Genomic DNA, 60,948 nt, shown 5'->3' on the forward strand with positions numbered 1-60,948 from the left:
AGCAGGCATACTAATATTAAGTGAAAGTCCACTCTACATGACATAGAGGCTAATATGGAATCCTCTACGACCCATCACATGGTCACTCAAGTCATCGGCTTCACCTCCCGCAACCGCCACAGGGCTCCGAATGGATTGTTGTGAGTCAGAAATCTGGAACAAATTTAGAGTGAGAGTCTGCACCAGCTTCAGGTAAAAAAAAGGGCTCACTTCTCCGGCCACCAAACAACCATGGCATGCGAAGAGGCCAGGGAAAGTACCGTAGTTAGGGATCGAAGGCACATAAAACACATATCTGGCCACCTATTCGGGGGATCACCCACATTTCAATCCGAGGAAAGACATCAAGCCATTCCCAAGGATTCAATTTCATTACTAATAATTTGCACATTCAAAGGACGTTTACAACGAGGGCATTGATGAATGAAAAACAAAACCTAAGAGAGCAATCCATGGGGAGAAAGAGTACAAGGATACTACAAGCCCTATCAACGGCGCATGTCACAGCTGATGCGCTTCATCTGCGACCTACCATTACGGAAGCTAATACAGTAGCCGATCCTTGAATCACCAGAAGAGGAGGAGGTGGAGGATGGAACAAGCTCTGCTATGGCTCTCTTTCCCTCCTCCTCGACCTTTTCCTTCTCTGCCTTGACCACCTCCTTCTTCGTCTCTGCCTTCTCCTCCGCATCAATCTCCCTCTCTAGAGAATCTCAGTCGACCTCCTCTTCATCAATGGAGATATCGATGGTCTCAGCTGGAGCAACCGCTTGGACTAGAGACCAAGATGGAGCAATGGGTGGTAGCCCCCTCTGCAAGGAGGGGAGTAGAATGGTTGCCGGCTCCAATCCTGCAAACACCAACGCCGGTGCTAAGGGTGACCTCACCGTCGAGAACATTGACATCTCCAATGATGAGGAGGAAGAAGACGCCATGCTAAGTCAAGGAGAACCGCTCACCTACATAAATGGTGATGAATCAACGGAGTGAAACCCAGCTTTATAGTTGGGACAGCTAGTTGTACGCACCTGGGGGAGGAAGTGGAATCACAACATGCGTCGATTCATGGTAATTCCAATCAGACCCCTGAGGGGCTCGCGGTCATGCCCTGGCTAATCCCCGGCCACATGGTGCCATCCTACGGTGGCACTCGGGCTTTTGCGCACATGTCTTATCGCATTTATGAGATGAGCACCTTTTGGTGCATGCAAGAGTCGTGGGCATAGAGCTCCAAGCAAGACTGCGCATGACCCTATCAGACGCACCACCATTAACTGAAGGGCTTGTGATCGCACCCCGACTGACCCATGTCCACATGGCAACACTCTACGTTGGCACACTGGGTTCCCAAGCACACATCTCGTCATGTTCATGAGCCGAGCCCCTTTTGGCACATTCAAGAGTCATGGGCGTAAGGCCCCAAGCGAGACTACGCATAACCCAGTCAGACACACTGCTGTTTCCACATGCCATCAGTAGTTACATCGAGGACAAAGAAAAAGTGTTGCCTCCACGCACGACCCCTGCTACAATGGCTCAAGTGGCAAGAAGACTTACCATCAGAAAAGCTAAAAAGCTCATTCCGGCATCTGCACGGACTCTAAATATGGTGCCTCTACCAGCATCACAACAGCCTTTGACCTTAGTGCCACCTACACCATCGAGCCTCCCCGTCCCCATCTGGCTCTCACATCATCGCTCATGGTTATCACCGAAAGACTCCTATACGGATAGAGGCTATGACATGAGATATCTAGACTATGGGGCGGGGCTGGAGTTAGTTCCTTCTACATTCGCTCTCCCCTCCTTACCTCGGGTCATCAAATGAGAGGGTAATATTAGGGGGAAATACCTTAGCCCGCAGATATCACTAAAAGGTCGCCACCAAGTGCTCCATTAGAACCCTTGGGTTTCAACTCCACAAAACAAACCCCTGCTTTCAGACGTCGTGGGTCCTATTTGGGGGGAAATAAACCAGCCAGAGGATAATTGTTGAAGATCACCATCCTGGTCCCTCCGGAGCTCTGATCTCCGGACCCTCTATTAAAAGCTCAGTCTCTGATGTCATCAGATCCCTTCACGGTACCCCTTCGTACCTACAAAGCCTTCCCATGGCTCCGCTGGCTGGATCTCCTGAAGCCTCCCCAAAACACGACCTCCCGAAGCCCCGGCCCTCCGGGGTCCTGCTTCCCAAAGTCTTCACCTCCCGGTTCCATACCTCCCGAGGCCCCCGCCTCGGGCTGCTCGAGCCGCCTTCCTAAAGGCAGCATGGTGAGTCAGCTGGCCTTGGGAAAGATCTGCCGGAAGGGGAGCATCGGTCGTGCTTTGCCTACAAGGAAGTGACCGGCATTAAAAGCCTAGGCTAATGGACACCGATCTGACACCCTAGCATGATGGATGCTATCCTGACACCCCTGATAGTGCGGCGCCAGACCACAATCAATAACCGGCTTGCCCCTTCAGGGGGCAGGCACCACGATAATAACCATGATGGATATTTATCTCCCCGATAAGGTAGAAGGTAGTTATCCGGGATTAGGCCCAGTAATTTGATCAGATCCCGGATATTTGTATATTATGATAACTTGTATGCCAAGGTACACACGACCCTATAAATAAGAGGCCATGGTCCTCTAGACAAGGACACATCGGGAGGAACGGGCAAGACAGAAAAAAAGACACAAAGGTGAAAACACACCAAGTCACGCTGTGATACTCCCCCCAGAGTGATCCATTTTTCTACCATCAATACATTCGTGGTATTCCTTTTTCTCAAACTTCGTCTCCAAACTTGAGTCTCCTCCTTAGAAGAAACTCTCACCGTATTTGCTGGGGCAAGACAAACTCTTGCTCCAACAGGTCCCTCCAAAAGCTATCCTCAAGACAGAAGAAGAAGCTGTCCTCTAGGGGATGGTGGGGTCGTCTTTAGGGACCCTCAACATCATCAAAGACGTAGCTTCCCAAACCCTGTCTCTCGAAGCCCTCATCTTCCAGAGCCCTCGACGCCCTTGAAGCCACAGCCTTCCGGAGCCATAGCCTCCCGAAGCCCCTATCTCCCAGAGCCCTTGACACCCCCAAAGCCACAGCCTCCCAGAGCCCCAGTCTCCCAGACCCCTCGATGCCCTTGAAGCCACGGCCTTCCGAAACCCATATCTCCCAGAGCCCTCGATGCCCTCGAAGCCACAGCCTCCCGGAGCCCCTATCTCCCGAAGCCCTCGACACCACCGAAGCCATAGTCTCTTGGAGCCATAGTCTCCTGATGCCTCCGTCTCCTAGAGCCCTTGACGCCCCCGAAGCCACGGCCTTCCAGAGCCCCTGTCTCCCAGAGCCTAGGTAGGCTCCCTAGGAACCCAGAGGGAGGGACCATCTGATCTTGGAGAAAGATCAACCAGAGGGGGCCCACCAACTGTCCTCCTCTGACAAGGAAGTGATCGGCATTCAATGCGATGCATGTGAGAGCCGTCCTAACATCCTAAGTGCAAGTGGGGCCTTGATTGACACCTTGGACAGTGCAGCGCTAGAATAGGTGATCGGCTGGGCGTAAGGATACGTAGGGTAACTAAGGAGAGCTGGGTGAAGCACTGGCGACCTCGTCACTCTCGGTTATTGCGTACTCCTCGGGCTCGACACTGGTAGGCCTTCTTCCCAATTTGCTCCAGATTTTTGACATAGTGAAGTCCATCTGGAACCTTTGTAGACAATCTCCGGAGGTGGTCCTTGACCCTTCGGGTTCCTTAGCGACTGCACAGGTCGAAGGTGACGATGTGTCGGAGGCGAAGCCGAAGGCTAAGCAGGAGAGGTGGTCTACAACCCCCTCAGTACTTAGCTGCTGCCTGGCTCCAGAGGTACTCCGTCCAGAGCCTGGAAACAGCGTGTCGGAGGCAAAGCCAAAGGCTAGGTGGGAGAGGTGGTCCACGACCCCACTCGACCCTTAGCCGCTGCCCGGTTCTGGAGGTACTCCGTCCGGAGCCTGGCGATGCGTGTCAGAGGAGAACCCGAAGGCTAGGCAGGAGAGGTGGTCCACGACCCCCTCGGCCCTTAGCCACTACTCGGCTCCGGAAGTACTCCGTTCAGAGCCTAGCGATGGCGTATCGGAGGCAAAGCAGAAGGCTAGGCGGGAGAGGTGGTCTGCGACCCCCTCGGCCCTTAGCCGCTGCCCAGCTCCAGAGGTACTCCGTTCGAAGCCTGGCGACGGCGTGTCAGAGGCGAAGCTGAAGGCTATGTGGGAGAGGTGGCCCGCGATCCCAACGGCCCTTAGCCACTGCCTGGTTCCGAAGGTACTCCGCACGAAGCCTGGCGACGACGTGTCGGAGGCAAAGCCGAAGGCTAGGTGGGAGAGGTGGTCTGTGACCCCCTTGGCCCTTAGCCACTACCTGGCTTACTGTAATGAATTTCGACCTCTGCAATGGACAGTCGAGGGTTCCACTATGTTTCCCGTGCCACGCAGCGTGGGCTTTTATTAAATATTAGTGTAACACTCATAAAATGACGTATGAAATGTGTCTTTAAAGGAGATGGTAGGGTAATGATTTTATCTTTTACCATTCGTGTTTGAGTCACGCGGGTCAAACCTTTCCCCGTAGGGAAGGGGATTTTATACCCCTTTGATCTGTGTGTTGTGCCATTTGGAGGCCAGCGGATTTCGTACCCCTTCGGCATGGAGGCATTTGCCTTCAAGATGCCGGGGTACTCTTCCCATTAGGTCCTTTCAGAACCGTTCTGCTCGGTGGAGTTTTTGGAAAACATCCTCGTTGTGGGGAGTTTTTAGAAGTCTCTCCATTTTTGTGTAGGTTTGGTAAACTCCCCACTGTGTGGAGGTTTGGTAATGCTCTCTGTTTTTGTCAGAGGTTTGGTAAGGCTCTCTGTTGTGCGAACGTTTGATAAAACTCTCCATTTTTGCCGGAGGTTTGGTAAAGCTCTCCGTAGTGCGAAGGTTTGGTAAAGCTCTCCATTTTTGCCAGATGTTTTGTAAGGCTCTCCGTTGTGCGTAGGTTTTGTAAGACTCTCCATTTTTGTCAGAGGTTTTGTAAAATTCCGCCTTTTTGTTGGAGGTTTTGTAAGATTCTCCATTTTTGCCGGAGGTTTTGTAAGACTCTCCGTTTTTGTCAGAGGTTTTGTAAGGTTCTCCGTTTTTACTGGCGGTTTTGTAAGACTCTCCGTTTTTGTCGGATGTTTTGTAATGTTCTCCGTTTTTGCCGGAGGTTTTGTAAGACTCTCCGTTTTTGTCGGAGGTTTTCTAAGGTTCTCCATTTTTGCCGGAGGTTTTGTAAAACTCTCCATTTTTGTCGGAGGTTTTGTTAGGTTCTCCGTTTTTACCGGAGGTTTTGTAAGACTCCTTGGCATGTATTAATGTCGAAGGCCCTACACACTATCGGAGCTACGCAATACCTTCTAGGAAACCTAGGTAGTCATGCCTTTCAGGTGACCTAGGCATGCTACACTCGCGGTGTGTAGGCTTGTCATACTCCCGAGTAAGCGCCCGGGGTGCACCGCAACACTATCCACCAAGGATGTGCCCTGACACGTGGCATTTATACGACCGAAGCTATACAATACCTTCCAAGAAACTTATGCTTGATGCCTTAGCGGTGACCTAGGCATGCTACGCCCGCAGCATATAAGCATGTCGCGCAGAGAGGATTCCTTGCGACAGCATTCCTCAGAGTACCGCATCCTCACATCAGTGCAGTCTCCTGATATGCGGTGTTCACACACTATCGAAGCTACACGATACCTTCCAGGAAACCTAAGTAGTCTTGCCTTCCAAGTGACCTAGGCATGCTATGCCCGCAGTGTGTGGGCTCCACTTCCTACCAGGGCAAAGCCTACCCTCCAGGAAACCTTTTCAGATGACCTTGGGTTTAGACAAGCAATGCTTACTAGTGTGTGGGCTTGTCACGCCTCCAGAGAAATCCCCCAGGGGTGCAGCAACTACATTACCAAGTAAGTCCCTTGATAACCAGCATCTATACACTATTGAAGCTACACAATACCTTCCAGAAAACCTAGGCAGTCTTGCCTTCCAAGTCACCTAGGCATGCTACGCCCGTGGTGTGTAGGCATGTCATGCAACGTGGATTTCTTGCGACAGAATTCCTCGGAGCACCGCAACTCCGCCTCCGAGGATATCCCCTGGGGCGTAGCTTCGACACCTGAGGCTATGCAAATGCCTTCCAAGGCACCCTGGGCATAATCTACCCTCCAGGTGACCTAGGCATAAGCGGCGCCTGCGGTGTGTGGGCCTCACTATCTACTAAGATTATGCAATGCCTTTTAGGAAATCTAGGCAGTCTTGTCTTCCAGGTGACCTAGGCATGCTACGTTCGCGATACGTGGGCTTGTCACGCCACCCGAAGATGTCCTACGGGTGGTGCCGCAACATGGTCTATCAGGGAAATCCCCTGATACGTGACAACTACACCTCCGAGGCCGCACAATGCTTTCCAAGAAACCTGGGCAGACCCGCCCCCCAGACGACCTAGGCACAATGCATCTGCGGGAGTGTAGAGATTTTGCATGGTTATACTAGCTAAATTTTGCAGTCTACTATTGGCAATAAGAATCTAGTTGTAGTAAAACATAGCTAGGTTATATAACTATTCATGCTAAATGAGGATGTAACTTAAGTTCTACTTTCTCTACCTAGTGGTTATTTATTGCAAAATACTTCTAACAATAAGGTTAGAGGCCTCCAACATACTCTAATCTTGCCGTATGAAAGACGGATCACTAGGTAAACTACTGATAGTTAACAGTGGGCGAACCTTTGTAGGGATAAGGCCTCAATTGTGAGGCTTCGAGGCCTTGAAGCCTGTGACTAGGCCAGGAGAGGTGATGCTTGATCCCCTCAACTCTTAGTCGTTGCCTGGCCCCAGAGGTAATCCGTCCAGAGCCTAGCAATAGCGTGTCGAAGGCGAAGCCAAAAGATGGTTGGGAGAGGTGGTCCATGACCCCCTCAGCCCTTAGCCGCTACCTGGCCCCAGAGGCACTCCGTCCGGAGCCTAGCGACAGCGTGTCCCCAACTCAGTTCTTGTTGCTGGATATGGTACAGTTGGTAGTAGGGTCGGTAGTGATAGTGTAGGGTTGAGGGGCCGGGAATTTGCCCGAGAGTTTGCCCCAGGCCTTCGAACCCTGCATCATCCTTTGCCAGCTCCTTCCGTGGCCAGGTATTCTGCTTGCCTTCCAAGGTATTCCTCCTGGAAGGTCATGAGGGTGCGACAGTCGTTGGTGTTGTGGCTGCCGTGTGCCTCCGGGGGCACCGGAGCTAGCAGTTGTCATTGGGGTCGCTGCCGAAGGCAGTGTGTCCCAGAGCTTGTGGTTCCCCAGGGTCTCATTCCCCTTTGGGAGACCATCGAGGCTGCCCAGTGAATCGGCTTTTGGAGCTGAAGTGGTTCTGACTATGCCTCCCCAGACGAGGTGGGCTTGGGATTCCCTGCGCGCGGTTGGTGTTGCGAGGGCGGTGTCGGAGGCATTGACGAGGTCCGTGCACCCCAGAGCCCTCCGTCTCCTTGGAACCCTCTTTCGCCTGAGGGGCCCAAGGAGGGCGTTGGCTGGACAGACTTTCTGAAGATGTTGGCTTGCTCGGGGTATCCAATGTGTGGTCGAAGGGGATAACTGGGGACCAAGCCCAAGTGGGAACACTCTAGGGTTAGACTGCTCAGAACCATTGGAAGGTGGCCTACTTGGCTGTGGCTTCAGCCGCGTCCTCTCCTGAGGCAGTGAGGTCTTCGTCGTGCATAGGCGAGAAAGCCTCTGCACCATCTGGAGTTCCTGTACCGACCCAGGGTCTCGAGTTGGCGAAGGCCGGAGGAACACCGTCCCACACGGCTGCGGGGCTGGAGCATGCATGCGGTACGTATGGCTGAGACAGCCATGCATATGGTTGCATGCTTGTAATGGTGGGTATGACGGTTTTGGCTAGCCCTTTGGTGGTTTTCCTGGTGGATTCCTACCTCTCTTAGCACTTCTGTGTTCGAATCCCCATGGACGGCACGCTGTTGGAGTCAGAGTTCATCTTGTCCCAGCAAGTACGGCAAGAGTTTCTTCTAAGGAGGAGACTCAAGCTTGGAGACGAAGTTTAAGAGGAAGGAACACCACGAATGTATTGATGGTAGAAAAAATGGTGGATATCTCTTATGATAATCATCATTAGATCGTGACTTGGTGTGTTTTTACCTCTGTGTCTTTTTCGCTATCTTGCCCGTCCTCCCTGCCCAGATGACCATGCCCCCTATTTATAGGGTTGTGCGTAGCTTGGCGTACAACTTATCATAATGTACAAATATCTACGATCTGACCGAATTACTAGGTCCTATCCTGGATAACTACTTTCTACCCTATCGGGGAGATAAATATCCACCGTGGTAACTATCATGGTGCCTGCCCCCTGTAGTGCGACGAGATGATCACCAATTGCGGCCCAGTGCAGCACTGTCAGCGGTGTCAGGATAGCCTCCATTACGCCGGAGTGTCAGAGCGGCGTCCATTAGCCTAGGCTTTTAATGCAAGTCACTTCTTGCACATGAAATAGTTCCAGGCCGCCTTCCCGAAGGTTACAAGGTAAGTCAGTAGGCCTTTGGAAAGATCTGGAACATACACGAGTAGGCAGGGGCCTCGGGAGGCATGGCTCCGGGAGATGAAGGCTTCGGGAAGCAGGACTCTGGAAGGCCAGGGCTTCAAGAGGCCGAGGCTTCGGGAAACCTCGGTCTGGGGGGGCGGGCTTCGGGAGGCAGGGTTTTGGGAGGCTGAGCCTTCGGGAGGCCGAGCCGGCTAAGCCAAGAGAATGCTTTGCAGGTACGAAGAGGCACCACGAAGGGACCTGATGACTTCGGAGGTCGAGCCTTTAGCTGAGGGTCTGGAGATTAAAGCTATGGAGGGACCTGTATAGTAATTTTCAACCATTATCCTCAGGCTGGTTTATTTTCCCCCAACAGGTGCAGCCTAGAAGTGTCACTGATATCCAGAGTTTTCTCATACTCGCAGGTTATTACTGCTGGTTCATCAAGAATTTCTCCAAGATTCTAAGCCTATGACGGGGCTATTGAAGCAAGGGATTATATTCAAATGGTAAAGTGAATGTTAGTTAGCCTACTAGACCTTGAAGATACTGCTCATGACTGCTCCCGTTCTGACTCAACCCGAGGTGGACAATGGTTTCAACGTCTAATGCGATGCTTCCCACATAGGCCTCGGATGTGTCCTCGTTCAAGAGGGCAGGGTTGTCGCGTATGCCTCACACCAATTCAAGCAGCATGAAGAGAATTATCCAACTCGTGATTTAGAACTTGTGGCAGTGGTGCTTGTCTTGAAGATTTGGCGATATTATCTGTTGGGAATTCCTTTCTATATTTATATGGATCACAAGAGCCTCAAATACATTTTCACTCAGGATGATATGAACATGATACAGCAAAGATGGGTCGAGCTGATCACCGATGCACTGAGTCAAAAGGCTCGATGCAATTGTCTATCGCTCCAGCCTAGAGTCACCATGCTTTGTGATGATTTCAAGAGGTTTGGACTCGAGATGATTGTGGAGGGATTTCTTGCCAACTTGAAGATCAAATCCACCCTCTTCAACCAAATTAAGTACACTCAAAAGACAAACAAAGGTATGGAGAAGATTTGTGACAAGATCAAGGAGGGGCAAGCCAATTGCTTCGCCTTGGACCATGAAGGTGTCTTGTGATTCATGAAAAGGCTAGTGGTCCCTAATCTCCCGGAGTTAAGAAGCAAGATTCTAGAGGAAGCTCATGATTCTTTGTTGTCTACCCATCCTGGGAGTGCTAAGATGTACCAGGACATCAAGTCTAGATTCTGGTGGACTCGCATGAAGTGTAAAATCACTCGATATATTGTTGAATGCAATGTTTGCTGGAGAGTGAAGGCCGAACACCTCAAGATGGTTGGTACACTCCAACCAGTACCTATTCCCTCCTAGAAGTAGGAGGAGATCGGTGTGGACTTCATTACAGGTTTGCCTAAAACATCTCATGGGTGTGACTCAATTTGGGTCATTGTGGACTGGTTGACCAAGTCAGCTCATTTCTTGCCTGTCCAAACCACATACTCAGTCAAGAAATATGTGGAGTTGTTCCTCACTTGAATTGTTTACCTTCATGGAATTCTGAGGAAGATCATCTCTAATCGAGGTACTCAATTCACCTCTCATTTTTGGAAATGCCTGCATGAAACTATAGGAACCGAGCTCTTCCATAGCACCGCATACCATCCCCAACGGTCAAACCGAGAGGGTAAACCAAATCCTTGAAGACATGCTGCGGGCTTGTGTTCTCGCATATGGGAAGAAGTGGGAGATTTGCTTGCCGTTCGCAGAATTCTCCTACAACAACAATTATTAGATGAGCATTAAGATGTCACCATTTGAAACTCTCTATGGCCGAAGGTGCCGAAGACCATTGAATTGGTCCGAGTCCGGTGAAAGAGCTTTCCTAGGCTCGGATTTGGTCAAACAGGCAGAAGAACATGTCTTAACCATTCGCCAGCATCTACTCACAGCTTAGTATCGTCATAAGAGCTATGCCGATCGTCGTTGGCATGAGCTGGAGTTCAAAATTAGAGATTTTGTATATCTTAAGGTCTCTCCTCTTCGAAGAACTCAACGCTTCCAAATGAAGGGAAAATTAGTGCCCTATTATGTTGGCCCTTTTTGGATCATTGGCCAGCGTGGTGAGGTGGCTTATCAGCTGGTGCTAATTCCATCCCTATCCGACGTGCACAACGTTTTCCATGACTCACAATTGAAGAAATGCTTTTGAGTCCCAACCAAAGTCATTAAAGTGGCAGTTCAAGAATTGCAACCAGATCTATCTTATTGTGAGCATCCAATTCCCATTCTTGATGAAGCCGGACGAAGACGCACCATCAATCAATTAAGTTCCTCAAGTTTAATGGAGTAATCACTCAAAAGATGAAGCAACATGGGAACGAGAAGACCGGCTTTGTGCCGATTATCCTGAGTTCCTCTCCAACATGTGAGTGTTAATTTAGTAATATTCCTAACAAAATGGCATATTGATGTTCCCCGAATCTTTTTGCTACTGCAAAAAATTAGGAGATCCCTGGAGTAACCATACTCTTCCCCGACTCGTATCGAATCTTGGGAAGAGACTCTTTTAAGGGAGCAGGTTTGTCACATCCTAAATCCGTAATTATACAATTAAACCTAATCATGCTTCATAAGCATTAGGTTTAATTTGAATAATTTTGTTTTGGAGCATTAGAACACTTGGTTTTAAATCAATTGGATGAGAGGAAGAAATTTGGAAGAGAAAGAAATGAATTAGCAGTTGATATGGGCTTTATTCTCTAGCATGTGGGCCCACGTGGGTGGCCAACCACCCCATCTCGTCTTGGGGCAGTAGCCCCCCCCCCCAACTCCCTTTCTCTCCCTCACTCTCCCAGCTCTCTCTCTCCCTCCCACCGTGCAACCCGAGAAGCCCCCTCCCTCAAGCTCTCTCAATATTTCTCCATTGATTCCTCCCTCTAGAAGCCAAATCAAGGTACGCATGTGGTATTCACACGATCATTAGCTCCTAAGCTCCTCATCCATCTATTTTATTTTCATTTTCCCGAAAGATCCGAGTCATTCTTGGTGTTTTTGCTTGAAGCACGAGGAATTACGGTTGGACTCATCTTCCTAGGCGATTTCTTCGTATCCTTCATCACCCAGTGGTCACCAGCCTCAACAAGTACCATGGGTAAATCCCTTAGGCTTCCCTCGGCAAGTATGCATGAATTGGTAGGTCAATTTTGAGCTTGGAGCTAAGCTTGCAGAGTTCTTGAATTTTTGAGCTTTGGAGCAAAACGAGAGGATTCAGATGAATGTTGTGCTAGGAATCATGTTGCTAGACTCTATGAACTATCTCAAACATGTTTCCCTTTGGTTTGGAGAAGCTCGCAAATCAAATCTATCGAGTTTGCCCCCTCGAAGCTACCTCACTACACAACCTGGATAGTCTAGGTAGCCTAGTGAAAACCCCGATGAATTGTGCTAAAAAATCGTTAGGGTTTAGGGTGCAAGTTGAGTCTAGAACCTTTTGTATAGTTGTCGAAGGATGAACTCCACAAGCGGGGATCCGGAAGGACCCCCTTTGAGATTCGGCCTGGGGGATGATTCTGAATCTACCTCGTACGTGAATTAAATGAGAGTAAATGAGACGCAGGCGGGATGGATGATCGGATGTCTAGAGGAAATAAATGCTCAGGGGATTTTAGACAGATTCGGGCCGCACAGAGCGTAATACCCTACTCCTGTGTGTATGCTATAAATGCTCTAGAAATGCCTCTCTGAGGATCTCTTGCGTTACAAGGATTTCTATCTAAGTCTAGAGCTTCGTGTGTCTTGTTCTTCGTTAGCTTGTCTTGGTACTCTTCAACTTGTCAGACTTGGTCGACTTCCAGAACTTCTAAAAACTTGTGTTCTGAAGCACTTGTCCTCGTCGTTGGGATGCACCCCCTCCTTTTATACCGTCGGGGGGGGGGGGCTTGGCGTGCCCAGAAAGGATGGCGTGAGTCCCAAGGTGTCATAAATGGAAAGCAACCATCATGGGCTACCGCTTGACATTACAGGGGGGGTTGAAAACGCGCCCCCGTCCTGTCCTGTCATCATCATGCCGCTTTTCAACGGGTGCAGCAGGGAGGGCCCACCGGGCATCCACCGAGCAACCCCACGTGCCCGTCCGGTCAGAGCGAGCCTGACACAACAGGGTGGCAGGCGATATGCCTCAAGCCCTGCGATGATATCCCGAGGCGCGCCGGATGACGCGCGATGGGACCCGCCACATTAAATGTCCCCACGCCTCCCTGCCCGGCAGTGGCAGGGACTGACAGCAGGTTTGGGGGGAGTGTTTGGAAGTGACAGGCCACGCTCCCTCTTAAATGCAGCATCGGGCCTCTCACCAATTGACACCTCACCGCTGAGCCCTTATGGGGTCCACCAGCAAGGGGCTTCTCAGGTCCTCGGGGAACTCTGGGTGCTCAGGGACTACTGTTCATAGCCCCGAGCACCCTCTCCTGGATATGCCTTTTCTCGATCCTCGGGGAACTCGGGTACTCGGGGACCACTGTTCATGGCCCCGAGCGTCCTCTCCCGGAACTGTGTCTGCTCGGGTCCTCGGGGAACTCGGGGACCACTATTCATGGCCCCGAGCACCCTCTCCTGGAACTTGGTCTTCTCGGACCTCAAGGAGATAATCCCCGAGGGAGGGCGCCATGTGGCACTCTGCTATCCTGGCCTCGGGACTCAGGGACCCCCAGTTCCCTTGTCACCAACAGCAGCCCCCGGGCCCATTGGCAGGCGATGGCCCACAGACTGCGGATGGGGCCCTTATTTCTTCGAGGCCGATCCTAGCATCGATGCCACGTGGCTTGTTCTCAAGCGCTAGAATCTTGCTATCTTTGCGGTCTTTCCGGCCCAGGCTTTTGGTACGGCCCAGGCTGAAAACCAAAAGGATGTGTGTCCTTCCGACTTCCGAGGAGAGTAAAAACGAGGTGGGAGGCGTGCGTGGCAACCGCGCGGATCGAGGGTAGTGCACCTGGCAACCGCACGGATCGAGGGAGATTCGCCTGGCAACCGCGCCGATCGAGGGGAGTGCGCTTCGCAGAATGCGCCGCCGAAAGTGCCGTTTGAAGGGGGCAGAGAAGGTCCGCAAGCTGATGGTGCCCACCGGCTAGCGGGAGACGTCGGTGGTGACGCCGATGAACTTTCCGCCCTCCATGCGCCGGCCGGAGCAGATTGTCATCTTCGTGTCCTTCGTCCCCGCCGGACTGGTGCCGCTATTTTCGACGTTCTTCCTCCAAGTGCTGGACACATTCGGCATCCAGCTGGCCCACCTGAGTCCGAACTCAGTGATGATTCTGGCGATCTTCGCGCACTTTTACGAGATGTTTGTGGGAGTGCCGCTGTCGGTATTTCTATTCCAGCATTTCTTCGTCCTCCGAGTGGCCGGGAAGAGGAAAGGATCCAACGAGGTGGAGGTGGTCAGCTGCTGCAACTTCCGCCTGTGGGAGGGGCTCGGCGAACTCTACATCCTGCAAGTACTACACAGCAAATGGGAGGACTAGCGCCGGGACTGGGTCTATATCAACGTTAGCCCCCATGACCACCTCACGCTACCCCAGACACCGGCGGAACCCCACAGGTCGAACTGGGAGGCTGCCCCAGCAGAGGATGAGCGCATGCGCCCGGTGCTGAACCGCATCGACGACCTGCGCCGGGCGGGGCTGACTTCATTGATGTTGGTCGCTGACTACCTGCGCCATCGTCTGGCCCCCTTGCGGGAGCGTTTCCGCACTACATGGATGTACATCGGCTCGGGCGACCTGACGAGGACCCACATCAGCCCAGACGGGGATCTCGACGAGGGGGCTCTGGCGACACTGTTGAAGGTGGTGACCGGCGTCGACGACCTCGCCCGGGCGATCCTGCCCCGAGAGGAGCTAGCGCTTTGCGCGGATCTGGGCCGGGTGGCACAGCAAGCGTCCATGCCGGAGTTCAACGCCCAAGGGTTGGTGGATCGTCTGGGGTGCCGGAACCCCAGGACCATACAGATCCCTAGGGTGGATGACAACGGAGGGCGGGGCACCACCGCCAAAGGTAGCAGGCCGGTGGCTCGAGGAGACAAGGGGAAGCATCCCCGGGCATACGTCCCTGAACCGTCTTCATCGTCGTCGCCATCACCTCCGTGACAACGCCGGCGGCGGGCGGCGCGACGGAGGGTGGCTGAGGTGGCCAATCTTTGGGAGCGAAGTCTGGGACGGAGGCCAGATGTAGGGCGTGGCAGCCGAGGGCCATGGCTCGAGCCAGCGGAGAAAGGCTCTGGGGCGGCCGTTGGGGCCGGCCCACAACGGCCCGAGGGCCAGAGCCCTCCCTCGAAGAGGAGGAAGGCGGAACCCGGACCGAAGCACAGAGCCCCGACTTCCGGATTTCGGAGTCTCGGTGGCAGTACTGCAGGCCGAAAACCACGTAAGCTCCCTTTCTATCTCGAGCATATCTGCCCGGATTTTGGCTTGCCACTAACCTTTTTTGTTTTCAGGCCGCCCAAGGACCCTGCAGGAGGCCAAAGGCAACCGGAGGAGCCGAGGCCAGCCTCTGTTACGGGCCGAGCGCACCAGCGGACCCGGAGCCGAGGGCACCGACTAGCCCTGAGCCGAGAGCCCCGGTCGGGCCCGAGCAGCAAACACCGACCGAACCTGCCCCGAGCCCTCCGAGGAAGGAGCGAGCGGCCGCAGGGGAGGTGGTCACGATGAGGGCGGCGCTAGCGCAGCAGCCGTCGGGGACCCCGAGCGCCTCTATAGAGAGGGCTCGCAGGGGACCCAGCCCTCGGCCACCTTCTGGCCAGGCCTCGGAACCCCTCCCGGAGGTGCTGGGAAGTGCCCGAGAGGTCATCGGGCGGCTTGAAGTGGCCGTGGAGGCGGAGCGGGCGGAACTCGAGAAGGATCGCGTCGTCTTGGTTGATGAGAGGAGCCGGCTGGAGGAGGCCCAGAAACTTTTGGAGACCTGCATCGCCTCGGCCCGTGCGTCTTACGAGAAGTCCATGCGCGAGATGGTCGAGGAACGAGAGGCGCTGGAGGAGACACTGCGCAGGAGAAGGCCAATTGCATGGAGCGGCTCGCCACCGAGCACGACCAGGCGTCCCGGAGGCGGGCCGTAGCGCTGCTTGCTCGGGAGTGGCAGCTGTTGTCTCGGGAGGAGGCGGTCGGTAGAAGGGAGGAGGCCGTGCGGTCTGCTCAGGCGGACTTGGCCCGCCAGAATGACGAGCTCGAGTGTGGCCACGCTGAAGTAACGGCGGTGGCCCTTGATGCCCGGGAAGGAGGAGGTCACGGTACGCGAGACTGACGTCGAAATAACGGCGATGGCCCTTGATGCCCGGGAGGAGCAGATCGCGCGGCGTGAGACGGATGCCGTCTCGGCATCATCGGCTCTCACAGCTTGGGAGGAGCTGGTCGCCAAGCAGGAGGCCGACCTAGCCGCTCGAGAGCAGGCCGTCGAGGCCTGGGTTGAGCAGCTGCAGTGAGCTTAGACCGAGGCCGCTGCCCAACGCTGGGAGATCCTGACCACGAGGGGCGTCCCTACCAGCGCCACCGACAGCACCAGTCTCGAGGATAGGCTCAAGAACGCACAGGACGAGCTCGAGACCGTCATCGCCGAGCGGACTAACGTGAAGCTGATGATGCGGGACATCCTTCAGCAGGCATGGAACTCCGTGAAGGCGCCCGGGCTCGGGCACATGCATGTGGGCGAGCAGTCACTGGACAAGGAGACGACGGGCCACATCTCTCTCGGGTTTGCAGAGATCGCCCGGTGCCTCGAGGCCCTTCCAGATGTCGTGCAGGAGCTGGCGACCCGGGAGGGGCGTGCTTTGGCCCAAGGAGTGGCTGAGCACGTTCTCGCCTGCTATCGCAGCCGAGACCCTGCCTTCCTGCTAGAGCCAGCTCGGCAAGTTGTGGTCGAGGCAGAGGAAGCTGCCGCCCGGGAAGCCGTCCGCGACGTCGCCGCTGAGGTGGCGGCGTGTTTTGTGCGGGAGCCGGAGCCAGAACCGAGCAGCGACGGCAGCAGCGACGTGTCTTCACCTCCGCCTGAGCCTGCAGATAGTTAGGTTTTTTTGTTTTTGGAATGTTATAAATATGGTAGTGATCCCCTCCAGAACAGTTCCTTTGAAATATAATAGAAGCATTTCTTTAGGATCGAAACTCCACTGTGTTTGTCTTTATACGTTGTCTTGCTTTTTGCTTGCTATCCCGAGAGGTACTGGCCGGACCGAGCTCGGCCTTCTTCCCCCGAGAAGTTAGGTTGCCCCGATCACTCATCGTACGAGTAGTGGGACCACACGAGCGTCCAGCCCTCAAGCCTTCGCGAGTCCGCAGCTGCTAAGTGAAGAGACATAGATACGAACTTCCTTGCTCGGGAGATAAGTTCATCCAACACGGTGCACGCCACGACCAGTGAACACTTTCCCCCCTGCAACCTCCCAAACAAGCAGATCAGAGACACGTGCGGGCGGAAATGCGACCAAGAGTCCCCACGGTTTGGTGGTGTCCGGGGTAGGATTGACCAGACCGAGCACTGACAGCCCGCCCCTGGGGTCTAGGCGGTCCCGACCACTCTTTGTTCAAGCAGTAGGATTACCCGAGAACCCAAGAGACTCGGTAGTGCTCGGGGTACTGCCGAGCCGACTGAACACCATGTCCACCATAAAGGACCTCCGTCAGCCATCGCCGCCTGTACGGTACATCGACCACTGTTTGTTTTTGTCGTTCCGGAAAAGCGAACACGTGGGCAGGGTTTTGCGGGTGAAGAGACCATCTCGCAGAACAGATTAGCATGCGAGGGTCCCTAGGATAACTCGAGAACAATAGCTTATTGCGTATGTATGAAAGGGAATTCATCTAATTTGAGTTACTCACCGGACAGCTGTCAGCCTTTCAGCCGATCGATCTAGGAGGGGGTAGATGCCCTGAGCTCGGGGCACTCAGGAACGTTGGTTCCCTCGTACGAAGCACCCGTGCACTGGAAAACTGGTGGGAGAACCAGGGGCTAGGCGGTTCCTACCACTCATGTTCGAGTGGTAGGATTACCCAAGGACCGCGTAGGTTCGAGCAGCGCCCTTTTCGGTCGGGCTGCTTGGTTTTTGATCATTGATCTGTAAACTTAAGAAAAAGGAAAAGACTCTTTGCTTGGTACGCTCTGTTAGTGCGGTACTCATTATAGACTGCTCTCGTTTTTGACTCGAGACTCTCGAATACCCAGACCGACGAAGTGTACAAACAAAGGCATAACCAAGAGGTCCAATGGTCCGGTGGTGCTCAGGGCAGGACTGACCAGGCGAGCACCAACAGCCGGCCCTTGGGGTCTAGGCGGTCCCGACCACTCTTTGCTCAAGCGGTAGGATTACCCGAGAACCCCAGAAGCTCGGTAGTGCACGGGGTACTGCCATGTAGCCGGACACCACAGCCTACCACAACATACTTAAGTCAGCAGCTACTGCCTGCGCGCATACCGACTGGGATCCGTTTTTGTCAGCGGAAAAAATGAGAGAGCGTGTTTTCTCGCACAAATCGAGCATCTCACCAAACAGATTAAACATATGAATTTCAGAGAGAAAACTCAGAATAAGAGTGTATATTGACAATTTGTACAGAAGTGGTAACTTACATGGTTGGTGGCAGCCCCCGGCCAACTTGGGCAGGGGGGACCCCTAGCCTGGTTGGCCCGAGCACGAACATGTCCATCTAGGGATAAAACTTGCGCAGATGCTCGATATTCCACGCATTTTGGAGCGGCTGCCCATCCTCTATGGCCAGCCAAAACGAGTCTTGTCACGGGGCACCAGTCACGATGAAGGGGCCTTCCCACATGGGGGAGAGTTTATTCTTTCCTTCGCGCGTTTAAGCGCGTCGGAGAACTAGATCCCCAATCTCGAGTGACCGAGCCCGGATGTGACGCTGATGATAGCGCCGTAGGCTCTCCTAGTATCTAGCTGCTCGGACGGTGGCTCGTCGCCGATGCTCCTCCAGGTGGTCGACATCGTCGCGTCTTTGCTGTTCCTGTTCGCCTTCGGAGTATGCATTCACCCGAGGGGAGCCGAGAGTGAGCTCGGAGGGGAGGACCACATCGGCGCCGTATACGAGGAAGAACGGAGTCTCCCTGGTGGCGCGGCTTGGCGTGGTCCGGTTGGCCCATAACACAGCAGGAAGCTCGTCGATCCACCCTTTCACGTGCTTTGCGAGCACGTCATAGGTCTGGGGTTTTGAGCCCCTTCAGTATCTCGGCATTTGCACGCTCGACCTGCCCATTGCTCCGAGGATGAGTGACAGAGGTGAAGCAAAGCTTGATGCCGAGGTCCTCGCAGTAGTTCCCGAACAAGGCACTTGTAAACTAGGTGCCATTATCGGTGATGATTATGTTCGGGACGCCGAAGCAACTTGTGATACCGCAAAAGAATTGAAGCACCGTGTCCTTGGTAACCTTGATAACTGGGACCGCCTCCGACCACTTGGTGAACTTATCGATGGCGACGTAGAGGTACTCATAGCCCCCGATTGCTTGGAGGAATGGACCCAAGATGTCTAGCCCCCAGACCGCGAAGGGCCATGACAGGGGGATGGTATGGACAGCCTGAGCTGGCTGGTGAATCTACTTTGCATGGAACTGGCACACCCTGCAGCGTCAAACCAACTCAGAAGCGTCCTGGAGAGCTGTAGGCCGGTAGAAAACTTGCCAAAAGGCCTTCCCGACCAGCGTGCGAAATGATGCATGGCCACCGCACTCGCCCTCGTGGATCTTAGTGAGGAGCTCACTGCCTTCTGCCCGGGTCAAGCATTTCAGGAGGACACTGTCCGTGCTGTGCCGATAGAGACCCCCATCTACTATGGCATAGCGTTTGGACTGTCGTGCAATCCTCTCCGCAGAGGCATCATCCCCGGGAAGGATGTTTTCTTTCAAGTACCCTCGGATCTCATCGATCCACAAGGCATCTTGAGAACCACTGGCAAGCGCAGCGCACTCATCAGACAACGGCACCCTGATGGGATCCCCCACTGAGGGTGCTGCTTGGGTTCCCTCAACTAGGCTCGAGGGTTCCCCTTCATCCTGGTCGGCAGGCAGGACGGATGGCCGTGTGAGCCTTTCTTCAAAGGCTCCGGCTGGGACGAGCGCCCGGGCAGAGGCCAGGCGGGAGAGATCATCGGCCAGAGCATTGTCGCGGCGAGGTATGTACCGTAGATCCAGGCCGTTGAAGTGTCTCTCCACCCTCCTGACTTCCGCCACGTATGCCGCCATCTGAGGATTCACGCACTGGTATTCCTTGGAAACTTGGCTAACCACCAATTGGGAGTCTCCCTTGACCAGCAGGCGACGAATCCCGAGGCCCACCGCTGCCCGGAGGCCAGCGATGAGGCCCTCATACTCCGCCATGTTGTTGGTTACTCGAAAATGCAGTTGCACGACGTACTGGAGTACTTCACCCGTTGGGTAGGTGAGCACCACTCTAGCCCCTGTGCCTTTTAGCGTGAGGGAGCCGTCAAAGTGCATGACCCAGTACCCGGGCCCATCTTGCCCGGGGTACGCAGAAATCTCTTCATCGTCGATCTCGACCGCAAAGTCAGACAAAGCCTGGCTCTTGATTGCCTGGCGACTGACGAAATGCAGATCGAATTCTGCGAGCTCGACCGCCCACTTGACGATACGCCCAGTGCCTTCTCGATTCTAGAGGATCAGCCCCAGTGGGTGTGTGGTTACCACCGAGACCTTGTGCACCTGGAAGTAGTGGCGCAACTTCCTGGAAGTGACGAGTACGGCATAGAGCATCTTCTGGGCTTGAGGGTATCTTGTCTTGGTGTCTCGAAGGACTTCACTGATGAAGTAAACCGGTCGCTGTATACGGCAGGCCCGGGCTGAGGCCTCGCCCGAGGGCTTGTCACAGCCCCAGAGCTCGGCATAGTGGTCGGGGCCGGCTGGGCTCTCGGGCTCAAATCGCTGGTCAAGAGGAGTTGGGGTCTCAGGCTCAACTCCCTGGTTGGGAGGAGCCCTGAGCACTGAAGGCTGCTTGGGGGCGGCCGGGAGGTCGAACCCAGCACCTTGCCCCGAGCCCTCATCATGCTCCACCACCAGTACCATACTCACGACCTGAGGAGTGGCCAAGACGTAGAGCAGTAAAGGCTCGCCCTCTGAGGGGAACACCAGCACGGGTGGTGAGGTGAGATACTTCTTCAAGTCTTGGAAGGCCTACTCGGCCTCTAGTGTCCAATCAAAGTGACCGGTCTTCTTCACTAGTTTGAAGAGAGGGAGCCCTCGCTCCCCGAGTTTGGAAATAAAGCGCCCCAAGGCCGCCATGCACCCAGCGAGACGCTGGACCTCCTTGAGTCGAGCCGGGGGACGCATCTGTTCGATGGCCCAAATCTTCTCCGGATTGGCCTCGATTCCTCGGCTGGAAACCAAGAAACTGAGGAGCTTGCCCACGGGCACCCCGAAGACGCACTTCTCGGGGTTGAGCTTTAGGCGGGTAGTGCCGAGACTGTTGAAAGTCTTGGTTAAGTCCTCCAACAGGGTGACGCGGTCTAGGGATTTGACCACAAGATCATTGATGTAAGCTTCGACGTTGCGGCCAACCTGCAAATCAAGGGTAATGCGCACGACCCGCTGGAAAGACGACCCAGCGTTGCGCAAACAAAAAGGCATTGAGACATAACAATAGGTCCCCACCGGGGTAGTAAAACAAGTTGTTTCCTCGTTCTATTTGGCCATGCAGATTTGGTGATAACCCGAATTTGGAACTAAAAAACACAAAAGATCGCATCCCGCAGTGGCATCTACAATTTGATCTATGCGGGGTAAAGGAAAAGGATCTTTCGGACAAGCCTTGTTTAAATCGGTGTAGTCAACACACATACGAAGCTTGCCGTTGGCCTTCGGGACGATGACTGGGTTTGCCAGCCACTCTAGGTGGAGGACCTCTCGGATGAAGCCGGCATCAAGGAGCTTGCTAACTTGCTCCCGGATGAACTCCTGGTGCTCGGGCGCCTGCCGCCGGACCTTCTGCCTCACCGGCCGCGCATCGGGTTGCACAGCAAGGTGGTGCTCGATCACCTCTCTAGGGATCCCAGGCATATCAGATGGTTGCCAAGCAAACATGTCGACGTTAGCTTAGAGGAAGGCGACGAGCACGCTTTCCTATTTGCCACCCAGGTCACCGCCGATCTGGACGACCTGGGAGGAGTCTTCGCCCACCACGACCTCCTTCGTGGGGATGGAGGCGTCAGCGGCGAGTCGGGGTTTGGATGAAGAGGGTCCCGGGCCCCCTAGGTGTCCTTCGACCTCGGCCCGAGCAGAGACCAAGGCCGAGTAGAGCTACTCGGCGCAGGAGATGACGTTGTCGGTCTCGGTGTGCACGGAGATGGGGCCTGCAGGGCCCGGCATCTTGACCGTGAGGTAGGCGTAGTGCGTGACCACCATGAACCGGGCGAGTGCCGGGCACCCGAGTATGGTGTTATAGGGGAGAGGGACTTCCGCGACATCGAAGATGACGTTCTCCGTCTGGAAATTGTCCCGGCTCCAGAATGTGATGGGTAGCTCAACCTCCCCGAGGGGCAGAATGTGCCCCGGTGTCACCCCATAAAAGGGGAGCGACGGCTTTAGGCGCCAGGAAGGCACCTACAACTTCTTGAATGCCTCCTGGGAGAGGAGGTTTAGGCCTGCACCACCATCGATCAACACTCTGCTGACCTTTACATTGTAGATGGAGGGGGACACTGCCAGAGGTAGTCGCCCCACCCCTGCAGTACTCGCGGGGTGATCCGCCAGACTGAAGGTGATCGGGGTGTCTGACCACTTTAGGGGCCTTGCGGCCGTAGTGCTCAGGGTGGCCGAGCACACCTCCCGTCGCATGGTCTTGACACAGCGACGACAGGAGGGCGTGTACACGCCCCCGTCGATGAAGGCGATGGTGTGCTCGGGCTCTTAGAACCCTAGTTCTTGGTTCTCGGGGGCGGCTCTGCCGTCGCCACCCTTGCGGCGCTCTTCACACTCTTTCTGGCACCGCTCAATGAGGCCTTTGACCGACCAGCACTCTGTGAGGTCGTGCTAGTCAGTCTGGTGGATCTCGCACCACTTTACCGGCTCGGGCATCGCGGGAGCGGGAGCTCTCGCGGGAGCCGGAGCCCACGCGGGAGCAGGCCTTCTGTCGGCAGCCGCCTGGTGTGCCGGTCTGCAGTCAGGGCCCTCTGCTAGCCTATGGGCAAGGCCCTCAGTCGGTACAACTAGGGCAGCATCGCGCCTTCTTCTCTTTTTCTTTTCCCGCCTATCGAAGCGGGAAGAACCTGGTTGGTCGGCAGCGGGTTGCTCAGGGTGCGGGACATGCCACGCCCGAGCCTCTGCCACCTTCGCACACTTGTCGGCCAACGCGAAGAACTCCGCGGTGGTTTTGACCTCGTGTGTACCTAGCTTTTCGAGCATCCGCTCGTCGCGGACGCCCTGCCGGAATGCGATGATGATGGCATGAGGGGTTATCCGCGATATGGTGTTAAGGACCTGGCTAAAGCGCTGTAAGAATCGCCTTAGAGTCTCCCCCACTTGTTGCTTCATGGCATGGAGGTCGCACTCCAAGCCAGGGCACGTGAAGGTGCCCTGAAAGTTGGCCACGAACTGGTGGCAGAGATCATCCCAGGAACTAATAGATCCTGGGGGTAAGTTCATAAGCCAGGAATGGGCAAAGCCCCTCAAGGCTACATGGAAGTAATTGGCCATAACCTTTGCACTACCACCTGCCGCTTGGACAGCGGTGGTGTAGATCTGGAGGAACTCGACGGGGTCGATGGACCCGTCGTCCTTCTCCGGCAGTTCTGGCCTGAACTTCATGGGCCAGTTGACCCAACGGAGCTCGTTGGTGAACGCGCGATAGCCTGTGCCGTATCCCACGGCGCGAGCAGCGCCCTTGGGAGGCGATTCTTACAGCCGGCGAACCACTGCGGTCACGAGCCGGCAAGGAGAAAGCCTGGTCCTCTGCCTCAGCCTCGTGCCGTGACTCCCGATGGCGCTCGAGGGTGACGCGCGCATCTTCGGCGGCCCTCCGCTCGTTTAGGTGTAAGCAGAGGTCCTGAGCTCCGATTGTGGCCAGGGGGCGACACTCTGCCTGGAGGCCCCCCAGCCGGTTCTGCCGCCACCTGAGGATGGACAGGCCTTGGTTGCGCTGCGCCGAGAGGTGGTACGAGAGCTTTCGGCTAGCACCTGCCGGTGAGCTGTGCCCACCTGGGCGGCCACCTCCTGAAGCCAACGGCCTTCTGGGGTTTCCCCTGCTACTTGGACAGGCGGGTGCCTGAGGAGTGCTTGCGCCGCAAGAAACGCACTCCTAGGGCTGGCGTCACCAAAGGCGAGCCTGCGCCGTAACGATGCCCGGTGCTGTCCGGATGTAGATCTCACGGTAGGGGTGTCTACCACTTGCTGAGGGTTGGGCGGCCCGCCTGCGACGGTGGCGGTGACCCTGCTGGGCCCAGCGCCGTTGTCACTGTGGGAGGGGAGCGCCGTACGGGCGAACCGCTGCTGCTGCTGAGGAGCAGCTTTCTGAAGTCGTTTAGATTGTAAAGTTTTCTATTATTTCGCATGTCTTGCACTTTTAACTTGTTGTTATGCATATTGTAGCATACATTGTTGCACTTCATTCGTACTCATCATTGCACGCGTTCTTCTTTAGTGAATGAGGATCCGAAGCGTGACGCGGGTGTGGTTGAATGTGGCACCAAGCCACAAGGGTTCTGTAAATTCTATGTGGGTAGCATCAGGCAGCCTCCTGAGCAGCAAGGCAAGTATCTAAGCATGTTTCTCCCATTAATTTGGATCATATGTGTCTAATATGGTAAAATATGCTTTATATACGTTATGCATATTGTTGAGTTTACGTCGGGTCTTGTATGGGTAGAGCCTATGCTAATACATTACACCCCGTCTTGAGTTATTGGTGATCCACCTCCTTGTAACTAGGGTTTAACATGATGATTTTTTAGTTTAACAATTAACCGAAATGCTTAGCCATGCATAGATTCTTCGGTAGAAGTCAAGCGGTGGTTCAACCCCGTTCATGAGCTATAGGCTCTAATTACTATCACGTAGATAACAATGTTGGGTGGATAGTGTTGGTTGGTTGAGTAGTGAGGATGATATGTTTTGATGTGATGTGATATGTTGGAAAAGTATGTGTTCCAATCTTGGGTACAAATGTAACAGCCTAAAATCCTAAAACCAAGAAAATATAGAACTTTTCGAAATAAAAGAATATGCAAAGTTAAATAATCCAAAGAGTATATATATGTCTATATTTGATTTCTTGATAGATTGCTTGTTTATGTAAGCCTATATACATGTGGTATATACGCCGTATAAATATAAAAATACATGTGTATACACATAAGAGAAAAGGAATGCAAAACGAAAAGCTTTTGAGCCAAATGGTCCAAAGACCAACTCTCTCCTCTCCTCTCTTTGTTCAGTCCAACTCCAACCAACCCAACTCATCTGCCGAACTAGCCCACCACCCCTCCTCTCTTCTCCATCTCTGCTTCAGCTCGCAGCAGCAGCAGCCGGCACCACCGCGCCATCGATGCCGTGTCCAAGCCAAGACCAAGCACCAACTACCCAAATTGATTCGCTAGAGCATCTAGAAGATTAAGCCGAGCCGAGTCTGAGATGAACACGCAAAGGAGACCGTTGGCTGTATGGAGTCCCAATCAAATTCGTGAGTTAGAGATAGAGGTGAGGTATAGATCAAAAAGGGAAAGATTCTGAGCCTATGTGCGAGCTTTCGCCCAAGAGATAGAGTCCCTAGCATGTTGGAATCCTCGGATTCGAGTTTGAGTCACCGCCGCCTCTCGTTTCAAATTCGAGTCGATTTGGAGATATGGTAGCATCTCACCTTTCTCGACTTGAAGGATAATGCTTTTGGATGGTGGCAAGGAAACTAAGCCATAATCGGACATATTTGCTCAAATGCCATTTTAATCATCTTAATGTGTACGCACCTAAGTATAAAGACTTAGATGACCCAACTGACATGACCCTATTCTTTCCCAAATCCTACCCATAACTTAATGAATAACCTTAAACAAGTGATCACCCAAAGGAATCACAACAACCTTTCCCTCTCTTACTCATCCCTGATGAGCATGACCATCATCTCAAGATCATCACGTGACTCTACAACAAAATGTCAGGACACCAAGCATGCTCATGATCGAGTGCACGACAATTTGAATTGATCCTACAACCCTGCAGTGGGGTACAACATTACCCACACAACATGAGTCCATCCTCTCAACCCTCATGACAACCTTTCTCATATGTGCTCAATCGAATCGGCCCGTGCCTATGATGTTGAGCATACCAAGTTTATGACGAGGTTCTTCCCCATTGGACATCCCTAGGGCCTTCGTCATCCCAATATAGACTTCCCCATATCACCATTTTTATCAACACACCTGTCGGAGGGTGAACTCCACAAGCAGGGATCCGAAGAGACCCCCTTTGAGATTCGGGCGAGGGGATGATTCTGAATCTACCTCGTACGTGAAATAGATAGGGATAAATGAGATGCAAGTGGAGTGAATGATCGGATGCAGGAGGAAATAAATGCTCTGGGGATTTTAGACAGGTTCGGACCGCACGGAGCGTAATACCCTACTCCTGTATGTATGCTATAAATGCTCAGGGAATGCCTCTTTGAGGATCTCTTGTGTTACAAGGGTATTTGTCTAAGTCTAGAGCTTCATGAGCTTGTCTCGGCCTTGAAGAAGCGGTTGTCTTCTGTGTGTCTCGATCTTCTCAGTCGTGAGCTCGAATTGAAGGACTTGATCGATCCAAGTTGTTCGTCTCTGGGAGCCCGCCCCTCTTTTATACCCCGTCGGGGCGGGTGACGTGCCCAGAAAGGATGGCGTGACTTCCAAAGCGCCATAAATGGAAAGCAACCATCATGGGCTGCAATTTGATGTGACGGGGGGTTAAAAACGCGCCCCCGTTTGGTCCTGTCGTCATCATCCTGCTTTTCAGTGGGTGCTGCGGGGAGGGCCCACCGGGTAGCCACCGAGCACCCCGCGTGCCCGCCCGGTTAGAGCGAATCTGACATAGCAGAGCGGCAGGCGATATGCCTCGAGCCTTGCGACGATATCCCGAGGCACGTTGGATGACGCACGATGGAACCTGTCGCATTAAATGTCCCCATGCCTCTCTGCCAAGCTGTGGTAGGGACTGACAGCAGGCGTGAGAGGAGTGGTTGGAAGTGACAGGCCACGCGCCCTCTTAAATGCAGCATCGGGCCTCTCACCAATTGACACCTCACCGCTGAGCCCCTGTGGGGACCACCGATGAAGGACTTCTCAGGTCCTCGAGAAACTGTGAGTGCTCGGGGACTACTGTTCACAGCCCCGAGCACTCTCTCCCGGATATGCTCTCTCTTGGTCCTCGGGGAACAGCGAGTGCTCGGGGGACTACTGTTCATAGCCCCGAGCACTCTCTCCCGGAACTTGATTGCTCGGGTCCTTAGGGAACTTAGGTGCTCGGGGACCACTGTTCATGGCCCCGAGTACTCTCTCTCGGAACTTGGTTTTCTCGGGTCATCAGGGAACTCGGGTACTCGGGGACCACTGTTCATGGCCCCGAGCACCCTCCCCCGGAATTTAGTCTTCTCGGACCTCGGGGAGATAATCCCCGAGGGAGGGCGCCACGTGGCACTCTACTGTCCTGGCCTCGGGACTCGAGGACCCCTGGTTCCCATGTCACCGACAACACCACGGGGCTACAGTTAGTCAATACACACAACATATGATATTCAACTCATCCACCTCATACATGGATATGTGGTAAGTACGCTAAGTGTTGGGCATTGGCAAACATCAATACAGTCCTTAATCAACTCAAGTGGGGCTACAACATTTGAGACTCTTTTCATATTTGTCCCTATCACCCGCTCAAGTCTCATGAACCGACACAATTACCACGTCTACTTAGCTTTCATCGTAGAGTTTGTATCACAATCCTACAACTTGCGAACGATGGTGACATCCACCGCTCAACTTCTACCAATATGCTAAGAATAGCTAAGCATTTATTGACCACTAGACTTGATTCTAATTGTTACCCATGATCACAAGGAATTGATAATATCAATCACAAGGTAATGCAACAAGATAGGATCTACCCATTTGACTTGTATAACTCAAACTTATTTAATGCAACTAACACATACAATAGTAGCAAGTTAATTCACATGACCATTGTAACATAAGGGTGCAATATGATAGATGCTTGCCTTAGTTTTCTGGTGTTTCGTTCACGTACACCTCTAGCTTAATGTCGGTCTCGACTTCTTGAACCGTTGACACATTACCCTCAAATAATTGGAATAATGCATCAAATAAATAAAAGAATGAGCTAAGAGATATGCTTTAAGATGCACGATCGCAAATGAGATGAAATGTGACATGTTATGAAAACATTTGCAAAATAATGCTTACTTGATTGGGCTAGAAAAGGTTTAAACACCAGATGAGACAACCTGAACTCACTGAGTTCTAAGTGGATGTCACACCCTGATTTTCAGATTTCTCAAATTTGTAAAATTTTCCAAGATTAGATTGTATGTTGAATAATTAGAATAGGAAAAAGCCTACTTACTAAATTCAAATTCAAATTTGAATTAAGGTTTATTGTTTTGTTTGTATGCATTCATGCTGAAAATAGGCATATAGGTTTTCTTTGGTTTTTATTGGATTTTAGTTGAGCTCTTTTGGAGTTTATTAGAATTTATTTGAGTTACAAAATTAATTTCCAAAGTTTCAAAATATTTTCGTAAGCTCAAAATATTTTATTTGGTTTCTAAATGTTTTAAAAAGCTTGGTGGAGTTTTTCTAGAATTCTTAGACTTTATTTGTTTTTGTTTGGATTTGATTTGCTTTATTTGAATTTCAAAAGGAAAGAAAAAAAGAAAATGAAAAACCTATTTTTTCTAACCCGGGCCGCCCCTCCCTCCCTTCTCTCCCTTTCGGCCCAGCCTGAGTCGGCCTGCTCCTCCCTCTCTTTTGGCCTAGCCCGAGCCAGCATGTTCCCTCCACCCTGCCATTCCTCCTCACCTTGGCCACGCTCGCGCTCCCAGCCTAGCCTACTCGCCGATCGCGCCCCGCGCTCCCGGCCTAGCCCACTCGCCGGCCGCTCGCCCGAAGGCGCCCCGCGCCATTCCGTCTTTGCCGCATGCCGCCGCCACGTGGGCTCATGTCCTTGTCGTCTTCCTCCTGGACTCCAACTCGGAGCCGACCGCGCCGCCGCCCGGGGACTCCGTTCCCCGTACGCCTTCCCCCATCCGCCCTATATATATTTCGGTCTTGTTTGTGCCACGATCCGATTCCCATCGCAAGTCATCGCTTCCATGCCTTAATCAGTCGAGACACCGAAAGCCTAGCGCCGCCGGCCGCCATTGGGGTCCCACGGCCGAGCTCGTGGATCAACTGCTCCCAAGTCGTCTCTGCTCCTCTGAGTAGCTCCTCGGCACCGCAAGCTCACAAGGAGGTGCTTCCGCCACTACTCGTCGACTTTCCGTTGCCGGAACCCCTCCACCAACGAGGTCTCGTGCGCCACTGCCTCCCTCACTGCCGCTTGTCCCCTCCGGTGCCGAACCACTCGAGGTAAGACCCCAAAAGGGTTCCTCTCTCCCTCCTAAAACCCCTCCGCCGCTCATCGTCCAAGTTTGAAGTCGGCGACGACCTTTTCCCGTCCTCCGGCGCACCTCCGCCGTGCCCAAGCTCGGCTCTGCCGAGGATTTCCTCCCCGCCGGTGTCCATTTGTCCTTAAACTCCCAAGACGTCGGATCCAAAATCGAAGGCCCAAATTAGATCTAACTTACCCCTTCGCAGACCAATCATCTTTTGCCACGTGTCCATACATAATCCAGTCAGCCAGGCTTGCCAACTCAGGTTGCCACGTCAGCATCTTTGCTGACATGTCAACTCAGTCACCATGCCACATCACCGATATGCCCAGTCATCATGTCCAGTCAGCAAGCCTTTTCTTTTCTTTTCTTTTCTTCTCTGATGACATCATAATTCCTTTGCTGACGTCATAAATCTTCCTTTCCAGTACAAAAATAATTCAAGAAAATAACTCTTTTATAATTAGGCCCCTAAACTTTTCTATATTTACCTAAAAGCCCATGTATTTTTATAGATTAGTCCCTAAACTTTTCCATAATTACAAATAGATCCCTGTGTTTCACAAAAAGGTCCCTAACCTTTTTTGTTTTATTCAAATTTAGTCCTTTTCTTTTTCAGATAAAACCATAAAATTGTTTTAGCTATAACTTCTTCATTTTAGCTCCGATTTAAGTGATTGTTGCGCTCGAATTTTTCTCAAATCATGATCTATCCAACCATGCCAATTTCAAATAGAAATTATCATATCTTTATAGTGGTTTTCCCTCATTAACATTTAAGTCTCTACAACATGAAGATATTATTTTTCTTTGTAAAGTCATGGTTGTCACAATGACATATAGGTCCTGATCAAATCTACATGTCATTGTATCATAAACATAAGTTTATGATATTAAAATAATATGTTACGTTGTAGGTCACATATGTTGATTCTTCAGCCAGTCTTTTTCTATCATTTCTTGTGAAACCTTAGTTCCTATCTCTTCATCTTTCTTCGATAGAAATCCAGTCAATTCTGTTCTTCTTGTCCAGCCCAATCAAATCCCAGTCCATCATTCTTTTTCTTTTATGTAGTTTATTTGGTGTTTATTCGATGTTGTTTTGTTTGTCGATAGAATTCGCGATTAGTCGACAACGCTTCGGATCAGTTTGTGCGGCTTCAAGACCAATGTTTCAACAACACTGAGAAGTATTGGGAATAAGGCAAGTGTAATACTTGATCATCTTGAACCTATGTTTTTAAATATTTTGTTTTATAAATCTACATGCAATGTCTGTCAATTTGATGGGTAGTCACCTATGTTAGGGTTTTACCTAGATATTCCCTTATCATTCCTTGAAGCCTATGTGGTTTATGGTTAGATGTCTTGTGGGTAGAGTTGCTTAGCCATGCTGTCAGAATGATGGGAAGTGTCATATACATGATTAATGGAGTTATGCAATGGTAATGATGAATTTGGTATAGTAACATGGAACCCTAAGACTTGGACAAAGAATGCGTTTGGTGATGATGATTCAGGTGGTGGGCTTGTGGATACGTTCCAGGTAGAGATGTTAGGTTGGTTATTTCCCAGTTGGATGTTGGATAGTTGGAAAGTTATTACCCAAGTGTCACATATAAGGACCGGTTCTTGGAGCGACAACCCAAGAATTATCGTACCAACCACGAGACTGATATGGGTAAGGCTTAGCATATTTATTAGACACCTAGCTAGCATTTGTTGGAGTAACAGGACCTAATGAATGGACAATACTTCGTAGTGATCTCCTTGCGACACACCACTGTCGTGTGTTAAGTGTCTTGCAAACACGGCAACACGAAAATCATGACTCGTGGGGAAAGCTGGACAACCTCTGCAAAGTGTAAAATCTGATATATCAGCCGTGCTCGTGGTCATAAGAGACTTGGATCCTCACATGATTAGTTGGTTTTGGTTATGGTTATGGTTATGGTTATGATGTACAAGGTGGGTAGCTTTGGGTGTGGGATAAAAGTTGGATTGATTGGGTTAAATTCACTTAATAATTGTTCAATATTTTTAAAGTTTAATTATTTTCTTTACTCGTATTTATGCAAATAAACCCTTGTGTTAGCATGTCATTGTTATAAGCCTGCATATCATTATTCTTCTGTATACTTGCTGAGTGCGTCATGTGCTTACACTTGCTATTTTCCTTACGCCGTGCGACATATGTGCTGCTGCTTAGTGAGTGAAGATGTTGAAGACTATCAAGATGAGGTTGTGAAGTTCTAGCCGTGTGTCTCCTGATCGGTTGCCTGCGGTGTTGTTAGGCACCATTACTTCTATTCTACTGCAGATATCTTCATAGAAGACAATATATGTCAATTGCTGTAAGAGTTTAATATTTATTCTAGGAAAGTATTGTTTTTGTTACTTCACATGTGACATCCTTATATGTGTTGAACATGCTGTGCATACATAAGCCGCATCTCTGGTTTTGATCGTTAAAATCGGGTGTGACAAAGGTGGTATCAGAGCCATACTGACCGTAGGACGCGAGACTAGATAGAATGGTCGCGCCATAAGGTTATATTTTAAACTCCTATTTTGAAAAATCCATTCCCATGCTTTTCTGACCCCTCAGTTTCTCTCTCTACTTACCTACTCCAATCTATTAAGCAAAATAAATTTCCAACACTCCCTCTGTTTCAAAACTTTTAGTTGTTGATTCACCCTGGTTACTCTGATCGAGAAGGATGCCCTTGAAGATTTCACTTGACGCTTCTACCTCGTATGAAGATTCCAATGATGAAGATAAAGACCCTTCTCTATAAGGAATAATCATCTACCGCAACACTGAAGACAAGAAGATCTACCTCCGCGTCACCCTAGGTTTTGGTTTTCAAGTCATAGAAGGATTTTCCCGAATTGGATCAACCGTCAACCACTGATGAAGACCTCGGTTCAGCATTCAGACTGTCGTGACTTTCAAGCTGCAACTCAAAACAATCAGAATCAACAGTATAACGTCAAGCACAAAGAAGCTCAGTACAGGCTTCAACCTCAAACACCTGTTCAATGCTCAGATTATCAAACATCTCATTCTACTCTGTGTGTCACTCCTCAAGCCAAGAACAGCTTAGTTACTCCCTCTACAGGGAAAGGATGTTTCCATTATGGAGAGGAAGGACATTATGTGAATATGTGTCCTAAGAAGTATCCAGGGCTGGCAAATATCAACACTGTGAAGCCTACTCAGTCTCAACCCCAAGCACGGAAGTTTTGATGCCCCTCGTTCCACTTAAGAATTTTCGATGTTTCTCCGTCCTATCTCTAATTTGTCGATACCACAAGTACTGGAAAAGTGTAAATTCCTTCTTTTTAAGGGGGGTAGACTTTCTAGCCAATCTCTTGGTTCTGGAACCCAAAGATAGATATTGGACTTCAAGACCAAGGTTTCAACAACACTGAGAAGCATTGGGAATAAGGCAAGTGTACTACTTGATCATCTTGAACCTATATTTTTAAATGTTTTGTTTTATAAATCTACATGCAATGTCTGTCAATTTGATGGGTAGTCACCTATGTTAGGGTTTTACCTAGATATTCCCTTATCATTCCTTGAAGCCCTATGTGGTTTATGGTTAGATGTCTTGTGGGCAGAGTTGCTTAGCCATGCTGTCAGAATGATGGGAAGTGTCATATACATGATTAATGGAGTTATGCAATGGTAATGATGAATTTGGTATAGTAATATGGAACCCTAAGACTTGGACAAAGAATGGGTTTGGTGATGATGATTCAGGTTGTGGTCTTGTGGATACGTTCCAGGTAGAGATGTTAGGTTGGTTATTTCCCAGTTGGATGTTGGATAGTTGGAAAGTTATTACCCAAGTGTCACATATAAGGACCGGTTCTTGGAGCGACAACCCAAGAATTATCGTACCAACCACGAGACCGATATGGGTAAGGCTTAGCATATTGATTAGACACCTGGCTAGCATTTGTTGGAGTACCAGGACCTAATCAATGGACAATACTTCGTAGTGATCTCCTGGCGGCACACCACTGTCGTGTGTTAAGTGTCTTGCAAACACGGCAACACGAAAATCATGACTCGTGGGGAAAGCTGGACAACCTCTGCAGAGTATAAAATCTGATATATCAGCCGTGCTCGCGGTCATAAGAGACTTGGATCCTCACATGATTAGTTGGTTTTGGTTATAGTTATGGTTATGATTATGGTGTACAAGGTGGGTAGTCTTGGGTGTGGGATAAATGTTGGATTAATTGGGTTAAATTCACTTAATAATTGTTCAATGTTTTTAAAGTTCAATTGTTTTCTTTACTCGTATTTATGCAAATAAACCCTTGTGTTAGCCTGTTATTGTTATAAGCCTACATATCATTATTCTCCTGTATACTTGTTGAGCGCGTTATGTGCTCACACTTGCTATTTTTCATATGCCATGCAACATGTGTGCTGCTGCTCAGTGAGTGAAGATGTTGAAGACTATAAAGACAAGGTTGTGGCGTTATAGGCGCGTGTCTCCCGCTCGGTTGCCTGTGGTGTTGTTGGGTAGCAGTGCTTCTGTTCCGCTGCAGATATCTTCATAGAAGATAATTTATGTCAATTGCTGTAAGAGTTTAACGCTTATTCTATAAAAAGTATTATTTTTTTTACTTCACATGTGACATTGTTATGTGTGTTGAACATCTTGGGCACACATAAGCCACATCTGGTTTTGGTCGTTAAAATCGGGTGTGACAGTAGATGACAGTCAGACCGGGATGGGTGGAGGTTGAACGAAGAAAACGGTATGAAATAGCCATAGAGGTCAGACCGGCCATAGTGTCGATCTGACTCTTACTATAGAGTCTAAACCTTATTCTAATCAACCAAGTCACATCTCGGTGACCAGACCGGCCCAGGTGGTCATCCCATTCCTTAAATTTGTACTTCGATTTGCATGCCCATCTTGGTTTTCGGTGGATTTCTTATTTCAACATGATTAGTCTTGATTTGATCGATTCAAATCCTCACCAGGCTCAAGTTAATGTTCTAAACAATTTCATTAGTTAATCCTTTGTAATTTTTGCTTAATCACAAAATTAGGTTTAATCGATTCTCACCAACATATGTCACAGTCTGATTTTGGGGTTTATTACTTTTGATATAGATATATGATTCATGTAATTATTGGGTTAGTTGCACAACTTTGTCTAATTTCTTTTATTAAAATTTTAGGCTGATCGGAGCTACATATTGAGTTCCACATCATTTTTTTTCTAACGTATCTGTAGTTTGTCTTGAGTGAAATATAGATGTTAAGTCAGATTTTTTTATTAGGTGAATTGTTAACCATTAAATTTTGATTTTAGCGTTCACAATCATTCACCCCTCTCTGATTGTCTTATTAGTGTATAATCGATCCTATAAGTGGTATTAGAGCATAAACATTTGTAATTGATCTTAACCGGCAATTAGAAACATGGCGTCAGATAAATATTCCACCAAACCTTGGTGTTTTTGATGGTGTTAATTTTTAATTCTAGAATGCAAAGATGAAAGCTTATATTCAAGCTCAGAGCTTTGCAATTTGGGAGAAAGTCTACAAGCTTTATGAGGTACCGCAGAAAAATTATGTGATGGTGGAAGAACATGTCAGTCATGGAAGCAAACAACAAGACAAAGAACTTGATTATTCAAGGATTGTGAAGGAGTGACTTTGACCGGGTTGTACATCTCAAGTCGGTGTATGAAGTATGGAAAGCACTTCGTGACTACCATGAGGGTTCATCCACCATAAAAGTTGTATGTCAAGATCAAGAAAGCGTACATGCAATTTGAGATGAAGTTTGGTGAATCTCTTGATGACTTTTTGCTCACTTTAATAACGTTAATAGCAATTTACATGCTGTTAATGTTATATAAAATGATGCTAAAAATGCACATTAATTATTTTGACCTTTACACATGTCAATTTGGGAGATAAAATGACATCAATTAGAGAATCTACTGTTATGAGTACACTTATGAATTAGATGTCTTAATCTCTCATCCTAATATGTCTCATAATGAATCTTTTCATCAAGCTTTTTATTGTTATATTTGTCTTCACTAACCGATGGACAGTTATAACTGATCATGGGAAACCTAGTTCGGCCCGAAAAAACTGGCCCATCGGGCTTGAGCTTGTCCATCGGTGGAGCATGGGCTCAAATATTCAGCTGAGAGCAAACTTCGAGACAGACTTGGGCCTTTTGATTTAGCCTTCGAGTAGCCCAACTAGGCCCGATGGTAGCACAAAACAAATGGAAAAAAACTCGTAGGAGTACAGCCTAGCTAATTTACCACCAGCAGTAGCCCATTTACCATCCTAAAATAAATCCCCTATCCACTTCCACTATAACCCTAACTTATCATAGTCTCAACTTGACATGTGGTTGTAGCCATGTGGCAGTGGGCAATAACTATTCAATCTGACCGCGCGTGACAACATCTGTCACTCGGTGACACCCGACGTTGTCCTCCTCCAGCCCTAGCCACGGGTGACCTGACGCATACCTCTGCCTCGGAGTCGGTATTTAGCACAAGTCGTAAAGTCATAACGCACAACTAAAGTTCACTCAGTTCCAAAACTATTGAAGCTTTGATGTGTCTCTAGGTATGTGAGAGGATGGATGAAGGTAAATACATTATGAAGTTCTTATTGTTTAGTTGTTTGCTACTTTGCCTAGTAAATATTTCTGTTCTGTTTTGTATCATCTGCTACTAGCAGAAAAGAAGATGCTGAAAGTACTACTATAGCTGGTGATGAAGAGGCATATGATTCTGAATGTAAGCAGCAACTATATTATGCCAAATTTATTTTCCTTTAACCTTTCGTGCATCACTTACTGTTGTCAATTTTAACATATTGCAGGAATGGAAGGCTCAACTAGAATAGAAGACGTTGCCTCGTGTTGTGTTCATGCCTTCCTCACTTGCTGATTGTTCTGCTACATAGAGAGTTAGGGTTACCTAAATTAAATCATGTTGGTTTCAGGCTTTTAGTTACCATCTTTCTTTCCAAATGCTAGATCTGTATCATGTCTTGTGTGAGCCTGTGACTTCGTGAGACTTTCTATGAATGTGAGACTGACTTCGTGAGTTCGTGACAATTGTTATGCATAAATACATCTATCAGTCATTTTTTGATTTTTGAATTGCAGCGTGCTTCACTGGTTTATGCTATTTTTTGCAGAATTGTAAGTCTAGCAGTTATATTGTGCTTTGTAAATTAAATCATGTGCGTAAGCTCTATAGAACAAGGTATGACTTGATGATTTGCTTCATGTGTTGGGCTTGGGTTTTTTATGTCAGGCGAGCACGGGCTTGGAATTTGTGTTTTGTGTCAAGGCTCAGCGGGCTCGGGCTTGAAGACAATTGAGAGGTATTTCAAAGCCTGACCTAAAGCCCGGCCCGGGGTTTGATGAGGTCTGAATTCGGCACATCTGGAGCCTGGAGGGCTGGAGGGGTAACACAGAACGTCTCGATCATACTTGCGTCTCGAAGATGCCAGATCCTCCTACTTCCGTAGGATCACGACCAGGGTTCAAAAATACGACGGTAACCGCCCAAAAATCGCGGTTACCGACCTTCCCGTTGTGGCTCGGTTTCAAAAATCGTTCGGTTACCGAATTTGAATTCAAAAAATTCAAACCGATTTTGAAAAAAATAAAAAAAAATCCAAAAAAAATCTGATAAAAAACTAGAGGTAATTTCAAAAGTATCTATGAAAACCAAACTTGAAACAAATATCGTTTGGACATCCAAATTGATGGGCAAACTTCGGACATATTTGTAATGGGCTCGTTTATGTTCTGGGCCGAATGAACAGTGGACTATGGCCCATTTACAGCCCATGGCGAATGGATAAGGTGGCGTCGGATTGGAGCGTCCTGGCAGCGCTACACTTTCCCCACCGCAAATCCAGAAGCTCCACGAGCGGCACCGGCGGCTTCCCGATCCAATCCGCCGAAGGACGGCGCAAATCCGGTGGTCAAGCAACGGTTATCGACGGTGTATACTCGGTTACCGACCGAATTAATTTGGTAACCGACCTGCGGCCCAGCTCGTCCGCGGATTTTGGCGCATGCTCGGTAACCGCTTCAACCCCGTCGGTAACCGCTTCATTTTGCGCGATTTAGGCAGTGTAACGGTCGGTAACCGCTGTAGTTAGCGTGATTTTAGCATTTTAACGGTCGGTATCGTGTTATTTTGACGATGCATTGCGTTATTAGTTCGGTTGTGAACTGTGTAGTAGTTTTTTTTTGTGTAAAATGCATTGTTCGGTGATGAGTTCGGGTGATTCATTGAGTTATAGACCTTATTACATTGAATTGTCCATGTACATGTGAATGATGGTAATATTTGTGCTACATAATCGGTTATTTAGGTGTATATGATGCTAATATTCGGTCAAATAAGTTTATTAGTTGGGTAACGATTTGAACACATGTGGGCATATGTATTAGTAGGCTAACCTTCGAGATTTCTTCTTCTACAGAGAAATTGCAAACTAATCGATGACAGATAAAGATATGGTGTGGCAGCATGGGGACAATTTGGCCCCGGATTTTAGGTGTAATTATTGCAATAAGGCGAAGAGAGGCGGTGGTGCCACAAGGTTAAAAGAACATTTGGCAGGGCGCGGATCAAATGTTGTACACTGTGATAGGGTGCCTCCAGATGTACGCAATTATTTCAGATGTGAGCTGGATAGGACAAAAGATAAGAGAAAGGGAAAGGCAGACGAGAGGGTTCGGAGGCAAGAATCAGCTAGAGTTCAAGTAGATTTGACAAGCGACAATGAGGACACGGAAAAGGAACAGGTGTAGCGTGCCATAGGTCAATCGAGGGATGAGGAAGAGTTTAAGAGGAGGGCAGGCGAGTCCTACGAGCATGGAGGTGGTAGTGGTACTGACAGAGGGGGCTCTGTGTTAAAGAGGATGCTTAGGAGAGCATCGTCAACAAGGGAGCCACCACCAAGTGTCCGGGATTACAATGTTATTTTAGCAAAATCCCCTATGCAACCGAGGATTAACACCGAGTCATGGAGTGCCAAGGGAAAGAAAGCGAAGGAAGCTATTGGTGTGGCATGGTCCAAATTTTTTCACACTTCAGGCATTCCTGGCAGAAGGGCGGACAATGCATTCTTTATCGCTGCAGTTAAAGAAACACAAAAATGAGGTGAGTGATTTAGTTTGCAATGAATTTATTATTGTCATACTTCTTTCTTTTTGAGGTCTGATCATTTGTTCTGTAACAGGCGAGGGTGTATCATCTCCAACAGGGCGGGATATAGATGGTAAGTATCTGGACGAGAACAAAAATACTTTAAAGAAAATATTTGACAAGTGGAAGCTAGAATGGCCAGAATATGGTGTTACTATAATGTGCGATTCGTGGACGGGACCGATGCACATAAGTATTATTAATTTCCTCTTATATTGCAATGGTCGTATGTTTTTTCACAAGTCTATTAATGCAACCGGCTATAGTCAAGATGCAAAATATTTGAATAAGGTATATTATTTTTCTCAGTTGCTAACATAGTATTTAAATTGTTGCATATTTATTTGGTTCATTCTTTTATGCAGGAGATAAGAGCAGTGGTAACTGATTTGGGTCCATAAAATATTATACAGATTGTGACTGATAACGGGTCCAACTACAAGAAGGCATGTCAGGTTCTGAGAAGGGAATATCCTGCTATCGCGTGACAGCCTTGTGTGGCACACACGATAAATTTAATGTTAAAATCGGTTGGTGATTTTAGAGAACACGACATTGTCATCCAAAGTGCAAGGGCTATATCATGATGGCTGTACAATCATTCGAAACTACATGAAATGATGAAGGCAGCAATTGGTGGAGAGTTGGTGAGGTGGAATGCCACAAGATTTGGAACTAACTACCTATTTCTTGATAGCTTTCTACGACGAAAGGATAAGTTCATGCAATGGATGGCATCTAATGAGCTCCAGCAGTCTCGATACATTAGTTCTGATTTTGGGAGATATGCACATAGTTGCCTATCCAGCTTACCATGGTGGGACAATCTAAAAATGGTTGTCGATTCCGTCCAGCCATTGTATGCATTCCTCCGTTTTGCGGATCAGGACAAAGTGCCAATATTGAGTGAGGTGCTCCTAAGATACACCATTGTGAAGCATGAGTATGAATCATTGTATCAGAATGATAGGGATTCTTTGGATAAGTACATGGCAATTGTCGATCGTAGAATGAATGATCTAGCCAATGGGACATACATGAATGCCGGTAATACACTCCTACCACTTTTCAAATGCTTGTGTTTCTAATGCTTTTAGTACTAATGTTTCGATCATCAACTTGCAGCGGCCGCTTTGAACCCCCGCACGCATTACGCGTATGGCACAGGTCCAACCTTGTTCGAAGATCTCCGTGAGGCATTTGAGAGGCTGACTGATGTTACTACTGCCGCGGAAGTACTTATTGAGGCTGAAACGCATCGGACAAAGTCTCTCTCATTCTCAGGTCCTCTAGCTGCACGGATGGCTTGTGACGGCAGGACTCATCCGGGTACGAAATTTTTTACATATATATCTGATCCGTCATTTTACCTACTTTTCTGAGTCTCATATCACTATACCTACTTGCAGCGCAGTGGTGGTCTATGTTTGGTTCGTCTACACCTACACTATCAATGCTTGCTAGACATCTAGTGTCATAGTGCACATCATCTAGTGGGTGTGAGAGGAACTGGAGTACATTTGCTTTCATCCACACCAAAGTTCGCAACTGATTAAGCTACAAGAAGCTCCATAAGTTGGTGTATGTCAACTACAACCTGAGAATACAGAACAACTTGGATGCAGGTATCAGGTCAACTCTTGATGATGATCCATTTCAGTGGCTTATGGAGCTCACATTGAATGAGGGTAGCAATCCGCTCCGAGACTGGATGGAGACTGGGAGATCAAATGCAGCCCCTGAGCTTGACGAGGAGGACACAGATAGCGACGTACCCCTGCCTACTCACCTGGTGACAGACACAGTGAACACACCTGACTTGCAACAATGGGCTGCTACAACGGTTGGTGACACCACGAGAAAGAGGAAGAAGCAAATGACGCAAAGAAAGAAGAGCTAGAGGACTAAGGGCAAGGGCAAAAGACAAGTGCAAAGCGATGAGAGCACGAATAGTGACCCAAAGAGCCCAACTTACCAAGAATCTAATGACAACAGCTCAAAGACTGACAGCGGTGATGATGATGGTCAGGGCGGTGATGCTCATCCAGGCCAAACATCTGTCGTTCCTCCTGTGCAATTCACTGGTGAGAGTCAGTTTTCGCATGCCACGCAAGATCAGGATCACGGTGCTCCATCCTCATCAATGCATATAACACATGATGGCCACGATGGACCACAAGATAGGGCGAGCTATTCCAGCAGCTATGGCATGGAGAGTAGTTCTGGATCGTATCCGTACCACTATCTTGCCCCTGATACTCATTTAGAGCCTCCTATTCAGTGGGTCTATGAGTGACAAGACCCTGAGTTTTATGCCACTTTGCAAGGACAATGGTCAACCACTTCTGCATAGACAGGACAAACATGGGCTGAGTTTAAAGCAGAGTTACTATCGATACGACGGCTAATGCTAATGTCCACCGATGAGTACAATATGGCCGAATGTAATCGAACCCCAAGCTGGTGGTTCTAAAGGTGATGCAAATTTACTTTCGAAGGTCATGATAATTCTATATATATATTTATTAATTTCAGGCGCTGCATATGTAATATACGCATATTTTCGAAACAATAATTATATGTTCGTGCTTGAATTGCTATTACTATCTGTTTGTTGCCTTTGAAACATAAAAAATTAGCAAAGATCATACCAAAATTTTATATGATATTAGAAAACATATCATGGTTATATACTATTTTTCCTCATGATTTAGTGGGCAATTATTTATTTATTATGATTTTTCAACTTAATTATTGATAATGCATCCACACACGTCGGTAATCGCTAAAAATCGATCGGTTATCGCATCAATTAGGTCGGTTTTTGACCCGTCGGTTACCGCCCAAACCGCTCGATTTATCGAGCAAACCGCTCGGTAACCGGTCCAAACCGACCGGTTACCGAGAGGGCAAAAACATATTTTTTTTGTAAAAATTCAAAATTTACCGAATGAATTTTCTCCAGTTTTTTTTTTAATTTTTGCGGTTACCGCGAGATTTCGGTTACCGTCGGAGGTCACGTAAACCTTGATCACGGCTCACAGCCTCTGTTGCTCCTCCTTCCTCGTTTGGGTCGGTCAAGCCAGCAACCCATTCGCTTCCTTCCCGTTGTTCCCTTCCCCAACCCGATCCCTAATCCCCCGCTCTCCTCCCATGGCCGCCGCCGACGCCGACGCCGACGCCGCCGAGGTGGAGCGCCTCTACGAGCTCGGCGAGCGCCTGACCTCCGCCAAGGACAAGTCCGAGGTACCTCACTCCGCCCCGCCCCCATTTTCTTAGGGTTTCGTCGCTTCGAGGCCTCGGCCTAGGGTTTTGAAAGACGTGGGGGGTTTTTCGCCTTGGGGATTTTGAAATTGCAGCACGCGGCGGACTACGAGGCGATCATCGCAGCGGTGAAGGGGCATAGCGTCAAGGCGAAGCAGCTGGCGGCGCAGCTCATCCCCAGGTTCTTCCGGAGCTTCCCGGCCCTCGCCACGCGCGCCATGGAGGCCATGTTCGACCTCGTCGACATGGAGGAGCTCGCGGTCCGTGCTCTCGTCTCTCTAGATTACGCTGCCTGTATACGAACCTGGCTAGTTCGGCTAGTTAATGTGTGGAACCATTAGTTGAGAGTGAACCCACTCGAAGGCTAGCAGTTTGTGTGTTGAGTTAGTCTTCTGTTCTGAGTGAACTAGCAGGAAAACTAGAGATTTATTTGTGTTAAAAGAGCTGGCTCGGGAATTCAGCTGTTTAGGCAACTTCATTTGACCATTGAATTTTGACGAACTCTGAAATTTTCTGCATCCTTTTCTTACCTGTTTTACAGCAGGTGTTTTTCTTTTCTGCCATAACTCTATGCCTATGAGATACACATTTGTGTACATGCACATACAGAACCATCTGTCATTCGTTTGTTTATACCAAAAAATGTCATTGCATGGATAGATTGAAGGATTCAGTGCAGTGGGAAGGCACACTTAAGGGGCAAGACCCTAGATCGCCTTAGGCGCAAGGTGCAAAAAAAGCGCCCGCCCAAGAAGCACTAGGCGCAAGTATACTAACACACTAATTTTACCCCTAGTATGTAGCATACATATAAGATATAACCATAGTTATTAACATTGTTGCTGCCAATTCTCAATTCCATGTTAAATGCTTGTATGATCCAATGACATTTACAGAATTACATTGGTAAGCTAAACATCACATGTATTAGTCTAAGTTAAAAAAAAAAGAAAACGGAAGGAAACACACAGAGGTTAGAGGTGAGAAAGGCAATTAGATCATCAATGTACACCTGCCATTGTATGCATCACATGTCTATGGCACACCTCCTCCCTTACTCCCTTCACTCATTTCTTCCTCCTGAGCATCACATGTCTGTATGGCACTACAACAGCAAAAAAAAGCAGCAGAGCAGAGCAAAAGTGAGTGCCTTTGAGCCTGCGCGCCTTGCGTTAAGCCCAAAAATGCGCGCCTCGCGAAGGGTGCTGCAGCTGGCATGCATTAAGGCGCTATAGCTGCGCTGTGCCTTGCCTTAGTGCCTAGGCATGCGCTTTTTGCGCCTTTGACTGCACCGGAAGATTTGATTCTCAACCAGCAAAGCTGAATGTCCTATAATTGCATTTTTGTTACCTAAATCAGATGACATGTTGTAATACATAACGCATAGGTTTTTGTCTTTCCAAAACCTACAATTTGGGTCCAAGCTATGCGTGAAACGGAAAGAAAGGTTTTTTTTTGAGTTATTAGGGAATACTGGAAAAGGGGCAGTGCATTATAGTGGTAGATGTCACATGAAACAATGAATGATTGATGTTCATATAGTATTGCAATCTGTCATGATTCTGTTTGCACTACATCTGTTATTTGTTTCATGTTTGTCCCTGATTACCTTTGATGTTACTCCAAGAGTTTAAATAGTTTTGGAAGAATGTGTTTGATATTTCTCAGATAACTGTACAATAGTGGCTATGCTTTTCTTTGATTTCTTTAGTGTTTTTGCATTTGTTAAATGACTGCCATTAGTATGCCTCTTTTTAGTACTATGAATCGATTCTATGCACCAGAATGTTTCATCTGATTAACATGTTTAATTGCTTGTCATTGGATGTGCCTACAGATCAGAATACAAGCTATTCGTGGGTTTCCACTTCTTGGCAAAGATGCAGAATTTGTGTCAAAAATTGCAGATATTCTAGGACAACTCCTTGCAAGCGGTATGATCTTCCTATATTTACTCGGCTGCAATGGTAAATGTGTATGTGCATCTGAATTTTGTGTATTTCAGAGGAAAATGTGGAGCGTGATGCTGCTCATAAAGCACTCATGTCCCTTATACGACAAGATGTTAAAAGTAAGCTTCCAATACTCATTATTGGTTGTTGATAATTTTAGAATTACTTGAGGCTATGTGCTCTCTGCTTGAATTATTAGCTGATGTTGTAAATTTATGTACATTTTCTTTTGTGATGTAGAGCATTGAGGTAATCTTGTGTTTATGCTAAAATTGTGTAGATGTTTCTGAATAACAAAACTATATGATCTCTTTGTTGATTATCTACCATTAAGAAATCTCTTGTTCGAGATTCATCACAACTGGCAATTTATTAGGTACTCTGTCATGCAATTTAAAAAACAAAGGAAATCAACAAATGGTGTTTCTTTTTATTAAATTAATAGTTCTCTTCACAATTTTCAATCTGTCGTATATTTCTTTTGCATATCCTTGATTCATTCTATGGCATTCTTTCAAGGCATATACACAGGACAGAATTGCATCATTACCATTTTCTGCATTTTAAATTTCATATGTTTTCTTGTTCTGTAACTACTGTTTGAATCTATGGAGCTTGGACCATTTATGCGTGCGCATTATGTTTAATGGTGTGCTTCCCATGCCCTATCCTTCTAAATCATTTATTCACATGTTATTCCGATGCAATGTAGTGGTATCTTTTCATATAAATGTCATATCAGGCATTATCAACATCATTGAATTGTACATATCAGGCATTGTCAATATCATTGAATTGTACATATCAGGCATTATCAATACCATTGAATTGTAATATCCATCTTTGGCTTTCCTTTTGATTTAGCATATATGCCAAGCCATCACACATATATCTCCAAAATTTGCAATTGAACTGCAAATGCATTTGGAGTTTCATGGACATTTTCTTCATTTGTTTGGGAAAATAATTGAGATGCATGCTATACAAATCATTGAGATCCATGCTGTACTTGACGCATTCTCTGAATTATGCATTTCATATGTGCACTTTGTTAGGTATGGATTGGTTTCTTTTGTTAATTAGTACCCTCTATTGTCCAGATTCCTTGCAGCCTTTATTTAAGCATGTGGAGTTGGGAATGGAGATTCGTGAGAAGGTTATTTGTTTTCTTAGAGACAAGGTAAATAGTTATATACTTATATGTATGGATTACATGTTTTGTAGGCAATCAATTGTACTGTGTTGGAGCAAGAATTAATGTCTTCATTTTTCCAGGTCTTTCCTCTTAAATCAGAGCTACTGAAACCTCAAGCAGAAATGGAGAGATATGTAACTGATTTGATAAAGAAAGTATGTTCAGTTGCTTTCAATTTTTGTCCATCTAATGGGTTTACATCTTTTAAGTTTCCGTTTATATTTTCATGTGATACATTTTAACACTGATCGCCATTAATCAGAGTGTACAAGATGTAACTAGGTTGGAATTTAAATTATTCATGGATTTCCTGCGAAGTTTGAACATATTTGGGGATTCCGCTCCTCGAGAGTCCTTTCAAGAACTAATTGAAATTATTCAAGCACAGGCTGACCTTGATGCGCAATTCAATGTAAGCATGTTATTTGACCAATCTTGGAACTAAATTTACTGTATGTCGTTACTTAAATAGAGGCTAATTCTTTAGAAGTCACACTGGATCAAGGTAGTTGGATAATATGATACTTATCCCTATGTTGCAGCAGACTTGCAATGATTCAAATTTTTTTTAAAAAAAACAGGAGTGCTGTTTAACTCTGTTCCTTTACCACATTCTGTACCCCTTCTCTCGATATGCGTATGTTCGAAATGCCCCACAATTATTGAGTTTCAATGCTTTGTACTAATCTTGAACTTCTATAAAAGCATATCGGAAATGTGTGAAAATTGGGTGTGCTTTGGCTTGGCGTGTTCTTTGAACATGCAAAGGTGGCTTGCCTTTGCTCAGACCTAGCCTTTTGTTCATGTGTTTAAGATCCTTCTATAGTGGAACATAGCTTCTTAATGTTGAAGTTCGACCTTGTGAACCTTTGAGCTAGGCTACTGGAATTGGATCAGTGGAATCATTGTTCTGGACAAATGTGCAACCTAAGAAATTAATTGGTTACATATATCGAAGAAACCATGCAGAATTATAGAAACTATTCTAATACCTCATCAAGATTATAAAAAACTCTAATCATGGCACTGAAGGTGTTGAGCGCACGATAATCAACAAAAGAAAATATGACAACTTGCATGCCATCTAGGAAACGATTTAGCAGAAAGTAGGAGTGGGAAACTGTGCCTGAGGAGAGGATGGAGGGCACAAAAGTGGAGGTGTTGGCGAGGGGTCTGGGGAGAATAGGGAGAAAACATGTACTATAAAGTGGTTAATGGTAACCAGATTGCCTCTAAGACAGTTATCGAATTAAGCTTTGGTTTTTGTTTTTTATTTGAGATGAATTTTGTGCTTTTTCTCAGCATTCTCATCCATTGGTCCAGGTTTCCGACATTGACCACATCGAGAGGTGGATTTCATGCATGTATATGGCTCTTCCGATCTTCATGGTATTACTAAATTTAGTAAGAATATTTGTAAATTGTTTAAGTTGATGGTGAATATCGTTTCATCTCTTGGATTGCATGATCTGTAGAGAGGTGCATCGAGCAGCAAGTTCCTCAACTATTTTGTTAAGCAAATTGTTCCAGTTTTTGACAAGGTAAATTTCTTCAGTTGTATGTTGCCCTCTTTAATTCATAGGAAGAACTACGAAATGCATTTCCTTGACATGGCACGATGACAGTTCAACATCTTTAGCATTGCATTTTTTTTGTTGATTTAGTTTTTTCTTAGTGAACAAAATGCTTTAGTGCATTCCTTGCATGTTTGGTGTGGCTACAGAATCATTATGAAGTCTTTATTTACTGTTTGACTCTTTTAAACTTTATTTATTACTTTGTTGCCTAATTCCACATTCATCCAGTGAATGGTTTCCTGGATGTAGCTATATCAGTGGAGTAGTTTGTTTATGAAGTAAAAAAACATTGTTGCTTTTCTTTATATGCTAATTTGACACAAAATTGCTTACCCTATGTAACAATAGCTAACATGGGATAACGTAACAAAAGAAGAATTTGCAGTATATAGTAGTTATTAAGGTACATGATGTTTCTTTGTCAAAGCTTGCCATTCTCCAAATCTAACTCCCTATCTATGACCTGCATAAACTGGAAGTGCTTTTCATTGCAAAACATTTGAGCATTAAGTTTTTCTTTTGCCTTTGCACATTTTAGATTCCTGAAGAAAAGAAACTGGATTTGCTCAAGACTATTGCTGCAAGTTCGTCGTATGCTGCAGCACAAGATTCACGTCAGCTGCTTCCATCTGTTGTTCAGTTGCTCAAGGTTAGTACATTTCTTCATTCTGATATGTTTCTGAGCCCTATTTTTCTAGGTTTATTTTGTGTATTGAAAGATGTGGATATAATGATTTCCTTTGATACAGACAATTTAGTGTTATCATTTTTGCAGACTTTTGAGCATTGTGTTCACTGTTTGTGTTGCAGAAGTATATGCCTGGGAAGAAGGTGGAAGATATCAACCATAATTATGTTGAGTGCTTGCTGTACACTTTTCACCATTTGGCTCACAAGGTTGTATAACTGAATATTTGTTATCTATTATGGATCATGTTATTTCTTCACGCATGCCCTTTGCCTGTGCTGACCAAATGTGTAATACAGACTCCAAACACAACGAACAGCCTCTGTGGTTACAAGATTGTTACTGGGCAGCCGTCAGATAGACTGGGAGAGGATTTCTCAGAGCATTACAAAGATTTTACAGAGAGGTAGCTTAAAGTTTTTCACCTTACACATGCTTCCTTCTATTGCAGGATTTAATTAATGTGTATTGGTTTATTCGATTTAGTGTGCATTCCTTTAAAAACCTATCTAAGTGAGCAAATCTAGTTCTTAGTTCCAATCACATGCTCCATTTCAAGCTTTCTTTTCATGTAACCCCACCTCTCATTTTTCTTGTATTTTTGTGTCAACTTAACTCAATCCTTTGGAGCTTCATCTCTTACTGACAGTAGTTCATAGGTGTCTGCTATTATTATTAAAGCTCTAAGCACAGACATTTAAGCCCTCTTATAGAAATGCATCGAGCTTGCAGATCTCATAGGAGATCCTAAAATACACGAGGACACACGTGATCATGTACACAGAGTGACATTAGTGGTAACAACAGAATATCACCTGCTTATGTCCACAGAAATACTAGTGCTTGGGGTTCTGGATCTGGGTTTAGATCCAACAAGTGATGCCTACTGTTAGGTAGTCAGGTCGAGGGAGCCAACCATCTATGGGTATGATCCTAAGGGTGGTCTTGATCACATCCCTTTGCGCATGAATGGAAGAAAGAAGATGAGTGGATACTGTGAAGCACTGGTTGGTATGTGTTAGAGATATATATTGTGATATATTGTGCTTGTGTAATATCCCCATGCTCTAAGGGGCTCTTTGCATATTGCTCACTTGTACATGTATATATACTAACCTATGACCTCCATGGAATACAAGTTGTTATTCCTAACATGGTTATTAGAGCTAGGTTTTCTTATGGAGACACAACAACACTCTTCTTCTACAAGCTCAAATCTCTTCTGCTACCTTTTCTAGGTCCAAGGAGGTGAGCGGGTCACACTTTTTCTGGAGGCTAGGGGTATAAAGGTAATTAAAAGATACTCTCTCTCTTTCTTTGAACTTAGGCTTGATTTGCTCTCGGATATGGAATTCCTCTCGAACTCAGACTGGCAGGGCATGATATGGTGAGTGCGTGGGATGTCCGAGAGCAACAAGAAACGTATGGAATTGGATTATGTTTTGCCTGTGGGGTTGAATCCGAGTTGGAGGTCGAATCTGAGCGTAGCTGGTTAGACACCCTTGGCTATAGCACACAATGCCCTAATTGCAACCGACGTAATTGAAATAGACGAATTATTGGCGGTGCAAAACAACAACACTTTCAAAGATAGGGCAAACCGAGAGAAATCCAAAGCAAGGACTAGACGCTAAACACTAGAACATGATGACTAGACCAGCAACAAAGACACTGACAATGGACTCAAATTCAACATCGCAAAACCGAAAACAAAAATTGCAACATGCATAGTGGTGAAGAACACAATCTTTTCGTGGGCCAATTTCTTAGACTCTAGGTGATGGAACATAGCTATACAAATGGGAAAAACGAGATTACCTAACAAGTAACCAAAGCTCTGATGCCACTTGATGGAAGTATGGACCTATCTTCCAAAAGGTGTCAAGATACATCGATCTGTGAAGCTTTGATGTTAATGATCTAAAGGCTCCAATCAGAACAAATCGAAACCCTCACAATCGCTACACCACTACTCTGTGGTTATCAACCGCACTAAACGCTGTTGATCTCACCAAGAAAGCTTATCCCTGCATGCGAATCGAGAACACAAGCTAGAGAATGAAAGATGCAATATGAAATTCTATTGTGAATATAGATGAAGTTCATAAAGTTGGGTTGCTCAAACCGAATAAGCGGCAAAACTGCAAAGTGGCAAAATAATCTAAGAAAAATCCCAGTCTAAACAATAGCAGCTACTGAATATATGAGGTAGAGGACGTGAGGATATGGTCCTAGTGTGGACGTGGAGATAGGCGCACACAACTTGGGCTTGGATCCCAACATGCTTACAAGGCCCGATACAATCCAAAACGGTGACACAACATATTATTTCGTTGATTCTAATTGTTTTCCAAGGAATCTTGGGGTGGGATCAAATCCGTTTGAAAGGTCTCGTCGTAAGCTTTTCAGCAAGTACAAGAACTCATCCATTGGACTCTGTATGAGAGAAATATGTCTGTTTTTAGTGAAGTGGTGTCCGAAGACTCCGAACCGAACTTAGAGTCCGAATTTAGAGCAACTTGGAGTTCGTTTTGGCTTCGCCTTCGAGGGGTGACATCCAAGTGAAGTTGTGCTTCTCTCATATTCCTAAGTAATAAAACATCACAAGAATTGAGTAGCATCCTATTCTTTACCAAGGTAGTATGAACAATGAGGAACGAATTCACCTTGTAGTTTAATTGTCGTGCATATGCTCCTATTCATCATTGTCTCTCCGTCGGCTCTCTTTACTCGCCGGTTTGCTTCCCTCTCGACCACCCCGTCAGCCGCTCTCTCTACTCGCCGGTCGGCTCACCCACTCTCTCGCTCAATTCAACTGCCTTACCTCCTGCCACTTGCCGTTGCTGCTCGGTTTGACTGCTCCATTTCGCCATGGCTATCGTTCCCGGAGTCAGGCTCGCACCAGATCTCGTTGGGTGCGTCGTCTGCTACTGGCGTCCTCCCTTGTCACACGTCTGACCCTCTGCCTGGCCTGATCCGCCTCCACCCTAGTTGAATCCACTACGCCGCTCTCCCATCCGCCTCCGGCGCTGCCAGCCAACCTCCAGCGTTGTTCGCCCGTCTCTCCTGTGGAAGTTGCTGGCTTTGATTCGACACCTCGGGTTCGTGTTTGAGTTAGGATATGACCAAGCAGATTCCATAAAAAAATTGCAGCTACTGCCGCTCTTCTTTGCGCTCTTGCCGTTGCTTGCCGCTACTCCTTTGCACTCTTGCCGTTGCTACTTCTTTAGGATGTCGTTGGGCACCATTTCCGTTCCTAGGTGCTTAGTGATTTTTCTATGGTGTCTAGTATCAAGATTTTGCGCATCATATGCGCATTCACATGTGTGGGCTTCGTCTTTGGGGTGTTACCTCTGGCGACATTCCTTGTTCGCCTTCACCTGTTCTTCTGACGGAACCTGTGAAGCCTTCCGCCAACAAAGTAGACAAAACATTTACTGAGGCCGTCACCGCTGCCTATGATAAGGCTCTCAGCCTAACCAGGATGCCTTGGAACTGTTTCGAGATAAGTTGTCTGATTATGCTCAGTGGATGGATGGTGATGCTTGTGCAGTGTCCATTCTTGTTGCTAGTGTCGAGCCCCGGTTCTCCTAAGATTGTTGAGTTCTCTGTTGTTTTTCAAATGTGGACTCATCTTTGTCAAAACTATGAGCTTTTTGGGATGCTCTCTACCTGTCTGGTGTTCGCCAAAAGCAGTCTTATCAGCAGGTTGATGCCACTGTTGATGTGTTCTACGTTCAGATGTCAGCAGTATGGTATTAGCTGGATTGTCTTTGCGTTAGCCGCTCCTGTAAGTGTTGTTTGGATTTGCATGCTAAAAAGGATTTTCATCGTCTCTACGAGTTCCTGACTCGTCTTCGTCCTAGGTTTGAGCAGCGTCGTTCTTAGCTACTCGCATGTCACCCTCGTGTCACTTGTGGAGGCCGTTACGAAGATGCGTTCGAAGGAGACTCATATTCGTGGTTCTAGACTGCTGCTACTTCCTTCAATGCTTGCTGCTTGTCCACCTGCTGCACCTATGTCTTCGCCTACACCGCCGTCTGCTCCTTGTGCCACTCCTTCGCCTTCTACGGCCTCATGCGGTAGTGGTCGCCCTCGCTACACCTACTGTAGCAAAGAGGCCATGTTGAGGCAAACTGCTACCAGAAGAAACATCTTCGACGACCCTCTGGTGCTTCGACCCCGACTACATCGACTACCTCTTCGACTGATACTTACCAAGAGATTGTGACACTGCTTCGACGTCTGGTTGCTAGCTCTGCCTCCTCACCGATAGGTTCTGCTACTCCCTCTTCTGGCACTGAGAGACCACCTTCTGCATAGTCAGGTATCTCATATTGGATTCTTGACTTAGGGGCATCTTTTCATATGACTTACGATTCTTCTAGTCTTTCTTCGTTTCATCCTCTTATTTCTCCTCTTCATGTAGTTACAGTGGATGGAATTTCTCTTTCGATTGCTGGTAGGACACTCGTTGCACTTCTTTTAGTGTTCATTTTTTGCTCATGTTCCCGAACTCACCATGCAACTCATGTTTGTTGGTCAGTTAACTGATCGTCGCACGAGGGCTCTGGTTGGTACTAGTCCTTGGCGTTGTGATTCTCAACGTCTGTGGGAGCTTGATTGGCGTCATCTTCCTTCTGCTACCGTTAGTCTTTCTGCTTCCTTAACTACTAGCTCATTCTAGCAGTGGCATCATTGTCTTTGCCATGTCTGTGGGTCATGTCTATATTCATTAGTTCATCGAGGTCTTTTATGGTCTGTCTCAGGAAATGTCTTTAGATTGTCGGGGTGGTAAGCTTGGTGAACAAATTTAGCTTCCTTATCCTCATAGTGAGCGTCTCAACATCCTTTTGATCTTGTTTACTCTAATGTTTTGGGTCCTGCTCCCGTCGTTTTGAAATTGGGTTACAACTAGGATTTACTGTCTTCTCGTAGCGAGGTATTATCTAATATATAAGCGCTTTAAGGCAATGATTCACACTCAATGTGACTCCCATTCACGTTTTTCGAGCTCATTTTGCTAGTGAATTTCTTTCTAGGCACCTTCGTACTTTTCTTGCTGAATAGGGTATGTTGTCTCAATTATCCTGCCTAGTGCTCATACTCAGAATAACGTTGCTGAACACAAGCATCATCTTCTTGAGATAGCTCGCACGCTTATGATTGTTTCTGCTGTTCCACTCATTTTTGGGCTAAGACAGTCTCCACTACCACTTGGTAATATCCATCCCTCTTCTGCTCTCAAGGATGCGTGTCTTCCTGGTTGCTCTTGTCTTCGCCGTTTTTGTTGTGTTTATTATGTTCTTCTTGCCTCTTATGAGCATACCAAACTGACTGCCCAATCTGTCAATGTCTTCCTAAGCTACAATATTGAGGATAAGGGTTGTTGGTATTGGGATCCTGTTGCTCGTCAAATACGTATTTCTTGGGATGTTACTTTTGATAAGTCTCGGCCCTTCTATCCTTGTACCTCCCCTTCCACTTCATCTTGGTTAAACCATTGTCTTTTCTCACTTTTCCTTTCTCACCCATCACCATTTCGTCTTCTTTTCCCCAACAACCTATGGCGTCTCTTTCTGTTGCGCCTTCTTCGGTGCCTACCTTGCCCTTGACTCCCATCCCACCAAATCATCCTCCTTCTGGCATCGTTGCGCCTTTTCCTTTCTACTATACTCGTTGTTCTCATATTGTCTCACATCCTATTATGCCACCTTTTGATGAGTTGTCTCCTTCTGGTGATTCAACTTCTGTCTTCTCTCGCTACTCTCTTCATGATCGTCAATCGATTTGGCCTCTTTATTGATTTGGTTTTGCTGGTGTTGTTTATACTGAGTTGTCTTCTTACCGTGATGCTCTTGTTCATCAATAATGTAGCAAGCCATGGTAGAGGAGTTGGCTGCTCTTGAGTGTACTTGCACATAGGATCTTGTTTTACTTCCCCCACATTTTCGTCCTATCACATGTAAGTAGGTTTATAAGGTTAAGACCTGTTCTTATGGTTCTCTTGAGCGCCACAACGCTCTTGTTGCCTATGGGTTTCAGCAGGAGCATGATCGTGACTATGACAAGACTTTTGCACTTATAGCCCATATGACCATAGTTCGCACTCTTCTGGTTGTGGCCTATGTGCATCAGTGGTCTATCTCAACTTGATGTCAAGAATGACTTTCTTAATGGTGAGCTGCATAAGGAGGTGTACATGCACCCACCACCAGGGTATTCTATACCCGAGGGCATAGTTTGTTGTCTCTGTTGCTCTCTTTATAGCCTTAAGCAAGTCCCTCATGCCTGGTTTGAGTGTTTCTCTTTCGTGATTATTGTTGCAGGTCTTTCTTCTATGCTCATGATCCTACTCTCTTTGTCCACTCTTCATCTCATGATCGAACTCTTCTTCTCTTGTATGTTGATGATATGATCATTACAGGAGATTATTCTGATTATATTACCTCTGTGAAGGCTCGTCTCAATGAGCTGTTTCTTATGTTCGATCTGGGTCCTCTTCATTATTTTCTTGGGATTGAAATTTTTCTACACTTGAGGCTTTCTTTCTGTCCCAAGAGAAGTATATTCAGTATCTTCGTGATCGTGCTTTTCTCATTGATGAGCGCACTGTTGACACTCATATGGAGCTTAATCTTCATCTTCAGTTCACTGATGGTGAGCCTCTTGCGGATCCCGCATGCTAGTATCATCTTGTTGGGAGTCTTGTTTACCTTGGTGTCACATATCCTGACATTTCTCATATAGTGCACATTCTCAGCCAGCTCGTCTCTGCTCCCACTCAGCTCTAATATAGTCATCTTCTTCGAGTTTTGCGTTATCTTCGTGGGACTATCTCTCATCGTCTTCTCTTTTCATATTCCAGCTCTTTACAACTTTGTGCATATTCTGATGCTACTTGGGCAAGTGATCCATCTAATCGTTAGTCTCTTTCTGCCTACTATGTTTTCCTTGTTGATTCTTTCATTGCTTGGAAGACTAAAAAGCAGATCGTAGATTCTCGTTCCAGTGGAGGTTGAGTTGTGAGCAATGGCTTTGTTGACGGCGGAGCTCAAATGGTTACGGTGGTTACTTGAGGATTTTGGTGTTTCATTTTCTGCACCTACTCTTTTATCTACCAGTACATATACTATCAGTATTGCTCGAGATCCAGTGAAGCATGAGCTTACCAAGCATATTGGTGTTGATGCTTCTTACATATGGACACATGTACAGGATGGGGTATTGATATTCTGTATGTTTCTTCAAAGCTTCAGTTGGCTAATTTCTTCACGAAGGCACAGAGTACAGCTCAGCACAGATTCTATCTCTCCAAAGTCAGTGTGGTTGGTCCTCCATGAGTGGGGCGGGGGGTGCTAGATACATATTGTGATATATTGTGCCAATGTAATATCTTCATGCTATAAGGATCTCTGCATGTTACTCGTAATACTCGCCCAATAGAATACAAGTTGTTATTCCTAACAGTATGAAGCACAAGTTGATTGCTCGATGAACGCTATCTTTTTCATTTAACTTCGGAACACATAAGATTGAAATTTTTAGGATCATATAATAGATGTGAGACCACTTTCATTGTTATCATCATCTTGCTCAAATTTGTTCCTCTGCTAGAGCATTGGATGGATCATATAAAAATACTTTTTTTTACACTAGATTTGCATGTGCTAGTATGAAACCATCCAATTTTTTGAAAAGTACAGAGTGAATTTCATGCAACTTTCCATAGAACATTTTTCAACTTGAAAACTGTTTATGGTTGCATGGAAGAATTTTTTTCCTCTCCCAATTTTGTCATGTTTGTGAGTTCTTATTGCTAGAAGTGTGCAGGCTAACTGGAACAGAAGAGACAGTTCGAGCAGCCTCAAAGAGACTAACTCAGGGAATGGCAAATTTCAATAAGGCAATATCTTCAGCAAAAACTGAAGAGGAGCAGACTAAAATTGTGAGTTTTTGCCATGTAGAATCAACAATATCATGGGTGGATAATCTTTCTTCCAGAACCATCTGCTACCATAAGCTACAAAATTTGTCCTAGACTTTTTTGGCGAACATACTGGTCTTATGCTAGTATTCCTTCCAATTGATTATGATTGAATGCTTCTTGCAGAAAGTGGATCAGCAGAAATCAACAATGACAATGCGGGCGTATAACAACATATTGGCAATGTTGCAGGTGCTTTCTTTGTTTTACTCTAGGGTTAAATTCTTGTTTGAGTGTCTTAATCCTGTTTGGTATTTCTGGACTAGTTGTGGGTCAGCAGTTAGCTGGGAGCTTGTTTCTATGATTAGATACTTAAGTTGTTGACTTGTCACTGTGACGGCATACTACAATTGCAGATTGAATCGCAGTGGATCAAAATTAAATCAGTAGGAAATAATGACCATGTTAAATGACAATATGGCTAAAACCTGTAGTGTAGGCAATCAAAGTAGCATTTTGATTTAGGGGAAAATATGATTTGTGATTATGATTGTGAGCCCAGATCCCACCTTTTACTGAGATAGCCGCTGTTTTTAAATGTAGCCGGCCTACGCGGTTTGGCGCCACCCACAACCTAGCGCATGTAAGCAGCCTAGCCCACCCAAGTGATGACTAGGCGCTAGGCGCCTGCACTTTTTTGTAACACTGGAGATAGTCGGTGGCAAATACAAATGATAGCACTGAATTGTGCAACAAAAAAACAATGCCCTTTAGTTTACTGCTCAGAAAAAGAAAATTTCATTCGTAGGATAAAATAGGCCCAGAATAAAATCAACAGGAAATAGTAGTAGATAAACTCTTGCATGGTATACAGTATTAAACACGCTTATATCTATGGATGAAAGAAACCATAACAACCAAATGACAATCCCATGGAATTTACTTATCTTCGTGTATTTGTTTTCTCTATATCCCTTGGACATAAAGTAGTATCTCCCTTTGGCCAAGCCTAAATGCTAGCTATTATACCTAATTTGTAGCTGTGCGTTTGAAGTCATAAAATCTAGTTATTAAAAGTTAATTACGCTAACCTTGTAGAGTTAATGCCTAAAGCCCGAACTACATTCCTCTGGTGTACATGACTTATAGTTTGATATGATGTCTGTGTATCCGTCTCATGCACTGAAGGTTTACCCTGTCTAATTGTGAGTTATGATCAGCCATTGCATGGGAAATCTCCTTCATTTATCGGTGATAAGAAAAATACTCTCTCATGGATGGAACAGCCAAAGAAGCCAGCAGCTACGGCAGCAGGGTTAGATGCCAATTCTCCAATATTTATTTTTTTACTAAATATTCTTCATTTCCTTTTGCCTCATGTCTTGTTTGCGGATCAGAGGGAAGCGGTCCCAACCTGCTATGAATGGGAATGGCCCTTCAAAGAAGGGGCGACTAGAGGGAGGACAGAATCAGCTTGTGAACAGAGCTTTTGAAGGATTGTCTCGTGGTGGTAGAGGCAGTGGAAGAGGGCGGGGCAGGGGAGGCCGAGGAAGAGGATGGGGCTACCGCTAAGATCAGCTAGAAAGTTATCCAACCTGACGGAGAAGGGATCAGTTTTCTGCTTCCATTTGAGGGCTTTATTTGTTGTGTACTTAACTGGATTGGGCTCTTTTGTATGCAACAAGGTGGAATTGATGATCCTTCAAGGTGCGCCCGATAGCTGAATGCATACACAAAGCAGGCGGGGGTTGAAAGCCATACGGTTTTGGGCTATCATTGCATGTTCATGCGACAATGATAACCACTATCTGTTCTTACTGGCTTAGCTTTTTAGGTGCCCTTAGTGTCATGGGTAGGTGAACCTAACTGATAAATACAATAGAACACATTTGACTACCAAAACCAACATAAACAAAATCCAACATGAAAACTAAATGCACCTCTTAAAACTCTGACAAAACCAAATAAATAAGCTGACAACAATTTCTAACTCTTCAGTTTATGAAAGTGCCATGATAGGTGAAATTGGTCTACAGACAGGGTATCAAAGAACACCGACGTATGGTAAAGGAACCGCTTTCTGTATGCATCCTCGTTCTCAAGAATCCTTGAGTCTAGCTGTAAGCAGCAAGTTGAACATTTAAGCTATTGGTTTTGAGTTGAAGGCACACGTTTCCATTTTTGATGTGCAAAATTGTGGTAGGAGGCATGTCCTCTTGGAACCATCTGACGGTCCGCATGCTGGCTCTGGGTCTCTTCCGGATTGGTGGCTCGTGGAGATGGTAAAGCCGCCTCGGTCCTCACGCACGCCACGTGTTTATAGGTCACCCGCTAGCCGGCCACACGCACATGCCAATCTACTTCACCCGCTCAGGCATGTGGAAGCGTGGGCAGGGCCTCTCGTTCCTCTTGCGCATTCATCCCGCTTCTCGTGTCTTCGAATTCCAGCTCTTCTCATCTCCCGCGCCTGGCGCGTCCTGAGCCATCTGCACATCGTCAGGTGCTCGAGCTCGTGACGACAATCGTTTCCTCTCCAAGCCCCACCTTTGCTCGCTACCATCTTTCCGTCGTCGACACTGTTGCATACAGATTTGTCCAGGATATTTCATCGTTACTTTCATTCATACATGTGTTGTGTTGTATTTTGTCCATGAAGAGTTGTATTTTTATTTCAAAGGTCTGGCACTTCTACGAATGGTTGAATTTTCGTAGAGCTTGCATCTGCTGCATTTTTTTTATTGAGAGATTGCTTTTCTGTATTTGAGGGCTTGTATCTTGGTGTTGCATTGTTGTACTTTCTCAGTTTGTCGCGCATATTAATTTTAGTCTTTTTCATCGTCATATTAGTTTATGATAATTTATGTCGCTAATGTGTGATAAGTATAAACATTAAACTAAACCATAAGTTTCTCGAAAGAAAGTAATTTAACTAAGTTCTTCTATAAATATTGAGATGTGGATCGAAGCCATAATAACCTAAAAGAAGTTAAGAGGACGCATGTCCAAAAGTATTTTTCTCTGGATCAAACGCGCAACATATTCAATAATAGACATAATTAACTACATGAACCCAACCATAAAACCTAGGAACAACACCTGAAACACGTTTTTTTTTTTCAGGAGAAACAGAATCTTACGTTTATGCCAGGATATTCCGATCAAAATGAGCTGAGCAAGTGTGCTAATAATCGATGCATTCAACGCATATTTGAATTTGTATTCGCATTTGTATTTGTTCCGGAAACTGTTGTTTCGCAACAGAGATCTATTCTCGGGCCCCCTCTCCTAACAAACCTCAACTGACGTCCGACAAAAGTAGGAGTCCCATTTTGACCTAGCGCCGTGATCATTGGTGCAACCAACCAATTGTGATTGCAGTCTCGTTCCGTGCTGCGCCTATATAGATGAGGGGGAGCCGGCACCTCATAGGGGACAACCTTGTGAGGTTTGTCTCTCCCAAACATCCACATGCTCAGTCGATCAAATTAGGGTGCCGCAACGGAGTGAAGGCCACCGTCGGCGTCACCATTGACAACATCTGCATCTACACCGACGCTCTCCGACCTCACCGTCAACCTCTAATGGTGTCACCGAATGCAGGTACACGTCTACGCACTTCCTCTTAAGATGGAGCTTGTTTTAGGGTTAATGATCTTCTTAATTAAGGCTTAATCATGTTTAAGAATGGTACCAGAGCTGCCATTAACCCTAATCAGACCCGAATATACTTTACTAATGCTTTATTGTGTTCGGGTGACAATCATCAGTGGCCAATTAGACTTAATTTTGATCATTTAAGCCCTGTTGTTGATCTGTGAGTCATGTATGTTCATGTTCAAGCTTAATTGATGTCAATTAGGATTGGCCAATGTCAATTAGACCCAAATTAATCAAGTTTTAGTTGTCAATTAAGCATGTTTAGACCTTTATTTCTTCTGTTTAAAGCTTAATTGATGTGAATTAGCCCTAATTAGACTCGGATTAGACACTCATTCATGTTTTAAAGTTGATTTCCTTTGGTCTGATCATGTTTATGTGCATGCTTGTGTTGTTTGGGGTCTGTGTGGGGGCAAATCGACATGTTTGGGGAGATCCAACTCGGGATGGGTTGATTTAGACTCGGGTTCGGCAAATTGTGCTCATGAAAGCAATTAGAAGGAGGGGAATATGGGAGATTAAGAAAAACTCTAAGAAATCCCCAATCCCCCCCCCCACCTTCCCCCAAATCCGAAAACCCTAAACCCTAATTTCCCCCAAATCTCGAACCCTAAGTTAATGGAAGTGGACTTACTTACGTTTTGGCGGTGGTTTTTCATCCTCGTCGAGGCCACGGGATTCTTCTTCTTCCTCCTCGGCGTTGGGTCCGTGCGGATCTTCCCAAGCCATGGGAGCCTCCGTCCTGTATATGCCCTCCGTTGGCTTCCGCTGTGGGACGGGGCACCTCTTCTCACCGCGTGCTCCATCCCCGGGCACCACCATAGACCAACCGATGGAGGCGCGCGCGATCTTGGTCTCACGCGCGCTCCGGCGGGTAGGCCCATAGCGGCACCCCTTCATCTGCTCTCACATGTGGCCAGCGACCACCTTCACTAGCTCTCTCTCCCTCTGGCCGGCGGCTTCGCATCGCTGGCGAAGTCACAAGCTATCTCTCGAGTCGGGCGGAGAAAGCGGAGGGGAAAACGGAGAAATGCTTTTAGGGTTAGGGTTTTTTTTTCCTCCGTCGACTTTTTATACCGAGCGAAATCGTCTGCCAACCGTCGGATCACGATGGACGGCTGGGCTGCTCTTGGCCGCATGCGAAGATAGGCTGAGCGCGGTGGCTGGGCTGCGCCCTCGGCTGGGCCGGCGCGCGTGCGAGTAAATTGGGCCGCACACTGTTTTTCTGGGCTGCAAGGCCAGTTTTGGGCCTCTTTCTTTTTCCAGAATTTCAGTGATTTAACATTTATCTTTTATGCAATGCAATTTCCATTGAATATAGCCCAAAATGAATGATGCTTTATGCACACACAAAAAAAAGATTAATTCTCTGGTTGAATTGGATCCAACGGGCAGATTTTTTTGGAGAATTTTACGATCAATTTATGTAGGTTCATAATTACTTTTCTGACTAAAGTTGATTGTAATTATGCACCATTTTATGTGTTATTAAATTCTTTTCCAGTTTCCGCCCAACGGTGATGCGAATTAGAGTTTTAATTTTTGCATGATTTTAATCAGACCAACGTAAGGTTATTTTCATGCAAAATTTATCCATGATAATTTTCTAATTTGGCCCATTGTTCTCTCCAAATCTTAATGCTTCCTCTGTTGCCGCCACAATTGACGACATAGAGCAACTTACAGGAAATAACTTTCCTGTTTGGAAAGCTAAAGTGACAGTTGTCCTTAGCGTTTTGGACCTGGACTATGCACTCAGGGTTGACGCTCTCACTGCTCCCGTCATTGGCGTGAAAAATTATGATGAATTAAAGAAAACTTATGATGCACTTTCTAAAAAGTGGGAGCAGTCCAACCGCATGTCTCTTATGATAATGAGGAACTCGATATCATATTCTATAAGGGGAGCAATCCCAAACTCAGAAAAAGCTAAGACGTACTTGGCATCCGTGGAGGAGCAATTCAAAGGGACCTCCAAGGTTTATGCCAGTACACTAATTTAGAAGCTCTTCAACACTAAGTATAATTATAAGTCCTGTGGCATAAGAGAACACATCATGATGATAACAGATATGGCTGCCAAACTCAAGGGCATGGACATGAAAATCTTTGAGGGTTTCCTTGTCCACTTAATTATGACCTCTCTCCCTCCTGAGTTTACTACTTTTAAGATAAATTACAACACTCAGAAGGAGAAGTGGAGCATGAGCGACTTGATCGCGATGTGCGTCCAAGAGGAAGAG

General features: G+C 47.2%; 1 protein-coding gene and 1 long non-coding RNA gene across 4 annotated transcripts; both read left to right on the forward strand.

Annotated features, from left to right (window-relative positions):
- Positions 1 to 41,489: 41,489 nt before the first annotated feature.
- Positions 41,490 to 56,806, forward strand: LOC133918839 (apoptosis inhibitor 5-like protein API5). 3 transcript variants are annotated; one of them, XM_062362915.1, is made up of 16 exons: positions 41,491 to 41,691; positions 41,805 to 41,969; positions 43,547 to 43,643; positions 43,715 to 43,780; positions 44,762 to 44,841; positions 44,937 to 45,011; positions 45,119 to 45,268; positions 46,180 to 46,245; positions 46,332 to 46,397; positions 46,972 to 47,082; positions 47,244 to 47,330; positions 47,421 to 47,527; positions 54,955 to 55,069; positions 55,235 to 55,300; positions 56,269 to 56,363; positions 56,446 to 56,806. In XM_062362915.1, exons 1-16 carry the CDS (start codon positions 41,599 to 41,601, stop codon positions 56,618 to 56,620), a joined length of 1,614 nt encoding a protein of 537 aa, XP_062218899.1. In that variant the 5' UTR covers positions 41,491 to 41,598; the 3' UTR covers positions 56,621 to 56,806. The 3 variants fall into 3 exon arrangements, with proteins under 3 accessions (XP_062218901.1, XP_062218899.1, XP_062218900.1); XM_062362917.1 differs by lacking the exon at positions 56,269 to 56,363 and having other exon boundaries at positions 41,490 to 41,691; XM_062362916.1 differs by lacking the exon at positions 45,119 to 45,268.
- Positions 48,421 to 54,946, forward strand: LOC133918840 (uncharacterized). The gene is made up of 3 exons (XR_009909847.1): positions 48,421 to 51,448; positions 51,551 to 51,583; positions 51,668 to 54,946. It is a non-coding gene; the product is annotated as an uncharacterized LOC133918840 (long non-coding RNA).
- Positions 56,807 to 60,948: the final 4,142 nt, after the last annotated feature.

This window comes from Phragmites australis, chromosome 5 (genome assembly GCF_958298935.1).
Source record: "Phragmites australis chromosome 5, lpPhrAust1.1, whole genome shotgun sequence".
NCBI lineage: Eukaryota > Viridiplantae > Streptophyta > Magnoliopsida > Poales > Poaceae > Phragmites > Phragmites australis.

Excerpts from the sequence above, each read along its gene's own strand:
- LOC133918839 (XM_062362915.1), top strand. The coding sequence starts at position 41,599 with ATGGCCGCCGCCGACGCCGACGCCGACGCCGCCGAGGTGGAGCGCCTC. Across the intron at positions 41,970-43,546 it reads TCGACATGGAGGAGCTCGCG|ATCAGAATACAAGCTATTCG; the intron begins GTCCGTGCTCTC and ends ATGTGCCTACAG. Across the intron at positions 45,012-45,118 it reads TAACTGATTTGATAAAGAAA|AGTGTACAAGATGTAACTAG; the intron begins GTATGTTCAGTT and ends GCCATTAATCAG.